General features: G+C 45.6%; 3 protein-coding genes and 1 pseudogene across 3 annotated transcripts; 2 read left to right on the plus strand and 2 right to left on the minus strand.

The window, feature by feature from the left end:
* Nucleotides 1-80: 80 nt before the first annotated feature.
* Nucleotides 81-1,016, minus strand: LOC135887661 (olfactory receptor 10A4-like). Its single transcript, XM_065415384.1, has one exon. The coding sequence runs from the start codon at nt 1,014-1,016 to the stop codon at nt 81-83; it is 936 nt and encodes a 311-aa protein (XP_065271456.1).
* Nucleotides 1,017-19,982: 18,966 nt separating this feature from the next.
* LOC135887460 (olfactory receptor 14A16-like) lies at nt 19,983-49,907 on the minus strand. The gene is made up of 2 exons (XM_065415211.1): nt 49,047-49,907; nt 19,983-20,216 (listed from the first exon to the last, which is right to left on the minus strand). The coding sequence occupies exons 1-2, from the start codon at nt 49,905-49,907 to the stop codon at nt 19,983-19,985; spliced, it is 1,095 nt and encodes a 364-aa protein (XP_065271283.1).
* A 5,110-nt stretch (nt 49,908-55,017) lies between these two features.
* LOC135887461 (olfactory receptor 10A7-like) lies at nt 55,018-55,982 on the plus strand (annotated as a pseudogene).
* Nucleotides 55,983-63,062: 7,080 nt separating this feature from the next.
* LOC135888050 (olfactory receptor 5V1-like) lies at nt 63,063-63,992 on the plus strand. The gene has a single exon (XM_065415864.1). It carries the CDS (start codon nt 63,063-63,065, stop codon nt 63,990-63,992), a length of 930 nt encoding a protein of 309 aa, XP_065271936.1.
* The last annotated feature ends 8,097 nt before the right edge of the window (nt 63,993-72,089 follow it).

The following is a 72,089-nucleotide window of genomic DNA, read 5'->3' on the forward strand; positions in this document are numbered from 1 at the left end:
GATCATATGGTATTTTCATGAATTACTACAGGCAGCTCCAAATCCACCACAAGAATATGTTTTTAATTTTTTCACAAGTTTCAAATAAATATTATTCTGGCCATCACCCTTCTCAAGGCTTTCTTCACCTCTTTATTCCTCAGGCTGTAGATCAAAGGGTTCAACATTGGGCACACCACTGTGTAGAACAGGGAAAGCAGTTTGTCAGTGTCATGTGAATAGCTAGATTTGGGCCTCAGATATGTCACGATGGCAGTTCCATAAAATAAAGTGACCACAATGAGGTGGGAGGAGCAGGTGGAGAAAGTTTTGCTCCTGCCTGCAGCTGATGGTATCTTGAAGATAGTGTAGAGGATACGGACATAGGACACAAGGATGAGTAGGAAGGGGACCATGATGAAGATGACAGCAATGGTGTAAACAGCTACTTCATTCCTGTAAGTATCTGCACAGGCCAACTTCAGCAGTGGGGGCAGGTCACAGAAGAAGTGGTTGATCCTATTGGGCCCACAGTAGGGCAGAGTGAATATGAAAGTTGTCTGTCCCAATGCCACCAGCACCCCAATGAGCCAGGACACAGCTGAGAGCTGGAGACACACACCTCTGCTCATCATGGCCGTATAGTGTAGAGGGTGACATATGGCCACATAACGGTCATATGCCATGGCGGCCAGTAGGCAACACTCTGTGATCCCCAGGAGGGAAAAGAAATACATCTGTGTGGCACAGCCCAGGAATGAGATGCTCTTGTCCTCGGAGAGGAAGTTCTCCAGCATCTTGGGGATGGTGGACGAGGTGTAACCGATTTCCAGAAAGGACAAATTCCGGAGGAAGAAATACATGGGGGAGCATAGGGCAGGGTCCACCACTGTGATCGTGATGATGACAATGTTGCCCATCAAGGTGATGAGGTATAAAACCAGCACTAAGAAGAAAAGGGAGACCCGCACCTCCAAAAATTCAGAGAAAGACATGAAGAGGAACTGTGTCACAACCGTGTGGTTCTCATTAGCCATGTCGCCCTGTTGTTCTCCAACTGCAGAGATAATAAAATCATTCACTGGTTTAGCTGGAAGAATCCTGCAATATATAAATGTATAATACATGACAAACATTTTCAATAGTGGCCACTGATTCTGGGTGCTCCCATTTTTGGACGCCCAATGTAAGACCCCCAGTAGTTGATGTTCAGTGGGACTAAGAACCCCCAGCTCCTATTGACTGGAGTTAGAACTCTACAAGAAACAGCTGGGCTGGGAAGAGGAAGAAGACCTCCCTCATAGCTCTCAGCCCAGTGGTTAGGGTGCTCACCTGGGACATGGGACACACCTGGTTATTTATTTAACCAGATTCAACAGCTGTAACAGCTTCAACAGGGGAAATTGAGGGATCTCCACATCAGGATAGCCCATAGCCCAGGGGTGAGGGCACTCATCTGAGAGGCAGCAGATCCCTATTCAAAATCCCTTCTCCTCCTGAGCCGGAGGGGTAACTTGAACCAGGGATCTTCTTAGTGCAATTTGTAATGAAAGAGGGGCCAGGGTTCAAGAAATTAGGGGCTGGGGCTCAAGCAATTTTTTAACATTCATACCCAGTGCAGCAAGCCCAGAGGTACTGGGGCTTTGAACTGCCAAGCCAGGGCTCAGCACAAATTAGGCACTGGGTCTCCTGCATCTGTGGTGAGTAGCCTAACTACTGGGCTAACAGTTATGAGCAAGGCCCTCCTCCTGCAAAACTGGGGTAGGCCCCTGACTGCAAAAGAGGGCTCACAGCTAAGACTCCCAAGCAGACATAGGTGCCTCCCTGGAGCCTGGACGTAAGTGCTGAACTCTGTGAGGGGTGGGGCTTAGGGACACACCCCTCTCCTTGGCATCTCCCATTGTCTAGCTTAGGCCAGCAGCTGTGCTTTTGTGAATCCCATTCTTAGGGGCCTACCTCTCTCCATTCATTGCATAGGGAGCCTGGGCACCAAACCCAGGCTTTTGGAATCCCAGTGATTTCCTAGGTGCCTAAGGCAGGGCGATCCAGGCTGACATTCTCAAAACTAGCCACTGATTTTAAGTGCCAAATTGGGCACCCAAAACCTTAAGGCACTTAAAATCAGTGGCTAGTTTTGAGAATGTCAGCCTGGATCGCCCTGTCCTTTAACATGAGGGGAGCATTCCTCTGTCTAACATAGTTGCTAGCAGGTGACAAGAGGATTTTTTCAGGCATAGAACTAGCTTAAATTCAATGGGAATTGGGTACATAAGATCCTTATGTTCCTTTGAAAATCTATACATTATAATTCTCTAGTATTATTCCTTAAACTAATACAATGTCATGGAGAGAGGAATAACACTCCGGGAGGCTGATGCCCCGCTCTCATATACATGAGCGCATTCACCCAATGCAAGGTAAGTGCAAAATGACTCTATCCCAATATTACCCATTCATTCCACTGGCTGGAGTGTTTTCACACCCGGTCGGTACTCACATTGCCCACATGTAAATGACAGCACAAAGGTGCAAGGCAGTGGAGCCATCGGACCAAGGTAAAGAAACGCACTGATGTGCCTGGGTAAAAATCAATAATGTAGGGAAAAACAATTACATTTAAAAAAATATTCTAAGATAATCATTTTTTAAAATTTACTAGTAGCTGAGAGATTAGCATGTTTGATAACTCTGAAGAAAGCATGCCTTGATGGCTATGAGTATTTAAGTTATTTTATGTCTCTGTTGAGACAGGTTCCTTTATGCATTGAATCTTTGCAACCTAAAAGAAGAGACAATAAAATTATTTGGGATTTGTAGGGGGTGAGGGGGGTTATTTTTCTAACCGAGATAGAGAACAGCTGAGTTTTCAATGGTGCTAATATTTTGGTGGAAAGCATCTGTTTCGGAAAATAGAAACCACAAACCAGAAATTTTTTGGCCGAAAACATTTCAGTTTTTAGTCAAAAATGTTTCAGTTTTCAGCCAAAAATTTTCAGTTGCCCAACGTTTAAAAAAAAATTGTTTTCTTGTTTTCAGGGGGGTTTGGGTAGGAAAAAAAGTAAAAAATTGCCACCCCAAATTTTTTAACAGAAACAAAAATATTTGCCTTTGTCATCAAATTTCTCTTCATAAAAACCCAAAACGAACCATTTTCTGATCAGTTCTGCTGTGAACAATTTTGACCCGATTCTATTCTCACATTATCTAAATCATGAAGGCATCAGCTGATGTCAGTGTGACAGATTCTGATCTCAGAAACACCTTTGATGTCAATAAGACAAATTCTGATCACACTTACTCCAGTGTTCCTCCAAGCTAACGCCACAGAAATAAATAACAGGAGTACCTGTGGCACCTTAGAGACTAACAAATTTATTAGAGCATAAGCTTTCGTGGGCTACAACCCACTTCTGTAGCCCACGAAAGCTTATGCTCTAATAAATTTGTTAGTCTCTAAGGTGCCACAAGTACTCCTGTTATTTTTGAGGATACAGACTAACACGGCTGCTACTCTGAAACAGAAATAAATGGAATTGCTCTAGTCAAATTACAATGGTGTAAAATTGGTGTAAGTAAGGGTAGAATCACACCTTGGGTTTTCAAAGGAGCCTGAGGGAGTAATTCATCTAACTCGCATTGAATGACAATGATATTTAGGGGCCTTGACTAGAACTGGGGAAATAATTGATTTTTTGGTTTGGCCAAGACAAATTGGTTATTTTGCTCTCAATCTCTCCTACTGAGGTTGTTCTGCTTTGCATAAAAAAATTATTGGTCCAAAGACATTGGGACAAAGAGAGAGAATGACTCTATAGTCTGGTGATCAAGGCACCCATCTGAATCAGTTATAGAGAAAATTTACATCTCCTGCCTCCTGGGTGATTGCCTTAATCACCTTTATTGAGTCATTCTGGGAATGGTGTGTGGATTTGAGCAGGTGGTGAAAGAGGGATGTGTGCTGAGGTGAGGGGCTATATGTGTTTGGGTTTATTGTGTGTGCTGGTTGTTGTGTGGGTGGTTTTGAAGTTCTTTGGTACATGGGTCAAGTAATCCACCATATATCCAATCTCCCTCATACAGCCAATGAAGTTGTTGCATTCAAATTATCTGGAGAGTAAGGGTGGTGATTGGTTGAGTTACCTCTAATATCACAATGACCTATGACTCTTGGCATGGCATAGATCCATGGCTTGTTGTTGCACAGGGTGTAATTTGTAAAGTCAAAATGTCTGAGAACTTAAAAATTGGACCGTAACAGATCGTGAATCCTACTGATGATTGAAACTGGTGACATTCTGAACAGAAGGAGTTCTCAACCATGCTCGTAGCTATTTTGATTCTATAAAACTTCATTTCAGTTGACCCAAACCAAATATGTTGGGCATTTTCCATTTTGATCCACAGGGGGGAAAAAAACAATTGTTTCATTTTGTTCCAATTTGGAATGAAAAAAAAAAAGTCAGACTTCCCCGTGGAAAGGAAATAGCCAGTTTTGACCAGCTTTACATATTATCACTATACATTGACCAGTAAAGAGATTTTAAAACATAGTCTGAACTAAAATTGCAAAAATAAATCAATAAAATAAACAAAAAATTAAAAAAATATTGAGGGTCAAGTCTCTTATAAAATAATGATGAAACAGCAAATTACACTCATCAAATGGGAAGACAGCAGATTGTGGAAATGGCCAGAGTATTGCATCTGGAATTTTCAAAATGACCTATGGGAGGTGCCCAACTCACATTCAAAGACATTTGGGTGCCTATCCCATTTGGTCCCATTTACAAAGGGCTAGGCTGATCCTATGCCCATGGATATCAATGAGAGTTAGTCACCAGACCTGCTTAGGTGCTTTAGAAAATCTCAGTAGGTGTCTATGTGCATCTTTAGGTACCTAAATACCTGTGATGACCTGGCCTTTAGGCATTTTTGAAAATTTTACCTTTAGTTTCTCGGTGCCTCAGTTTCCCATCTGTGAAATGGGGTTAAGAGCAATTCCCTACCTCACAGAATGTTGTGACAATGAATATGTTAAAGGGCTTGTCTTCACTGCAACAGTTAGCTTGAGTTAGTGCACTCAGGTTACTCCACTCAAACTAGCCTAGCCGGCTTTGGATTGCAATGTACACGTACCCTCACTGGAGCTAGTCTAGCTCGAGTGAGGGTATGTCTACACTGCAGTCTGAGGTGTGACTGAAGGGTGGGTTGACCCAGCCGCACTAGCACAGCTAAAAACAGCAATATAGATGTGGTTGCACGGGCTTCAGTGCAGGCTGTACAAGCAGTCTGGGAACCCTGGAATATACTTTAGCTAGCTCAAGCTGCTGCATCTACACTGCTATTTATTTATTTTTAAAACTTTTTATTAAGGCAAAGTTACAATAAAATGTTACCATACTACCGCATACATGGCATATTATTATTCAGGGTCAGTAATACATTATGGATTACTTTTATTCAAAGAACTTGGATGAAGACTCTGGCTTGCTGACTGAGGAGCCCTCTGCGTACACTAAAAAGGGAGACCAAAAATCTAACTATCTATCCGCTCATTGCCACTTCTCTTGTGTACGTGAAAGCGTTTCCATTACAAGGACAGTTGATATTGTGGGGGACATGAAGGTAAGTGGGCACATAGCCTGTTCCTTCATGCCCTGGCTGAGGCCAATATAGGGTGCTAAAAAGGGGGTTCTTCTCCCCTGTCCTTCAGATGAGTTCAAGCACCAATCGAGCCCTTGTAATTTTGCATCAAGATGCATCAATTTTGGAATTGTTTTGCATCATTCAAAGGGAACTGTTAACTTTCACCTGAACAAAACTGCAAACATCACTAAAGCTAGAATCAGAGACCCATAGGGTTAGACAGGACCACAAAGGTCATCTGGTCCAACCCCCTGTCAAGATGCAGGATTTATTGTGTCTAAACCATTCAAGACAGATGGCTATTCAGCCTCCTTTTGAAAACTCCAGTGAAGGAGCTTCCATAACCTCCCTAGGCAGTCTATTCCATTGTCCAACTGTTCTTACAGTTAGGAAGTTTTTCCTGAGATTTAATCTAAATCTGCTATGCTGTAGTTTGAACCCATTGCCTCTTGTCCTGCCCTTTGCGTCAAGAGAGAACAACTTTTCTCCATCTTTTTTATGGCAGCCTTTCAAGTATTTGAAGACCACTATCATGAGCCCCCTTAATCTCCTCTTTTCCAAACTAAACATACCCAGTTTCTTCTGCCTTTGCTCATATGGTTGCATTCCATCCCTTTGATCACCTTTGTCGCTCAACTCTGGATCCTTTCCAGTTTCTCTATATCCTTTCTATCCAGCAATGACCAAAACTGGACACAGTACTCCAGCTGAGGCCTAACCAGCGCCGAGTAGAGCAGTACTATCACCTCCCATGACTTGCATGCTATGCCTCTGTTAATGCAACCCAAAGTTGCCTTTGATTTTTTTTTTTGCAATAGTATCGCATTTTTGACTCAGATCGGGGTTGTGATCCACCACAACTCCAAGATCCTTCTCAGCAATGCTGCTGCCAAGCCATTTATCCCCCATTGTGCCCAAAATTTTCCACTTAAGGTGTGGTCTACTCTTAAAAGTTAGGTTGACATAGCTACGGTGCTCGGGGTGTGAATTTTTCACACATCTGAGCGCCATAGTTAAACTGTCCTAATCCCCGGTGTAGACCCAGCTAGGTCGGTGGAAGAATGTTTCCATTAACCTAACGACTGTTGCTCGGGGAGGTGGTGTTCCTACAACAATGGAAAAAACCCTTCCATCACTGTAAGATGCATCTACAATACACTACAGGGTTATGACAGCATAGCTTTGGAGGCACAGCTCTGCTGTTACAATACCTGTAGTGTAGACAGGGCCTAAGTGTTATTTTGAAGCAATATTGCATTTAAAATTAACAATATTTAGCAAAATAAACAAATCCATTTCCGTAGACCCTTTTTTTTTATTTTGTAGGAGGGAGGGATTGTAGAAAAAAAAACAAAATGCCCAAAATCAAAAACATCATTTTGCAACTATATCCATTCATCACTCCTAGATTTAGGGGATGGAGTGGGAAACAACAAAAACCAAACAGAAAAAGAAAAGAAAATCTGAAGTTTTGGCAGGCTTTCCCCAACACCAAACCATCACTACTGTGTCATAATGAGATGAGATAATCTTGAATATCGAGCTCTTTGAGTTTTGTGATTTTTTTTCTGAATGAAAAATGAAAAAAATGGAAAGTTTTTCATGTTGAACATTTTTATCTTTCAGAGTAGCAGCCGTGTTAGTCTGTATCCGCAAAAAGAACAGGAGTACTTGTGGCACCTTAGAGACTAACAAATGTATTAGAGCATAAGCTTTCGTGGGCTACAACCCACTTCTTCGGATGCATATAGAGTGTAACATATATTGAGGAGATTTATATATATATTTTATATATATATTTTTATCTTTCCACCCTTCCACCCCATTTTTATCATTTTTTCCTCTCATGCTCCTCTTTTCTACTTGCCCCATTTTGCCACTTACAAAATGGGAAAGGAACTTATAATTGGAGAGAAACATTCCATTTCAAAATCCGATGTTTTTGTTTTTCAGATTTCAGTTTTTGTCTTTGAAAAAATGGAAAATTTCTATGAAAACCAGCATATGCCAGGTAGGGAAGAATCAGTCTCATAATAACTAGTTAATGTAGATTCAAGGAAACTGCTGTCAAAAGACAGCAGCATGGGAAGGAACTCACATTATTGCAGGAGTCTTCTGTACTCTAGCTGTATCCCAAAGTTGAATTGCTCTCCTGTTTGGCTACTGGGAACTGCAAGTGAAGGAGACAGACAGTCTTGTTTCCTTGAATAAATCAATATTTGGGACAGATTCTTCTCCGCTTGAAATCAAATTTACCATTGACTTAAATGGAAGCATTTTCTTACTGTTTCTTTTTAGAAAATATGTTTTAAAAATAAGGTATCCTAAACTTGATTCTGATCTTACTTTCATGGGAGCAGAGAGACAAGGTGGGTGAGGTAATATCTTGTATTGGACCCACTTCTATTGATGAGATAGACACGTTTTTGAGGTTACACAAAGCTATTCTTCAGGTCTGGGAACCTTACTGAGGCCTGATCTACACTACAGAGCTAGGTCGATGTAAGGCAGCTCACATTGACCTAACTCTGCAAGTGTCTAAACTAAAATGTAGCTCCCACCAATGTAACTCGCCCACTCACTGACTATGCGAGAGGCGTAGTGCTTAGGTTGATGTAGTTAGGTCGATGCAGTGTCTGTGTAGACACTGTGTTGCTTATATCGACTGTTGCTGCCTTTCAGAAGTAGTCCCACAAGGCCCCACACTGACAGTTAAATCACTGCAAGCGCTCCTGGTGAGGACGCTCACTGCCGACACAAAGAGCGCAGTGTGGACATGCAAAAGCAATTTAATTACTGCGGTGGCTGTATGTTGACATAACTTAGGTCGACTTAATTTTCTAATGTAGACATGCCCTCAGAGTGTCACTGCTAAACAGAAGATGGAACAGATTGTTTAGCATAAGTAATTAACACATATTTCAAGGGACCATTCAAGGTGAGTTGCCCGTTAACACCCCTCCAATCATAGAGAGGAAAGGAGGGGGAGAAGCAACTGTGGGGGAGGGTTGTTAGTGGGTTATAGATTGTTGTAATAAGCCATAAATCTAGTGTCTCTCTTCAGTCCATGATTTTTATTGTCTAGCAAAGTTATGAAGTTAAGCTCCCAGGTTTGTCTTTGCACGTGTTGTGCAGGTTTCCTTTGAGGATGAGGACTGATAGGTCAGATATAGAGTGATCGTTTTGTGAAAAGTGTTCACCCACAAGTGATGTGGTGTTTTTCCTAGTGTTTTTCATCTGTAGACCTCAATGGAATTTAAATAGAGTGCTGAGTAACATGATCTCCATTTTCAGATGGTGAAATTGGCTCAAAAAGAGTTAGAATCACTAGCTCAATATCACACCAACCAATGAATGACGTGAGAATATATCTCGAGAGTCCTGACTCCCATTGCCACACCTCATCACCTGTGGGTGAACACTTTTCACAAAATGATCATTCTATGTCTGACCTATCAGTTCTCATCCTCAAAGGAAACCTGCACAACATTTTCAAAAGACGAGCCTGGAGCTTAAATTCACTACCCTGCTAGACAATAAAAATTATGGACTGAACAGAAACACTGGATTTATGGCTTATTACAACAATCTGTAACCCACTAACCCCCTCTTTTTGTCCTACAACTGCAGAGGTGTTAACGGGCCACCCTACCTTGAATGGTACCTTATAATATGTGTTAACTACTTATGCTAAACAATCTGTTGCACCTTGTATTTAGCTATGACATTCTGAGTAAGTTTTCTAGACCTGAAGGAGAGCTCTGTGTGGCTTGAAAGCTTGTCTCTCTCACCAACAGAAGTTGGTCAAATAAAATATATTACTTCACCTACCTTGTCTCTCTAAAATGTTGGAATCAACATGGCTACAACAACATTTCATGGGAGCAGATGGTCAGATGCCATGGTGAGGAGAGGAGAAAAGAAAAAGAAGAAATCAGGAGTATTTCCACGGAACGCAGTCCAATTAGTCTGGTGTAAACACAGTATACTCACGCTCTGGCCAAATCCCCAACTGGGGTCAATCAGAGAAGCTCCATTGATATCAATGGGCCAGATCTGCAGGTGGTGTGAAATGGCATAGCTCCACTGAAGATTTACACCCGCTGAGATTCTGCTTCCCTTTGCCATTAGTAGGGTCTCTTTGGAATGAATTGTCATTTCATCCTAACTCTTTGAAAACATCTCACCCAGCCTTCTCTGTATGTTAAGAACAAAACTCATCTGGTTCTCTTTGTGGGTGCCTCTCTGGAACCCAGAATCATCCAGCCTCCTCTGCATAAACTGCATCAACTAATTAGGTATGAGGGTTACCAATTTATATTGCTACAATCGGACACCCAAGGGACTTAATTGCAAAGGGCTCAATCATGCACTCCTAACTCAAGCAGAACCCTTCTTTATGTGCATGGAGGAGACAAACTTTTGCCTAGTGCTTTTCATCTATAGACCTCAAAGCAATTTAGGTAGAGAGATGAGAAACATGATCTCCATTTCACAGATGGTGAAATTAGGCCAAAAAGAGCTGAAATCACTAGCTCAAGCAAGTGAGCCAGTGAATGACATGGGAATAGATCCCAATGGGCCTGATTCCCATTGCCAGGCCTTGTGCATCGCATCATGCTACTTTCACCTTCCAAAGACTCACTCACAATATTTGCGGGTGGTTCTGGGGCCACTTTGCCCAGTTTGTTAACATTCACCTACCAGACCAGAACAGAGCAAGTGACTCCACAGTCAGTGTCAGAGCACTGGAAGATGATCGCCTGGCTGGAGGTCTCAAGTGCATGAATAAGGACTATTCACTCAGGTGTTTAAAATTTGGGGCCTGATTTTCCTTTCAGTTGTACCAGCATAAGCAAGGAACAACTGCAATGAAATAAGTGGATTTATGTTGATTACACCGCACCACCGGGTAGGCTGTTGGTGGCAGGGATTAAACGTGGTCTTACAAACTGGCCCAGTACTCCACTGGGCAGTCATCAGTCTGTTGAGAGTAGACCCAATCCCTGGGCCCCAGTGCTTCCACACTATCTGGGTCTGGATACAGTCCAGTCACTGCTTCTGTTCAGGACACACTCCTGGGGTCAGACTCTTCCTAGGGATGTGATGCCCACTGTCCTAGACCCCAAAACCTGTGCCATACATCTCCCAAGTCCCGAAGTCACTTACACATGCTCCCCCAGAGATCCACCTAGGCTGTGGACCTTTAGGGCCTCTACTTTGATGCCTTTGGATACAGTATGGCGGGAAAGCAAGGAACACAGGCTGAGCAGAGGAATTTCTTAGCCACAGAGACTTTACTACTAAGGGTATGTCTACACTAAGAAATTAGGTCAAATTTATAGAAGCCGGTTTTATAGAAATCGGTTGTATACAGCCGATTGTGTGTGTCCCCACATAAAATGCTCTAAGTGCTCTAGTCGGCGGACCGCATCCACAGTACCGAGGCAAGCGTCGACTTCCGGAGCGTTGCACTATGGGTAGCTATCCCACCGTTCCTGCAGTCTCCGCCGCCCATTGGATTTCTGGGTTGAGATCACAATGCCTGAATGATGCAAAACAGTGTCACGGGGGGTTCTGGGTACATGTCGTCAGGCCCTTCCCCCTCCGTCAGAGCAACGGCAGACAATAGATTCACGCCTTTTTACCTGGGTTACCTGTGCAGACAACATACCACGGCAAGCATGGAGCCCGCTCAGCTCAGCTCACCGTCACCATATGTCATCTGGGTGCTGGCAGACGTGATACTTCATTGCTACACAGCAGCAGCTATCTGCCTTTTGGTGGTAGACGGTGCAGCATGACTGGTAGCCTTCATCGGCGATCTGGGTGCTGGCAGCCGTGGGGCTGGCAGCTTTAGGGCTGCATTGCACCAGCCCCTTGCCTTCTGCCTTTTGGCAGTATATGGCTTATTACGACTGGTATCCATCATCATCGTACAGCAGTGGCTGGCTGGAACTCCGTATGTCCCCCAATCCCCCATCCCCCCAGTAATATTCTGCTGTCTTCACAATGACGATGATGATGGCTATCAGTCGTAGTATGCCATTTTCTGCCAAGCACCCAGTATTGTCTGCTAAGCACCCAGAAGAGGCCGATCTGGGTGCTGGCAGACGTGGGCTGGCAGACGTGGGGCTGCATTGCTACACAGCAGCAGCCCCTTGCCTTTTGGCAGTAGATGGTGTATTAAGATTGATATCCATCGTCGTCATACTGCGGTTCAATCAGAGGCACCTGGGCAGACATGCTCAGTCCTATGGAACTGTCTTGATGATGATGGCTATCAATCTTAGTACACTATTTTCTGCCAAGCACCCAGTATTTGCTGCCAAGCACCCAGAAGATGCCGAGGGCTATCAGTCATGCTGCACTGTTGTCCGCCAGCTAAAGATGTAAAAAATAGATTTGTAATCATTTGCTTCCACCTCCCTCCGTGAAATCAATGGCCTGCTAAACCCAGGGTTTTGAGTTAAATCTTTGGGGGGCCATTCTGTGTGACAGTTGTTTGTGTGTCTCCCTGATGCACAGCCACCTTTGTTGATTTTAATTCCCTGTACCTGTAGGCCATGTCGTCACTCGACCCTCCCTCCCTCCCTCAGATACTATTTTTGCACCTTTTTTCAGACCAGACGCCATAGCACTGTGATCATGGAGCCTGCTCAGATCACCGCGGCAATTCTGAGCACTATGAACACCACGCGCATTGTCCTGCAGTATATGCAGAGCCAGGACATGCAAAAGCAAAACCAGCACCAGCCGAGGAGGCAATTGCAGCACGGCAACGAGATTGATGAGGAAATTGACATGGACATAGACCTCTCACAAGGCACAGGCCCCAGCAATGTGGAAATCATGGTGTTACTGGGGCAGGTTCATGCCGTGGAATGCCGATACTGGGCCCGGGAAACAAGCACAGACTGGTGGGACCGCATCGTGTTGGAAGTGTGGGACGATTCCCAGTGGCTGCAAAACTTTCGCATGCATAAGGGCACTTTCATGGAACTTTGTGACTTGCTTTCCCCTGCCCTAAAGCGCCAGAATACCAGGATGAGAGCAGCCCTCACAGTTGAGAAGCGAGTGGCGATAGCCCTGTGGAAGCTTGCAACGCCAGACAGCTACCGGTCAGTCGGGAATCAATTTGGAGTGGGCAAATCTACTGTGGGTGCTGCTGTGATCCAAGTTGCCAGGGCAATGAAAGACCTGGTGATATCAAGGGTAGTGACTCTGGGAAACGTGCAGGCCATAGTGCATGGCTTTGCTGCAATGGGATTCCCAAACTGTGGTGGGGCGATAGACGGAACCCATATCCCTATCTTGTCACCGGAGCACCAAGCCACCGAGTACATAAACCGCAAGAGGTACTTTTCAATGGTGCTGCAAGCCTTGGTGGATCACAAGGGACATTTCACCAACATCAACGTGGGATGGCCGGGAAAGGTACATGATTATCGCATCTTCAGGCACTCGGATCTGTTTCGAAAACTGGACCCAGCCTACCCCTTAATGCCATGGCTCATGAAGCCGTACACAGGCAGCCTGGACAGTAGTCAGGAGCTGTTCAACTATAGGCTGAGCAAGTGCGGAATGGTGGTGGAATGTGCATTTGGCTGTTTAAAAGCGCGCTGGCGCAGCTTACTGACTCGCTCAGACCTCAGCGAAAAGAATATCCCCATTGTTATTGCTACTTGCTGTGCGCTCCACAATATCTGTGAGAGTAAGAGGGAGACATTTATGGCGGGGTGGGAGGTTGAGGCAAATCGCCTGTCCGCTGATTATGCGCAGCCAGACACCAGGGTGGTTAGAAGAGTACAGCAGGGCGCGGTGCTTATCAGAGAAGCTTTGACAATGAGTTTTGTGACTGGCCAGGCTACGGTGTGAAACTTCTGTTTGTTTCTCCTTGATGAAACCTTCCCCCCGCACACCTGGTTCACTCTACTTCCCTGTAAAACAACCACCCTCCCCTCCCCCCTTCGAGCACCGCTTGCAGAGGCAATAAAGTCATTGTTACTTCTCATTCATGTAATCTTTATTAATTTGTCACACAACTAGGGGGATAATTGCCAGGGTACCCCGGGATGGGTGGGGGAGGAGGGAAGGAAAAGGACACACTACAGTTTAAAACTTTAGTACTTATTGAAGGCCAGCCTTCCCATGCTCGGGCAATCATCTGGGGTGGAGTGACTGGGTGGCCGGAGGCCCCCCCACCGTGTTCTTGGGCGTCTGGGTGAGGAGGCAATGGGACTTGGGGAGGAGGGCTGTTGGTTAGACAGGGGCTGTAGTGGCGGTCTCTGCTCCTGCTTACTTTCCTGCAGCTCAACCATACACTGGAGCATTTCAGTTTGATGCTCCAGCAGCCGGAGCATCGACTCTTGAGTTCTGTATGCAAGCTGACGCCACCTATCCTCTTCAGCCCGCCACTTGCTCTGTTCATCCCGCGATTCAGCCCACCTCTCCTCTCGTTCATATTGTGCTTTTCTGTAGTCAGTCATTGACTGCCTCCACACATTCTGCTGTGCTCTGTCAGCGTGGGAGGACATCTGGAGCTCCGAGAACATATCATCCCGAGTCCTCCGTTTTCTCCTTCTAATCTTCGCTAGCTTCTGCGAAGGAGAAACATTTGCAGCTGGTGGAGGAGAAGGGAGAGGTGGTTAAAAAAAGACACATTTTAGAGAACAATGGGTACACTCTTTCATGTTACATTTTGATGTTCACATTACACAGCACATGTGCTTTCATTACAAGGTCGCATTTTTCCTCTTATATTGAGGGCCTGCAGGTTTGGTGTGAGAGATCACTCACGCAGTGCCAGGCAACAGATTTCGGCTTGCAGGCAGCAGCCATGGTAAGCCTCAGTCTTTTGGCTTTTTTAACCTTCTTAACGTGGGAATGGTTTCAAACAGTAGTGCCCTCATTTCCCATACCAAGCACCCGTTGGGTTGGCCATTTAAAATGGGTTGGCAATGTAAAAGGAGGGGCTGCGGTTTCTGGGTTAACATGCAGCACAAACCCAAGTACCCCTCCCCCCCCCACACACACACCCAAGTCTCTGGGATGATCACTTCACCCCTCCCCCCCCCACCGCGTGGCTAACAGCGAGGAACATTTTTGTTCAGCACAGCTGGAACGGGCAACTCTGAATGTCCCCTTAATAAAATCACCCCATTTCAACCAGGTGACCACGAATGATATCGCTCTCCTGAGGATAACAAAGAGAGATAAGGAATGGATGTTGTCTGCATGCCAACAAACACCGGGACCATACTCTGCCATGCTTTGTTATGCAATGATTCCAGACTATGTGCTACTGGCTTGGCGTGGTAAAGTGTCCTACCATGGCTGACAGGATAAGGCAGCCCTCCCCAGAAACCTTTTGCAAAGGCTTTGGGAGTATATGAAGGAGAGCTTTCTGGAGATGTGCCTGGAGGATTTCCGCTCCATCCCCATACACGTTAACAGACTTTTCCAGTAGCTGTACTGACCGCGACTGCCAGGGCAAATTAATCATTAATCATTAAAAACGCTTGATTTTAAACAATGTGTAATATTTACAAAGGTACACTCACCAGAGGTCCCCTCTGTGCCCTCAGGGTCTGGGAGTACGCCTTGTGTGAGTTTGGGGGTTACTGGTTCCAGGTCCAGGGTGATAAACAGATCCTGGCTGTTGGGAAAACAGGTATCTCTGCTTCCTTGCTGCTGTGAGCTCTCTCCATTATCTTCATCCTCATCTTCCTCGTTCACCGAACCATCTTCCCTGTGTTTTTCTCCACTCAAGGAGTCATAGCACACGATTGGTGTAGTGGTGGCTGCACCCCCTAGGATCGCATGCAGCTCCGCGTAGAAGCGGCATGTTTTCGGCTCTGCCCCGGACCTTCCGTTTGCCTCTCTGGCTTTGTGGTAGGCTTGCCTTAGCTCCTTAATTTTCAGGCAGCACTGCTGTGCGTCCCTGTTATGGCCTCTGTCCTTCATGGCCTTTGAGACCTTTTCTAATATTTTGCAATTTCGCTTACTGCTACGGAGTTCAGCTAGCACTGATTCATCTCCCCATATGGCGAGCAGATCCCGTACCTCCCGTTCTGTCCATGCTGGAGCTATTTTGCGATCCTGGGACTCCATGACCGTTACCTGTGCTGATGAGCTCTGCGTGGTCACCTGTGCTCTCCATGCTGGGCAAACAGGAAATGAAATTCAAACGTTCGCGGGGCTTTTCCTGTCTACCTGGTCAGTGCATCTGAGTTGAGAGTGCTGTCCAGAGCGGTCACAATGAAGCACTGTGGGATAGCTCCCGGAGGCCAATAACGTCAAATTCCGTCCACACTACCCCAATTCCGACCCGCTAAGGCCGATTTTAGCACTAATCCCCTCGTCGGAGGTGGAGTAAAGAAACTGGTTTAAAGGGCTCTTTAAGTCGAAAAAAAGGACTTAGCTGTGTGAACGTGTCTAGGCTTAATTCAATTTAATGCTAGTAAAGTCGACCTAAACTCATAGTGTAGACCAGGCCTAAAGCACTTGACAGTTATAGACTTTTACAAAATAACAAGAGTCCTGAGATGTCCCCTCCCATAGTCTGACCTTAAACCTTCTGTGAGTCTGAGGCTCAACAGCACTTCAACCCAGGCAGAGCCACTAGTACCTTGTCCTCTTTCTCCTGCAAGCCTTCCTTAAATATGGCCATGGTCAGCCCCCCTGCACAGAGAAGAACCCTGCCATTAATTTGTTATGCCTACCCCACCTGCAGACCCTTGTGTGGACAAATCAGTGTTCCATGGGTATAGGCCAGCAGCTGAAAGACAATCAGGGTTGATGGCCCCTGATTGCAGTCTTGGTGGCTTCTCAGTAAGAGTCCTTCATTGAAGTTTCAAGCACTTTTCCTGGGCAGGGCAGAGACAGCCAGAAAGCAGCTAATAAGGAAATACAATCCAGGAATCTAACTACTTGAAGTTTTCTTCACTGGACAAAATCAATCCCCAGTTTCACTCCTGGGAAGTCAGTGGAGTTACCCCAGTGGAGAGTCTGGTCCTGCTTGTTCCAAGAACCCCTCCATTTCCTCTCCATAAAATGTCAAGAATTAAACTGAATGAATAATGAAATCTGTTTAGTTGTTTATCTGAGTGACCCACACAAATCATAGAGTCATAGAAATGTAGAACTGGAAGGGATCTCAGTAGGTCCCCATGTCCAGTCCCCTGCACTCAAGGCAGGACTAAGTAATAACTAGACCATTCCTGACAGGTGTTTGTCTAACCTGTTCTTAAAAACCTCCAATGAAGGAGATTCCACAGCCTCCCTAGGGAATTTGTTTCAGTGCTTAACTACCCTGACAGGAAGTTTTTCCTAAAGTCCAACCTAAACCTCCCTTGCTGCAATTTAAGCCCATTGCTTCTTGTCCTATCCTCAGAGGTTAAGAAGAACAATTTTTCACTCTTAACCTTTGTGATGCTGTATGATTGAAATATGACCATATATATCATTGGTATTGCCACTGTTAGACTATCGCAACAAATCTTGTACAAAGTATATCATGTAAGGTGTTGATGGAAAAGTTATGATTCACTAAAGATGATTATCCTGTTTATATGCATGTACCATTTTTGTATCTGAAACTATGAATATTGTCTATATATCTGGATCCCAAATGTGTTTGTTCCTGGGGTAACACCCACCAGGTAAAATCTACATTGAAGCCAGACAGCTTTGTGTTGATGGCCCATCAAAGGAAATTAACTCTCACAATGGGCCAAAGAAGAAACTTATTTCACCCGGATGGGTCTTCCTGCAGACACCTTAGCCTCCAAGTGGCCAATGGATACCCCCCATGAGTCAGCAATCCATGTAAGGGCAGGTGACTTGCTCATGTGGACCTGGACTCCATCTTGTGCCAGTAAATTTCCACAAACCATGCTGTGAGCTTTGTTTTGGGACAGTAAAATTCCAAGCACTTGGCAGAGGGTATAAAAGACCCTTGAATCATCTCCATGTTGCCTCTTTCCTGCTCTGATTTTTGGGACTGTGGATTTACAGCTAAAAGGAGCATTTGAACTCTGAACTGAGGACCTTCCAATCTATTAGAAGTTACCAGAGACTTTATAAGCCAGCAGTCTATAACATCACTGCTACAAACCTTATACAAGAACTTTGCAATTACCGTATGTATACGATCTGTTAAGCATTTGAACTCTCTTCGTCTTTTCTTCATTAATAAACCTTTAGATTGTAGTTACTAAAGGATAGGCAGCAGCATGATTATTGGGTAATATCTGAGTTATATATTGACCTGGCTATTGTGGTTGATCTCTTGAGATCAGAAGAATCCTTTGTTTGATGAAATTGGTTTTCAATAACCACTCATCATAAAGTCTAGTGTCTGGGTGGTGAAATAAGGGCTGGAATGCCTAAGGAGACTGCCTTTTTTACTTTTTGTTTACCAGTGTGGTAATACAGAAGTTCATTTTTGTTACTGGCTTGGTATAATCTAATGGTAGAATAACCACCAGTTTGGGGTGAGTCTGCCCTATTTCTCAGTAGTTTGTCCAGAATCTGGTATTCTCAGCTGTGACACACTGAGGCACGGTGACAACCTTGTAACAACCTTTTTATGTATTTGAAACCTTTTAACATGTCCCCCGTCAGTCTTCTTTTCTCCAGACTAAACAAACCCATTTTTTCCCAATCTTTCGTCATAGGTCATGTTTTCTAGACGTTTAATCAGTTTTGTTGCTCTCCTGTGGACTTTCTACAATTTATCCACATCTTACTGACTTAAGAGAATGTCCCAGCTACATAGTGGCCCTCAGAAGTTAAGAACTGTGAAAGGTCATTTTCAAAGTTTACCCTAAACTCTGCCCTCTTGTTTGTTATCATGGCACAGTTTGTGATGAAATGACCTCTTTCTGTTTCTAAAATATTGCAGTGGAACTGTGTGAATAGAGAAATCTCAGGTAAATTAACCAAGTGCTAGAGTCACAAAATGACTTAATCACCTAACTACCACTTTACATACCTAAATACAAGAATCAAGGCTTACTGGTATTCACAAAATCCCCACTCAGCTGCTCCTGAATGCTGTAGGTGCCTAAACTCAGTCAGCACCTAAATTTTTGAACAAAATGAAAATAGAGTTGATGTGTAGAGTATGTATGATTCCTTTGATATGGCCAGTTGGATAATGCTGAAAATCAAGTAGTGGGACTGAGTGAATAGTTTGTATTGATTTGCTTATTCAGTAGCTGTCACCTCTTTTCTATATGTGAATTGTTCATGAATAAAGTGATCTTTTTAATTGTGTTTGCTATTCCATGTTATTCTCTGTAGGGTAAAATTGTGCATTTAGAGACAGACTTTCGAAAAGGCTCTGAATTCACAATTGAAGCCTTATATTCAGAAGAAGCCAGCTCCTGATTAAGCATCAGAATTAGTGAACAAACTTTCAAAAGGGTTAGAAAATCAGTGCTGCAACAGCAGAAATGTCAACTCATGCAACTTTATCATGCATCTTTTTTATATTTGTTTATGGTAAAGCTGCAGTTCCTAGAGTCAGACAATTATGTTAGAACCTCACCACGGAGTTGGGAGACAACCAATTCATATCCCCTTTCTGTGCAATATAGAGAAGGGTCATGACCAGGGGTCTCCTGCCTCTCAAGTGCATGCTCTAACCATTGGGCTGTAAAGTCACTCTGGCTTTTGGTCTGGCCCAATGAATATTTAATTATTTATACACAGCTTCGGCAGGAGAGGCTGAGAGACATCCACATCAGAATATCCCATAGCCCGGTAGTTAGGATACACATTTCCCTGGCTCAGTTACCTGGATGGTGTATCTCCATTTGCAATTAGAGCTGTTAGTCTATATAATCCTTCTGTTTGGCTTGGCCTGATCTAGTCTGCTCTTTTCCTAGACCTGGAGCACTTGCCCCATTTCCCTGCTAGTTTACCGGCCTGCTGGACTCTGCAAACTCTGCAGCCTGATGAGCCCTGACTCTCTGAAAAGGACTACTGATCAGCAGGAGGGCCACAAAAAAAATCAACAGTCACATCAAAACAATTTTAATCGTGCTCCACTTCTCCAACCCCAGCAGCTAGCAGTATGCAAAGCTTGTGATTGATAATGGTTGCATAATGCAGTGGTTTACATATGGCTAAATATGTACGGTGATTCATAATGTGATTCATAATGACTGCATAATGCAATAGTTGACATATGACTAAATACCAATCAGAAGACATTGCTGCTAGAATAAAGTATTCTACACCAACCAGAAAAAGTAAAGATATGAAATTGTGTCATGCAGCTGCTGAGAACTGGTCTTGTCCCCAGTCAGAAAACTGGCCAGCATCCTGAGCAGGATGGTTGAGATGTGTCAGGCCTCCAAGCAGGACAAGTTCCCCTGGAAGAAGTACATGGAGGTGTGAAGGTGCTGCTCAGCCACAACTAGCACAACAATGAGGATATTGCCAGTCACAGTCACAATGTAGATCACTAGATACAGTAGGAAGAGAAGATCATGTAGTTCAAGGAGATTCCCAAATCCCAGGAGAATGAATTCCCCGACGGTCATTTGATTTCCCCAGTGTTTGATTGACATGGGGTAAACCTAGAGAAAGAAAAACAAACTCTATCATTTTATTTATAGAAGTTAAACCTAAATATTCATTTAGCAGCCTCTGCTTAATTTCATAATTATCCATAACCCTTCTTGGACACCTGATTTACAAGTGCAAGGTTTAGTCCAAGAATTTAAATTTGGAAGACAGGTATTTTTCTTTGTTGTTTTTGTTTTGTTTTGTTTTAATTAACCCATGTCTCCAGAGTTACTCTGCTGCAAAGACAGGTCTGACAATTGGTTTATCTCTAAAATATATGCTCTGGGGATTACTTTGTGGAAGTTCTATGGCCTGTTTTATACATGAAGTCAGACAAGATTATCATAATGTTCCCTTCTGGCCTTAGAATCTATGACGGTATGAATCTAGGTGGTATGGAAACAGTGGGGCCAGAGATGTATGCAAGGCCTTTTGTGATAATTGGGCCTACAAATTTACCCTAATTTTCAGATCAACTGTAAAAAGTAAGTGAAAGTTCAGAAACTGTCACAATGACCTGTCATATACAATTGTTCAACAAGATGTAAGAGGGAGACAGTAAAACTGAATTAATTTAAACAGAAAGGGTTTTACTGATACCACTCAAGAACTCTTTTAAGATTACGACTAGTAAACAAGATGAGTAGAGGACGGGAAATCAGTGAACCAACATTGGTGTGTCATAAATTAGGCCTAATTGGTGGACAAATAATGAGAGGATGGAATAATCTGCCCATGACTTCCTTATGGGGTCCTCAAAAAGAACAGACTTGGGGGAGGGGGAAATAACAGAAGATGTATCAGCTGTCTGCCAACAACTACTGCAGCAAGTTTGAACATCATGGCTGCCAGCCCCACCATCTCCTGGGACCCCGGACCCTCTTCATCCTAATCCTGAGAGATGTTCCAACCAGACTGGGCCAGAGAGAAGGACCCAGATGACACCACCGCATCACTGGCATCAGCTAAATACCAAACACCACACGGGATGTGAGCCTTCATCTCTCCCTGCCCATCCATGTGTCCTTTTTGTTCCCCACCTTTTTTTCTTTTCTTTCCTATCTCTCCTATTCTTTTGTCTTTGGTTTAATAAGAGTTTGACCAGCAAAGGGAAAATTACTTGTCACTACAAAAAGTAATTTCCCCTCTGCTGATACTCACACCTTCTTGTCAACTGTTGGAAATGGCTGACATCCATCTTGATTGCATTGGCCTCATTAGCACTACAAAAGAAATTTTCCCTCTCTTGATATTCACCCCTTCTTATTAACTGTTGAGAATAGGCCACTTCCACCTTAATTGAATTGGCCTCGTTACTGCTTACTGTATTTTTCACTCCATTCATCTGATGAAGTGGGTTTTAGCCCACGAAAGCTTATGCCCAAATCAATTTGTTAGTCTCTAAGGTGCCACAAGGACTCCTTGTTATTTTTGCTGATACAGACTAACATGGCTACCAGTCTGATATATATGAACAAAGATTCATCTACCAGTTTAACTATCTACATACCAGCAAAACAATAACCTCTCTTTCTCTCTTTCCATATAATCTATCTATCCATCTGTTGAACCAAGATTTTGATTAGTGATTAGTGATTTTGGTGTCTCAAATTGTATACTGAAAATATAAGGCACTCAAAATCACAATTCACTTTTCACTATCTATCTATCTGACCATCATCACAGTGGTGACCATCATCACAATGGTATCTGGTCACCTCATCCAGTATCCCATGGCATTTGTCAGGTTTTCAGAGACTGACATTCTGCTTAACCCGATGACAAAAAATTGTCAAAAAATGTTAATATATCTCCTTAGGCTGCATCCTCCATCCAGTTTTTCTTTCAACAATTATCCAGGGGAGACATTTAAACGTTATGTATGTATGCTGATATTTTCAAAAGAGCCTATTGGGGTCAGGCACCCAAATCCAATTCAATTTGGGTGCCTATCTCACTAAAGCCAGTTTGAAAACAGATATTGAATTAATTGCTCATAATCTGTGACAATGTGATGAAATTTTCTTTAGTTGTCTCCCAAAATCCATCAACACTTGTTTGATTTTCCCTAGATAAGACACATGGCAAACACAAAATGGAGAAATCAAACATCTGTCATTGAATTCATCCTCCTGGGATTTGGGAATCTCCCTGAGCTGCAGAATCTTCTTTCCCTGCTGTTTTTAGTGATCTACATTGTGACTGTGGCTGGCAATATCCTCATCGTTGCGCTAGTTGTGGCTGATCAGCACCTTCACACCCCCATGCACTTCTTCCTGGGGAATTTGTCCTGCTTGGAGACCTGCTACACCTCTACCATCCTGCACAGGATGCTGGCCAGTCTCCTGACTGGGAACAGAACCATTTCTGTTAGGGGCTGCATTGTAAAATTTTATTTCTTTTGTTCATTGATAGCTACAGAATGCTATCTCCTAGCAGCGATGTCTTATGATTGGTATTTAGCGATATGTAAACCACTACATTATGCGGTTGCTATGAATGGTAAATTTATCCTCCAGCTAGCAGCTGGGTCTTCGATACTGAGATCACTGGCTTGTAGCACAATAATATATTTGATGTCATAGCTAATTTTCTGTGGTCCCAATGAAACTGACCATTTCTTTTGTGATTTCACCCCAATAATAAAACCCTCCTGCAGTGAAAACCACCTCGTCGTACTCCTGGATTCCATCCTGACCTGTATAGTCACGCTGCCACCATTTCTACTGACCATGATATCGTATATTTTTATCATTGCTACCACCCTGAAAATCCCTTCAACCACTAGGAGGCAAAAGGTTTTTTCCACCTGCTCCTCTCACCTCATTATCGTTACAATTTTCTATTTGACCCTAATGATAGTTTATATGATGCCAAAACCCAACCAGCTACATGGTCCTGACTCCCCTAGGCAATCCTCTCATACAGCGCCTGAGAAACAAAGAGGTGAAGATGGCGCTGAGGAAAGCTGCCAGTAAAGTTGTGCCATTCACACGGCATCACACAAATCGTGCTAATTGCTCTTCACTGGCAATGAAATGGAGATAATTTGATCTGATTTACCGAGGCAGAGAAGCAGAGTCCAGGTGGCCTGTAGCTAACTGGCTAATCATGAGAAGTAAAATGAACACAATACAAATGCTCTAATTGCTCAAACTCTCACTCGGGTTTAGGACTGATTCTTGTTTCTGCTGTTGGGACATGGTTTCAGCTTGTGTCTACATCTCTCTACATTCCTCCCCTGTCTTTTTCTTTCCTTCATTCTTCTTTCTCACCATCCATTCCACAATCCCTTCTTCTCTCGCTCCTTCCTTTCTCCACCACCTTCCCCTGCCCTCTCAGCATTCCTCTATCCTAGTCCCTTTCTCTCCTTTCCTCTCTTATTTTCTCACCCAATTTCTTCCACCCGCAGGTTATTTTCCCTTTTGCCTTCCTACTTTTCTTTCTCCTGTCTTCAAACCATGTTGTTGTTAGTGGTAGAAATTCACCCTACATTTCTCACCCCACAAACAAGCATTCAAACAAATCCAGGCTGTTCCCTCCAGCTATGGTTGCACTAGGAGCCAAAGACCAGATTTTCTAAGGTAGTTAGCTGCCTAAAGATTCAGATAGGATCCTAGTGGGATTTTCTAAATAGGTTAGGTGCCTGACTCCTATTGACATCCATGTGAGTTAGGTACCTAACCCGCTTAGGAACTTTACAACTCCAGCTGGGCATCTAGATGCATCTTTAGCTGCCTAAACACTTTGAAAGCCTGGCCCTCAGAACCCTCTTCCCTACAAGCAGGAGGTAGGTTACATTCCCCTCCGGATACATTCCTCTGCTTTGAACTTGTGTGATATGGGTGAGATTTTCAAAAGTGCCCAATGTTTGGTCTGCACTTAAAAGTTAGTTTGACATAACCACGTTGCCAGGGAAGTGAAAAAAAAACCACACCTCTGACTGACATAGCTGTGCCGCCCTAATCCCTAGTGTAGACATAGCTTTACCAACAGAAAAATTGCTTCTATTGATGTAGCTGACTTTGTTGAAGGAGGTGGTGATCCTACACCAATGGGAAAACCCCTACCATCGGTGTAGGCTGCGTCTACACTACAGTGTTATGTCAGCATAGCTACGCTGACATAACTATGATAGTATATCCTCTGTAGTGTAGACACGGCCTCAGTGACTTTCAGTGAGACTTCTCCTACTGGGATGTTCAAACTGGCCTAAAGCATCTTACAAGGGGGCTATTCATTGTGTGTTTTGGTTTCTTTTTGTGTGTGTTTATTTGTTTGTTTTTTTCATGCCTCTCAGCATGGCCTATGAAGTAGTCACATAAAGAAACAAACAACAGTTCATTCAAATTTGTGCCTTAGAGGTTAAAAAAAATGTGAATTGCATAAATTACCTCCAAGATGTCAAGACCTCCTTTGTCATTCTCTGTTTTAGCACTGAAAAAAAGATAACTGGGGGGCTAATATGCTTCATATGCTTCAAATTACGTTTCAAAGTTTAATTTACATTTTAATGGTTGCTTGCCTGAATTGCTGATACATCCCGTATTTCTCTCTGAACTATCTGTTGTGCACTTTCACCAGGTTCACACATATTATGCAAATTACTCACAGAGCTATTGAAAATGCCTTTTGCCTCCAGAAAACAATAAAGAAACATGATAGTCAACTGAATAAATGGAAGAAATATTAGTATTTTTATTGATGATAATGATGATGATGACGATGTGCCTGCAACTGTGTCCAATTAGGTAACATGTGAGTTCAAAGAGTTAGGAACAGTTTAAAAATACAATTAGAATTAAAGGAAATATAGGGTAATACCTGATGCTTTGGGAAGGCAGCTAACACAGGGGAAGATAAGAGCTAGGTATTATTATTATTAGTATTCGTATTATTATGTATAATGGGCATTAGCACAAGAGACAAAGGCATAGGAAAGGGGCGGTTATCCAGTATAATGGGCACTGGTGGGGGCAGCAGAGGATGATTGAAAGTGGAGGGTTGGCTATATTGTATAATGGTTACTAGATGTCATAAGAGTTCCTTCATGAATTTCCAGTTATGTCTACTATATGGCTGAAAAGTGCAACAACAGTTGAGAAAGTGGCAGATGTTTTCTGAGAGAACCAGTAGATGGCACCATACACTGACTTGATTGGGTCCTAGCTGGTTCTGTCTTAGGCTCTGTTGCCCCTTTGACTCCTGCACTCATCTTTGTTGATGGCTACTCTTCCTTTTTTTTCTTCTCTGCCTCCATCTCTGACCTCATGCATGGTGTCCCAGTGAACCCGCCATAAAGTCATAGGAATGTGGGGCTGGAAGGGCCCTCAAGAAGTCATCAAGTCCAGTGATGCCCTGAGGCAGGACCAAATGACCCTTGACCATCCCTGACAGGTGTTTGTCCATCCTGTTATTAAAACCTCCAGTGATGGGGATTCCACCTCCTTTGGAAGCCTATTCCAGAGCTTAACTACCCTTAAAGTTTTTCGTAATATCTAACCTGAATCTCCCTTGCTGCAGATTAAGCCCATTACTTCTTGCCCTGCATTCAGTGGACGTGGTTAACAATTGATCACTGGCTTCTTTGTAACAGCCCTTAACATATCTGAAGACTGTTACCAGGTCCCCTCTCAGTCTTCTTTTCTCAAGACTAAACATGCCCGTTTTTTTTTAACCTTTCCTCACAGGTCAGAGTCTCCAAACCTTTTACCATTTTTGTTGCTGTCCACTGGAGTCTCTCCACATCTTTCCTGTGACCAGAATTGGACAAAGTACTCCAGCTGAGGCATCACCAGTGCCAAGTAGAGCAGGACAATTACCTCCTGTGTCTTACATACGACATTCCTGTTAATAGACCCCAGAATTATATTAGCCTTTTTCACAACTGCATCATATTGTTGGCTCATATTCAAATTGTGATCCACTCTAATAACCCCCATGTCCTTTTCAGCAATACTACCACCTAGCCAGTTATTCCCGATTTTGTAGGTGTGCATTTGATTTTTCCTTCCTAAGTGAAGTACTTGTTTTTTTATTGAATTTTATTTTGTTGATTCCAGACTAATTCTCTAATTTGTCAAGGTTGTTTGGAAATCTAATCCTGTATTCCAAGTACTTGCAGCTCCTCCCAGCTTGGTGTCATCAGCAGATTTTATATGCAGACTCTCCATTACATTATCCAAGTCATTCATGAAAATATTGAATAGTAGCAGACACAGGATCATTGTTTGTACTGTCTGCACAGAAAACAAAGTAACTCCCCAGGCTTGGTCATTCCAAATGCCCTTTAGTGGTGTCAGGGGAGACCCCATCTTCTCCTGTAAATGATACAATATGAGAATCATAGATTCCAAGGCCAGAAGGGACCATTGTGATCATCTAGTCTGACCTGCAGTATAACACAGGCCAGAGAACTTCCCCAAAACAATTCCTGAAGTAGATCTTTTAGAAAAACTTCTAATCTGTGCCCTAGTACCTCAAATGTAAAAAGGTGATAATCCTCCTCGATTTCACAGGGCCATTGTGTGGATAAAATCCATTACTGCTTCGGCAGTGCTCAGATAGCAGGAGGGCACCTATCCAAAGGAAGCACTCTGCACTTCATTGTGTTCCACAATATAGCTCCCAGGCTGGGATGTTTCAGCACTGAGCTGGACACATACAAGAGTGAGATTTTCCAAAAGCCTCTAAGCTATTTAAGAGTTCACGTTCCAATGACTCTAATAATGAGAGTTTTGCTGCTAAATCACTTAGGTGCTTTTGAAAATCACACCCTAAGGGCCATATTCCCAACAATCTGGCACCCACAACTGATGACAGATTTTCCGGAAAATCCTCCGCTTCCATTTAGGCACTGAAAAGAGCCGGTTTTCAAAAATTTCCATCAGCCAGCAACTCCTGAGTGGCACTTAGAGACAGATTTTTGACATAGCTCATCACCCGCCATGCTGAGCTGTTTTTAAAATGCCGTCCTTAGTTTGTGCCCTCCCTTGGCCATCAGCCCTCAGTTTGTTTCACCTAGCTGGCTGCTCTCTCTCTCTCTGTTCCTCTGCGCTGCCCCTCCATCCTGGTCTGAGCATTCAGGCCTAAATGTACAGATTATCCACCCACCAGCTCCCTCAGGTCTGTGGGAAGGAAGAAGAAAGACACATTCATCCTCTCTGCCTGAGTCTGCAGAAAGCCTGAGACAATATCTCTGAGAGGCGGGAGTTGCCCTGAGTATTACCAACACCACAACACTTGACTGAGTCTGCAGAGAGCCAGAGACAATCCCGCTCAGAGGGGGCAGTTGCCTTGAGTGTAATTGATGCAGCAACATCTGCCTGAGTTGGCAGAGAGCTTGAGACAGTAACTCTCAGTGGAGGTGTCAAGACTGTATCCCCACTTTGAACTTTAGGGTACAAATGTAGGGGCCTGCATGAGGACTTCTAAGCTTAACTACCAGCTTAGTTCTGGTCCGCTGCCACCATTCCCTACCCTGGGAAGCTTTTAGAAACCTCTCACCAATTCCCTGGTGAATACAGATCCAAACTCCTTGGATCTTAAACAAGGAGAAATTGACCCTTCCCCCCTCCTTCCTTTCACCAACTCCTGGTGAATACAGATCCAAACCCCCTTGGATCTTAAAACAAGGAGAAATTGACCCTTCCCCCCTCCTTCCTGTAACCAACTCCTGGTGAATACAGATCCAAACCCCCTTGGATCTTAAAACAAGGAGAAATCAATCAGGTTCTTAAAAAGAAGGCTTTTAATTAAAGAAAAAGGTAAAAATCATCTCTGTAAAATCAGTATGGAAAATAACTTTACAGGGTAATCAAACTTAAAGAGCTCAGAGGACCCCCCTCTGTCTTAGGTTCAAAGTACAGCAAACAAAGATAAACACTCTGGTAAAAGGTACATTTACAAGTTGAGAAAACAAAGTAAAACTAAGACGCCTTGCCTGGCTTTTTACTTACAAGTTTGAAATAAGAGAGACTTGTTTAGAAAGATGGGGAGAACCTGGATTGATGTCTGGTCCCTCTCAGTCCCAAGAGCGAACAACCCCTTAAAACAAAGAGCACACACAAAAGCCTTCCCCCCCCCCGCAAGATTTGAAAGTATCTTGTCCCCTTATTGGTCCTTTGGGTCAGGTGTCAGCCTGGTTACCCGAGCTTCTTAACCCTTTACAAGTAAAAGGATTTTGGAGTCTCTGGCCAGGAGGGATTTTAGTACTGTACACAGGAGAGCTGTTACCCTTCCCTTTATAGTTATGACACGCCCCCCAAATCACAAATAGTGTTGGACGTTCGGTTCCACATTGGCTGTGATTTCTTCCTGGAGTTCTAGGAGAAAACAGAGTTAATAAGACACATGTACCTTTAGACATACTACTGATTATATAAAAACTAACAATATGTTTCATTCCAAGAACAATTGTTAACCAGTTAACTCTGGGAAACTTTCCCGGGAGAGTGCATCAGCCACTTTGTTAGAAGCTCCCGAAATGTGTTGTATTTTAAAATCAAAATCTTGGAGAGCTAAACTCCACCGAAGAAGTTTTTTGTTATTTCCCTTGGCGGTATGAAGCCACTGTAGCGCAGCATGGTCTGTTTGTAGTTGGAAACGCCGTCCCCAAACATATGGGCGTAGCTTTTCCAGCGCGTACACAATGGCGTAGCATTCCTTTTCGCTGATTGACCAGTGGCTTTCCCTCTCAGACCGTTTCTTGCTGAGAAACACGACAGGATGGAATTCTTGATCCGGTCCTTCCTGCATTAAAACTGCTCCCACGCCTTCCTCGGAAGCATCTGTGGTTACTAGGAACGGTTTGTCAAAGTCTGGGGCCCTTAGCACAGGGTCAGACATGAGTGTTGCCTTAAGCTGGTTAAAGGCCTTTTGACACTTATCAGTCCACTGAACTGCATTTGGCTGTTTCTTTCTGGTTAGGTCTGTCAGCGGGGCGGCGATTTGGCTGTAGTGTGGTACAAATCGCCTATAATATCCTACCAAGCCTAAGAAGGATTGGACCTGTTTCTTTGACTTTGGAACCGGCCACTTTTGGATAGCATCCACTTTGGCCTGTAGGGGATTTATAGTACCTTGACCCACCTGGTGCCCCAGGTACGTCACTCTGTTTTGGCCTATTTGACACTTTTTAGCCTTAACAGTTAGTCCTGCCTACCGGATGCGCTCGAAGACTTTTTCCAGGTGCTCCAGGTGTTCTGTCCATGAATCAGAAAAAATGGCCACGTCATCGAGGTAGGCAACTGCAGATTCTCCCAATCCCGCAAAGAGACCATCTACAAGTCTTTGGAAGGTGGCGGGTGCATTTCGCAACCCGAAAGGGAGTACATTGAATTCATACACCCCTGCCTGGGTGACGAAGGCGGACCTTTCCTTAGCGGGTTCATCTAGTGGTACTTGCCAGTACCCCTTGGTTAAGTCTAAAGTAGAGATGAATTGGGCATGTCCAAATTTCTCCAACAGCTCATCTGTGCGTGGCATTGGATAGTTGTCAGGACGAGTTACAGCATTTAGCTTACGGTAGTCCACGCAAAAGCGTATTTCCCCATCTGGTTTGGGAACTAGAACCACTGGAGATGCCCATGCACTATTAGAGGGGCGGATTATACCCATCTGTAGCATGTCCTGGATCTCCCTTTGTATAGCAGTTTGGGCATGAGGTGACTCCCGGTAGGGTGGGGTTCTAATTGGGTGAGCATTACCTGTGTCAATGGAGTGGTATGCCCGTTCGGTCTGTCCTGGAGTGGCTGAGAAAATCGGTGCAAAGCTTGTGCACAGCTCCTTGATCTCCTGTCGCTGCAGACGTCCCAGGGTCGTGGAGAGGTTCACCTCTTCCACGCCACCATTCCTTTTTCCTTCGTAGTAGACACCTTCAGGCCACTCCGCGTCATCTGTTTCCTGGGCTGTAAACTGGCAAATGTTTAATTCTCTGGAATAAAAGGGCTTAAGAGAATTAACATGGTATACCTTAGGCTTTATGTTGGAGGTGGGGGAGGCTATGAGATAGTTAACAGCTCCTAGGCACTCCTGGACCGTAAATGGTCCTTCCTACGACGCTTCCATTTTATGGGCCTGGAGCGCCTTTAAGACCATGACTTGGTCTCCTACTTTGAAGGACTGTTCTCTGGAATGTTTATCATACCAGGCATTTTGCTCTTCCTGAGCATCCTTTAGGTTTTCTTTAGCAAGGGCTAAAGAGTGTCGGAGGGTGCTTTGTAGGTTGCTTACAAAGTCTAGAATGTTAGTTCCTGGAGAAGGCGTAAACCCCTCCCATTGCTGCTTCACCAACTGTAACGGCCCCTTAACCTCACGGCCATACACAAGTTCAAATGGTGAAAACCCTAAACTGGGATGTGGTACAGCCCTGTAGGCAAAAAGCAACTGCTGCAACACTAGGTCCCAATCATTGGAGTGTTCATTTACGAATTTACGTATCATGGCCCCCAAAGTTCCACTAAACCTCTCGACCAGACCATTGGTTTGATGGTGATGAGGGGTGGCAACCAAGTGATTCACCCCATGAGCTTCCCACAGGTTTTTCATGGTCCCTGCCAGGAAATTAGTTCCCGAATCTGTAAGGATGTCGGAGGGCCACCCTACCCTGGCAAAAATGTCTGCTAATGCCTGGCACACACTTTTAGCCCTGGTGTTGCTTAAGGGTACAGCTTCCGGCCATTGGGTAGCAAAATCCATGAAAGTCAGTATGTACTGGTTTCCTCTGGGTGTCTTCTTTGGGAAAGGACCCAGAATATCCACAGCTACTCACTGAAATGGGACCTCAATTATGGGTAGTGGCTGGAGAGGGGCTTTATCCTGGTCTTGGGGCTTTCCCACTCGTTGGCACATCTCACAAGACCGGACATAATTAGCAACGTCCTTGCCCATTCCCTCCCAGTGGAAGGACTTCCCCAACCGGTCTTTGGTTCTGTTCACCCCAGAATGGCCAGTGGGATGATCATGGGCTAAGCTCAAGAGCTTTACCCGATACTTAGTGGGAACCACCAACTGTCTTTGAGGATGCCAGTCTTCCTGGTGCCCACCAGAAAGAGTCTCCTTGTATAAAAGTCCTTGTTCTACAACAAACTGGGATCGGTTAGAAGAGCTGAGAGGTGGTGGAGTGCTCCGTGCCGCCGCCCAAGCTTTCTGAAGGCTGTCATCTGCTTCCTGCTCGGCCTGGAACTGTTCCCTTGATGCTGGAGACATCAGTTCCTCCTTGGACTGTGGGCTGGGGCTTGGTCCCTCTGGAAGCGATGCAGGTGCTGGGGCTGTTTCCATTGACTGTGAACCGCTGTCCGCTGGTGCACTATGTGGTATTTCAGGCTCTGGATGAGCCTCTTGGGTCGGGTTATCTGCCGCTTCCGCCAGTTCAGGCTTGCTGGTGCCCTCTGGCATTGGAGTTGTAGATGGGTTTGCAAGCGCTGGACTCAGTGCTGGCAATGGTTCTGGTGCTGGTTGCGTTGCCAGTTCCGGTTCTGGGACTGGCTTTGGCTGGGTCTCTGGGATTGGATCCACTACGGCTGTTGCAGTCGTTGTCAGGGGATCCGGTTCCACCACCTTTGTTTGGGTCTCCAGTAACACAGACGGGGCCCTGGTGGACGGCTCAGGAACAGGGATGGGGGTGAAAGCTTGCTTAGCCTGGCTGCGGGTGACTATTCCCACCGTCTTGGCTAGCTTCACATGGTTGGCCAAGTCTTCCCCCAGCAGCATGGGGATGGGATAATTGTCATAGACTGCAAAAGTCCACATTCCTGACCAGCCCTTGTACTGGACATGCAACTTGGCTGTAGGCAAGGTTACAGACTGTGACACGAAGGGTTGAATTGTCACTGTAGCCTCCGGGTTGATGAGTTTGGGGTCCACTAGGGATTGGTGGATAGTTGACACTTGTGCCCCAGTGTCCCTCCAAGAGATAACCTTCTTTCCGCCCACTCTCAAGGTTTCCCTTCGCTCCGAGGGTATGAGAGAGGCCTCAGGGTCTGGGTATCTTTGGTGTGATTGGGGGGTAATGAACTGTAATCGGTTGGGGTTCTTGGGGCAGTGAGCCTTTATATGCCCCAGTTCATTACATTTAAAACATCGCCCTGCTAAGGTATCACCGGGGTGATGTTGGTTGGTGGAGACTGGTGGGGTGGGGTAAGAAGGCGTCTGGGGTTTCCCTTGGGATGTGGGTGGGGCCTTGGGTTGTCCCCGGTGATAAGGTTTTGTTTCGGCTTGCCCCTTCTGATATTCGCTCCAACTGCTACTAGATTTTTTCTTTTCTGTCACCTCCGCCCATTTGGCTCCAATCTCCCCTGCCTCGGTTACAGTTTTGGGCTTCCCATCTAGGATGTACCTTTCTATTTCCTCAGGAACACCCTCTAAAAACTGCTCCATTTTTACTAGGGAAAGTAGATCTTCCAGAGATTTAACATTTGCTCCTCATAGCCAGGCATCACAATTTTTGTCAATGTGGTAGGCATGCCGGGTAAATGACACATCTGGTTTCCACCTTAGGGCTCTGAACCACCAACGGGCATGCTCGGGTTTTAGCCCCATTCTGAGTCTGGCCTTGTTTTTAAAAAGTTCATAACTGTTCATGTGTTCCTTAGGCATTTCAGCCGCCACCTCTGCTAAGGGTCCACTGAGCTGCGGCCTCAGCTCTACCATGTACTGGTCTGCAGCGATGCTGTATCCAAGGCAGGCCCTTTCAAAATTTTCTATGAAGGCCTCAGTATCATCGCCTGCCTTGTAGGTGGGGAATTTTCTGGGATGGGAAGTGGTACCTGGAGAGGAGTTGCTAGGATGGGCTGGTGCATCCTGCCTAGCCCTTGCTACTTCCAGTTCATGCTTCCTTTCTTTTTCTCTTGCCTCCTCTTTGGCTTTTTCCAGCTCTATCTCTTTTTCTTTCAGAACCATCTCTCTTTCTTTCAGCTCCATAGCTCTCTTGTGGGCCCCCTCTTTGGCTTTCTCTTCTTTGTCTCTCAGCTCTATATCTTTTTCTTTCACCTCCATCTCTCTCTTGTGGGCCCCCTCTTTGGCTTTTTCTTCTTTGGTAGTCATTTTCCTGTTTTCTTGTGCTGGGTCACACCCCTCTGCAGTTGACTGAAACTTGGATGTACTCAGCTTTGGCTGCTGCTGAGTTAACAGAGACTTTCTAACTAGCTATTCACGAGGATGTAAAAAGAAAAAAAAACAATTCAGCTTGTAAATTGCCTTTACCAGTCAAAGTTTGCTCGCTTTCAACCCTTCTCTTAACAAAGGACCTTGTTAAAAAAAACTTAACACCTCTGCCTTCAGGCAAGGAGAGATAAGATATGCATCTACCTTCAGCTCTGATTTCCAAGCAGCTAGAAGGAAAAAAATATCTTACTGGCTTTTGGGTTTAAAACGATCTCCACCGCTGTGCCACCATGTCAAGGCTTTATCCCCACTTTGAACTTTAGGGTACAAATGTACGGGCCTGCATGAGGACTTCTAAGCTTAACTACCAGCTTAGTTCTGGTCCGCTGCCACCATTCCCTACCCTGGGAAGCTTTTAGAAACCTCTCACCAATTCCCTGGTGAATACAGATCCAAACCCCCTTGGATCTTAAAACAAGGAGAAATCAATCAGGTTCTTAAAAAGAAGGCTTTTAATTAAAGAAAAAGGTAAAAATCATCTCTGTAAAATCAGTATGGAAAATAACTTTACAGCGTAATCAAACTTAAAGGGCTCAGAGGACCCCCCTCTGTCTTAGGTTCAAAGTACAGCAAACAAAGATAAACACTCTAGTAAAAGGTACATTAGAAGTTGAGAAAACAAAGTAAAACTAAGACGCCTTGCCTGGCTTTTTACTTACAAGTTTGAAATAAGAGAGACTTGTTTAGAAAGATGGGGAGAACCTGGATTGATGTCTGGTCCCTCTCAGTCCCAAGAGCGAACAACCCCTTAAAACAAAGAGCACACACAAAAGCCTCCCCCACCCCCAAGATTTGAAAGTATCTTGTCCCCTTATTGGTCCTTTGGGTCAGGTGTCAGCCAGGTTACACGAGCTTCTTAACCCTTTACAGGTAAAAGGATTTTGGAGTCTCTGGCCAGGAGGGATTTTAGTACTGTACACAGGAGAGCTGTTACCCTTCCCTTTATAGTTATGACACCATCATTGGAGATTTTTAAGAGCAGGTTGGACAACACTTGTCAGGGATGGTCCAGATAATACTTAGTCCTGCCTTGAGTACAGGGGACTGGACTAGATGACCTCTCGAGGTCCCTTCCATTTCTATGATTCTATGATTAGAGTTTTGACAGTAAACACTGATTTCACTATACGAACACAAATTGAGGATTTTTTTTTCCATCAATGATAATCACATTATCGTGGTGATGCTCTTTTACGGGAGCTCCATCTTCATCTATGTTCGACCCAGGATAAGCCACTCCTTGGACCTCAACAAAGTGGCCAGCACTTGAACACAGTGGTGACACCCTTGCTGAACCCATTCATCTACAGCCTGAGGAACTAGAAGGTCAAAGAGACCCTGAGAGACACCCTCGAGAGGAAGCTGTATTCGTTCAAGGAACCCCAGTGAGTTTCTAAGAGGGGAAATTGTGTAAAAGGTGAGAGGTAAAATTTTCAAAATCAGCTAAGTGACTTAGAAGCCAAAGTCCCATTTTCAAAAGTTTTTTAGTCACTTAGGCCAGATTTTTAGAGGTATTTAGGCACCTAATGGGATTGTCAAAGGTATCTAGGAACCTAACACCCTTTGATTTCAATGGGTGTTAAGCACCTAGGTTGTTTAGAAAACCCCATTAAGGGCTGGTCTACACTGGGGTGGGTGGGAATCGATCCAAGATACGCAACTTCAGCTACGCGAATAGCGTAGCTGAAGTCGAAGTATCTTGGATCGAATTACCTGGGGTCCACACGGCGCGGGATCGACGGCCGCGGCTCCCCCGTCGACTGCGCTACCGCCGCTCGCTCTGGTGGAGTTCCGGAGTAGACGGTGAGCACGTTCGGGGATCGATATATCGCGTCTTAACGAGACGCGATATATCGATCCCGGATAAATCGATTGCTACCCGCCGATATGGCGGGTAGTGAAGACGTACCCTAAGTATCTAAATACCCTTAAAAATGATGCTATTAGACTCATAAGGGCTTAGGTCACTTTTGAAAATGAGACTTAAGCTCCTAAATCACTTAGAAAGTTTGAGAAGTTTTCCCAATGGCAGTAAATGGAGGAGACTGGCTGTGTGTGTGTATGTGCATGCGTGTGTGTGTGCACGCGTGCGCATGCGTGTATGCTTACACTTGTTTACATGAGAGAGAGAGAGACAATGTACAGCCAAACAATCTATAGCCAGGTCTACACTAGAAAAAGCTTTGCCAATATAGCTATAGCAGGAAACTCTCCTAGTGTGAATGTACTAGTGCTTTGGCTGGTATAACTTACACCAGCCCATTCGAGTTCACATAACATCCCAGCATAAGCTACTGCAATTGTGCATATGGCAATATGATAGTAGGAAAACATTTGGGGCTGGATTAAGGTTTGAGCATTATAGGCCAGTGTGAGGGCCCTAGCTGCAGGAGTCATGACATTACAGCAGAATCTCAGCTTTCATTTTTTAAATAAAACTAATTTTCTAGTCCTTGTGGTTGGGAAGCATTTTGTGAATCATTTCAGGTTCTATCAATCAGTATTTCTGGACAAAATTGTTTCGTCAGAAACTTTGCATCCAGCTCTACTTATGAGCTACCTTGTTATTTATCTTGGCCAGAAGCTAGAGTGAGCTCCTTCCCTGTATCATTTAAAGAATTGAGTGAATACAGCAAAATCATCCCTGTGTGAATAGCAATGTTACTTTTTCTATTAATTTGATTCATCCGAGTCCATGGCCCCTGTGTGAATATTCCATCAACAAAGATAGAAAAGATAATGGGATGAAATGAATAAGCAATTGGGATGAAATTTTCAATGGAGCCTAACGGAATTAGGTGCTGAACTCCCATTGCAAATCAATAGTAGTTGGGTGCCCAAATACCTTAGGCCCATTTGAAGTTCCCCATTCCTCAGTGTGTGCTGGCCCTTTACGGGGAGATGGGCTCATCCACACCTGTGCCTTGTCATCTCTTCCCAGGTGATGGGCTTGGGGCTGAGCTAGGTCAGTGACCAGGCATGGGAGGGAGCCTGATCCATCACAGTGAGGGGGACCAATGGGTTGGAAAGACCTAGGGGAGGTCTCTGTGGAGAGGCCCAGGGACTGGGGTGGGCCTGGGAGAGTGCCATTGCTCAGAGATCTAAGAGCACAGAGAACTGGGCCTGATGCCCTAATGCAAGAGTAAAGGCTAGAAGAATTTCAGGGATCAGGAGACTCCCGCAGGGGATCCAAAAGGGACCCAGGGTCAGGGATGACTTGGGAAGAAGCTCATCACAGCAGCCAGAGGGGATTAGGATCCCAGGAGGGGCATAATGGCCTGGTGAGCCTGGGGAATGGAGCCCAGAGATTCCGGCTTTTAACTGTTATTCTCTGTTAACAAACCAAACCCCAGAGGGGAGTGTAATTCCAACGCACCAATTGCAGTGGGACGTTTAACTGGGGAAGGAGAGGAATTGAGGAAGTGTCTGGGTGTGACAGCAGTTCAAGTAAGACCCTGTTATGTGCAGCCTTTGGCTCTAACCCTGACTTTGCCCCTAATCCAACAAAGAACGTAAGCATGAGTTTGACTTTAAGTTTTCAATGGGACTACTCACCTGGTTAAAGTTAAGCACATGCTGAAGTGGTTTCCTGAATCAGGGCCCTGGTACAGAATATTCAAGAGAGGAAGGGAGAGGCTTGAGTCATACTCATGTGTGTTCAGGTTGGATCCCTGGTGGTGTGAATTATCAGAGCAGTATTGACTTTAATGGAGCTATGACAATCCACACCAGCTGAGGTTTGGCCCCTTCACTTTAAACTTTCTAACACGTCAATGTATCCAATCAGAGAAAAGAAACAGAGTGTCTTACAAAAAATGTATCCAGTCGGAAGAGCTCAAAGTTCAAACACCGAGTGCTTATGATGAGCTGATTGTAAAGGAGTTGTGGAATAAGAAATATTCATAAACATGCTTTGGTGAATAATGTTTCATAATGAATACTTATAAGAACATCATGATCTGGACATAGACAGCCTTGAACAGGAAAAAGGTCACAATAGTTGCATACATTCTTTATCTATCTCTCTATCTCTCATCATTTCTATCTATCTATCTATCTATCTATCTATCTATCTATCTATCTATCTATCTATCTATCTATCTATCTATCTATCTATCTATCTTTAGCATCATCATCATAACCTTCTATCTAGCTCTCTGTCTATCAACATATTAACAATCAATCAGAAATGTATCATTATGGCAAAATGAGCTTATGTATTCAGAGAAGGATTGGTCCTATCTGTCTGTCTGTTTAATCACATAATCTCCTTTTATCTGTCATATATGTACTGTACACAACCATGCACAAAGAGGGAATAATAAGAGTAATCAGCCAAATTCTGAGATCCTTTTTCAGCTGGGATGTGACCAGATTTTCACTGGATGGTGTATGGAATGCCAGGTCAGTGCCCATAAAGGCACTTTTACACCAAGGTTAGACCAGAATGACCCCAGATCATCAAATCTTAGAACTGTAGGCTAGAAGGGACCCCAAGAAGTCATCAAGTCCAGCCCCCTGTGCCGAGGCAAGCCTAAATAAATCTAGACCAGCCCTGATGGGTGCTTATGCAACAAGTTCTTAAAAGCCTCCTGTGGTGGGGTTTCCACAATCTCCCTTGGCAGCTTATTCCCAATCTTAACTACCCTCGTGAATCTAGTTCAGACTCTTTCAGAAAGAACATCATCAGAGTTAAACCAGAGCTGTCAATGGAGCTAATCCACATTTGCACAGGTCTATCAGAGATGGAAATCTCATCCTTACATCTCTGTTGCACTCACTTTCTCCAGGCTGCCTTTAGCCACATTTGGATCTTTGGATGTATTGACCATTGGCCAAATCCTGACCCCTTTGAAGTGTGTGGCTAAATCCCAGGGACTTAAATGGGATCCGAATTTGGCCTCAGTTATCCAGAATCAGATTTTCTTTAGAAAACAGTGGAAGAAGTTTCTCTTCACAAAAGCATTGTCACCATAGCAAAAACGGCACATATTTTATTTATTTATTGAGATTTTTTCCTTCAAGTAATATAAAAAAAATAAAAAATAATTAAAGTGACATTTACTCTGATTTCATTTGATGTTTTTGCACTTTAAAAAGTGAGACAAAGTGAAGGGAACAAAAGAAACTTTCTTGAACTTCTTAATGTTTTCCCAAATTTTTTCAATGGAAAACAAATAAGTGAAAAATATGTTTTTTCCTCACTTTCTCCAATTATTCCAGTGGGGAAAAGGGGGTAAAGGTAAAAAACGGAAAGTAGGAATTTCCCCACTGTTTTAACATATTTTTAAAAAATTGTCTGAATTTTCCCAATAGTTTATTTTTGTTTTGAAACTTTTTCCGAAAACTAAAAAAAATAATCATCCTAAATGACATTTTTTCATGATTTTTTTTCATTTTTGATGAACTCCCATATTTCAACAAAAATATATTCCATTAAAAATAAATCAGTTTATAGAAGAGAAAGTTTATTTTTGCTGGATGGGCTTTAAAAAAGCCGGCTGAGGTTTTTCAGAGCTGCCAAGTGGCTTTAGACACCCAATTCCCACTGGTTTAATTGAAATGACCCCAATTCCCACCAGCAGAAGATTGGACTGTAAAAATTGTGAACTGCCCTAGAGCTTGGCTAAGGCAGAGCTCAGGGTGCCCAGTGCTGCCTTGTGACCCTCTGCAATGTGGAAAGTGATTAAATGGAAACCTCTGAAATCTCAATTCCCACCAGCTGAGGAGCCAACCGAGTGAGTTAGTTAGGGGCTGATACAAGTTCATTGCTTAGCAGCCAAGTTTTCTAGGTGCTCTAAAATCCACGTACTGAATCACATTGTCTTGAAAATTGCTGTGTCTCTTTGATGTCTGAGGTAGTGTAAGTGGGACAAATTTAGAGTCACTTGGTCTAGGGGTTCCTGTGGCGACGACACATGAAAGGAAATAGAACTCCAGGTTTGTGGTAGCCAGAGAGCTTTAAAAGCCTCAAGCCAAAAGCCTCCAGGAAAACTTTTCCTGGGGGTTTTATTTCTCTCCTTACTTTGTTTACAACACTTCTTAGTGGTTACATTCCTGCGCATTGAAAAGCCAGGCAGTATACAGGCACACAAGATAAGAGACCCATCTCTTGAGCGCGTGAACACCAGCTGCGAGGGTAGGAATCAAATCAGCCAAAAAGTTTCCCAAACACAGACACTGAGGCGAAGGTCACTCCTGCCTTGTGGCCATGGAAACAGTGTGCCGCAACCATGGCTGACAATTTGGGAGCTAGCATTCCTACAGGTTCCTGAGACATAACACCCCTAAATAGAGGACTTGAGAGTGAAACACTGCAGTTCTCCATGGCTTGGCTCCTGTTTTGGTTTCAGACGGGCGTTGATCCTGTATCTCTCTCTTCCTCCGTCAAGGATGCCGGTTGTACAAGGCAAATTGGTACCCCCGGGCTGGCCTGAGGTGATGTCTGTAAGGCACAAATGATGATTCCCCTGGGAGATGACTCTACAGTATTTGCCCAGCCTGGCACCCCGAGCTGGGCTGTGCCTCTCAGCTAGGCACAGAGCAGGGGCCGGGGTGTTGGTGGGAGAGGGGCAGGGAGACGCTTGCTTTCCATAGCTTTCCACAGGACAGGACGGCTGAAGTGCTCTGGAGGCAGACAGCGAGGCAGACACCAGGTGACAAGAAGGCAATTCCTACAGCGAATGGGCTGAGGATTTCAAGCTCATATCTCAGATTGATTTCCTTCAGTAGGAACGTACATACCAGGCTGGCTCATCGGCCCCTCTAGCCACTCCTTGCAGCCCTGGTCACACCTCTGGGTCCATCAAGCCTGCTGTCTCCCCCCCTTTCCCTTCCACCCCAGATCAGACCTCTGGGCCCATCCAGCCCACTAAACCCGGCTAATCTGGTAACCCCCAGGTATCTGCTGCACCAGAACAGACCCGTGGTCTGGATACTGCAGCCACCTATCGGGCCTGTGTTAGACAATGCATCCCTGGAGCACCATTTCACACTGGCTGCCATGGAGGCTCAGGTGGGGCTGCGAGTCAGGACTGAGGGGTACCGGCAGAGCTGTTGGTGTGGGGAGCCCAGGGCTCATGGCCTGTGTTATCCCATCCTCAAGCTCCCTCCCGACAGCTTTCCCACTGTCCCAGAATCCTTGCAGAGGAGTGAGGAAGTGACTTGTCCTTGTCTTACTTCCCCTCCCAGAGCTGAGAGAGAACCTAGGAGTCCTGGTTACCAGCCCCCCCTGCTCTAACCACTCCCCTCCCAGTGCTGCTCTGGGTACCTCAAACTAAGAGGGAGACTTCAAACCAAGAAAACTTTTGTCATGTTTTTCAAGCTGGGGTTGACAGCTGAGTAGTGGCTCAGTATTGGAGCCAGAGCCACAGCGACGAGAGGTGAAAGACCCAGGTACTGATGAGATATTTATGGGGAACAAGCAAATGGCAAAACAAAGGGGGGGAAAAACACCGACAACATGTAGAGCTGGTGTCTCTGTTGGGCTCTGTTATAATTATCATAACATAGATTGCATTCAAATGGGAGTGGGGTCTAGTGGGGTGCGGTTCTGTCTCTGGCTCTGGGAAAGGAGTGGGGGCTAGTGGGTTAGAGCAGTGGGGACTGGGAGCTTGGACGCCTGGGTTCCCTCCATAGCTCTGGAAGAGGAGTGGGATCTCGTAGGTTAGAGTAATGGGGCTGAGAATCAAGGCTTCCAGGTTCCATCCCTAAACAGAGCAGGGACTTGTAGCTGGGTCTCCTCCACCCCACAAAACTGCCCCAACTCCCTGGTTGTTCTGTCTTCTCCTTGTCAGCTGAAACTCTCCCTGGTGTGGAGAAACCTTCCCAATTATGTTTTTTGTTGGAACCTTTCCAATGCCTGGAAACACTTTGGTTTTGACAAAATGACATTTATGTTCATGGAAAAAAAGTTTTAATGATTTTTTTGGACCAGCTTTAAGGGGACACCTGAGGTCAGATTCGTTACAGTATTTAGGTGCCTAGTAAGATTTTCAAACACATTGAGGTGCCCAACTCCCTTTGCTTTCAATGGGTGTTGGTGCCTAGATGATATTGAAAATCCCACTAGATGCCTAAATACCTTTGAAATCTGCCCCTTAAACATCTCGGAAAATCTGGTGCTAAGTCACCGTGTGGTACAGCAGAGAATGCAGCCTGGGTCTGCTCAGCACCCCGCTAGCTCCCTCCCTGTTGGACCAGGTTGTACTAATGTAGATGGAATAAATGGGCCAAAGGTGCTAACAGACCCCAGTCACTGTCGACCATTAGACATGTTAAGCGACGTACAGGTTTGGTATCCAGAGACCTCACCCTGCTCAGTGCCATGGCAAACACACCATGAAACATGCCTTTAACCTGTTATCAAAGACAAGGAAAAGGAGGAAAAGCAGCTAAAGGATTTGAAATGTAAAGCATTCAATAAGGCTTCATTTGAACAACATCCCTCACTCCCCTGGCCTTGAGCTGGGAGAGTTTTAGAAGGAAAATCCCCCTCATCAGACAGTCTTTTAGACGGTATCAGAGATGGTAATAACTGTCCTTGCGGGGGAAAGAGAAGTTAGCTGAGATGGGCTGGAGCTGCTGTTGTCGTAGATGCTGCTATTGAAGTTCGATCCCATTTCATCTCGGGTGGGGTTTGGGATTCATCTGGAGTAGGTGGGGGGTGACGATGTCCTCTGGGTCCCTCTCTCTGGCCCCGTCTGGCCAGGACATCTCTCAGGATCAGGAGGACGAAGAGCTGGAGTCACAGGGATGGGGTGTGTGGCAGATCTGATGGTGAATCTGGCTCCAGTAGCCTCTGTTGTTCTTCCTCATTTTCCCCCCAAGGTCTTTTTCTTGAAGGACCCCAAAGGGAGTGATGGACGGAATAGCCCATCCCCTCACTATTTTGTCCACCAATTAGGCCTAGTTTCCAACACACAATTTTGGTTCACTGATTTCCGGCCCCACACTTCTCTTGTTTACCAGGCATGATCTTAACATAGACCTTGAGTGATATCAGGAGGATATTAGTCCTGTTGGACTAATTCAGTCTTTCTGTCTCTCTTTCCCACCTTTTCCCATCAACCTTTGTTATTGTAGGTTGTTGTGACAACTTAGGAACTTTCATATGCTTTTTACAGTTGAGCTCACAAAGAGGGTGAATTTGTCGATCCACTTATCACACCACTGCCCTTCCTCTGCTTGTAGGAGATGGACCTCCTGGAGCCGATGAGGGGGGAGAACAGCACCTAGGTCTCTCCAGCAACCTGCAGGAGCAGCTCATCCTCTTTGGGGTCTTCACAGCCATCTACCTGGTGGCCCTGATGGGCAACGTGCTCATCTTACCGCTGATCAGTCTGGACTCCAGGCTCCACACACTCATGTATTTCCTCCTGGGCAACCTTTCAGTGGTGGACATTGGCTACATCAGCTCCACCATGCCCAAGATGTTGGCCAATTACCTGTCACAGGACAAGTCCATCTCATGGGCTTTCTGCCTCTCTCAGATGTTCTTCTTCATCTCCTTTGGGGGGATCGAGTGCCTGCTGCTGGGGGTCATGGCATATGACAGCTACATTGTCATCTGTCATCCTCTGCACTACGGCACTTTCATTCTGGGGGTCTGGTGCCACTGGGCTCTTAGCTATTGTAGGTCACATGTCTGTGCCACAAACACATATTTATTTCAACAAAGCCCTGGGGACGCTCATTGGGCATCAGCTGTAGATAGCAGTGGATATGGATGACGAGAGAAGCAAAAGGATATTTTCAGAACCACCATGTTTTTTCTGGACAAGAGCTGTATTCTGTGCCTGTCTGGGTTCCCCTCACATTCACCCCCAGAACCTCTCCATAAGTGCAGCACAAAGACGGACGCATCCATTTGCCACATAGGAGGCTCAGTGAAATGGCCTGTTCATCTTAATGAGATATTCTGAGCTGAGTGAGAATCCCTCCAGGAGATGGTACAGCCTGAAACAATCATTCAGAGAGGTGTGAACTGTTTCACTTGTACCAGCCACCCCAGTGCCAGCAGGGTTTCATGGTGTTGTCGGTGCACGCTCCACATGTGCCTGTTCTCAGCTTCGCACCTCAAGGGGTGGCGCTTCCCTAGACCCGGCACACATGGGGAAGGGTTTAAGGAGACGGGTTCAGCCCCCCAGAAGGGCAAGGACAAAGCCTCCGAGATCACGTGAAGGGAGCAGGGAGGGTTGGACCCCCATAGATGGGTTGGAAACCCCCAGACATTCGTACAGACATGGGAGGGGAATGTGGGATTGTCAGGTGCCCCTGTCCCCATTTTCCCCCAGGCTGCTGTCACTCACCCTCATGTTCCCCTTCCCAGTGCCCCACCCCTCCCCACCTCCTCACACCCAACCCGTCTCCTATCCCACCTCCTCATTTATCCTCCTCCCCATAATCACCCCTACTCTCACGGCCCCCAAAACACCTCCCTCCCTTTCCCACCAACTCTTCCACCCCCAATAATCCCACCTCCCAATGAGTGTGTGCATGGGTTATTTATTTTCATTTCAAAAATAGTTTCAGCACCTTCTCAATATTCGGCTGTGCTCAAGGGACAGTTCCACAAGATTAGAAACCCTTCAACAGAGGCAGATGTCACCTGCTTTTAGTCACAGATTTCTGCCCAGGGTTAGATTTTAACTCACAGGGCCTAGGTTTGTTGGCCAGAACATTCTCCTTTCAGCAGCTATGGGGCTGCGAGTCAGAAACAGCTTGCAACCAGCTCCTCCTTTAGCCAGGCACATACACAGTGCAATTTGTTTGGCGCGACTCCAACCACTTCAAAGGCTGACGTGCCTAACTGAGAACTAAACACTGTGGCTGATAATGCTGTCATTTATTTCCCCACGAGGGCCAGTGGGTGGACTGCACGCTGCTGAGCTTTGGGGTCCCTGGTGTGAGGATCTGAGCCCCGGTTTGATTTCTAGCTATGCACAATAAAATCAGCATCAAAATGCACCAACTGTAAGAAAAGTTAGAAATACTCCACTGCAGTCAACTGATTTCTCTCTCACTCATCCTGGTGTAAATCAGGAGTAACCCCACTGGAATCAATAGGGCTGATTTCCCAGTCACTCATCTCAGGGTAAGTCCATGGTGTTACGGTGGAGTGTGTCTGGTTTCAGGTAGAGGAGATTCAGCCCCTTTGACTCCAGCCTCTGCCACATCCTCCACCCCCTGAATGCTCTTACACTAGTCCCCAGGTGTCTCCTTCCCTCTGCCTTACACAGCCCAGACCCCCAAACACCCCCCTCCCCTCTCACAACCCTCCACCTCACAAATGCTCCCAGGCCCCGTTCTCTGAGATTCCCCCTCCCATGGCCCAGAGCCAATTCCCCACCCAGAGTTCCTGACTCAGCTTCCTCAGAAATCCCTGCTGAACCCATCTGCTCACCAGTCCCTTCCTCTGCTCAGCCCTACTCCTCTGATATGACCTCAGCCCCAGGGAACCCCCCCCCCTGCATCCTTCAGTCCCACCTCCAAAGACCAGACATTCTCTCCTGCTTCTCTCCTTTGGCCAGCCCTGGCCACCACTTCCTTCCCACCCCACTCTTCTCCTTCCTCTGCCTGGCCCTCTCTAGAGCTGGGGGAGGGGGGCTTTCAGTCCCTCATCCCATTTAGTCCATCACCTCTCAGCCAAGCCTGCCCAAGGAGGGGAGCAGGGAGCGCCCATCTGTGGAGTAGATCCCTGTCTGCTAGGAACTGCAGAGAGACCCAGTAACTCAGGACATCCAGCAAAGGGACACGACAACGGCTGTTGGATAATACAATGATGGGGGCATGAGAGAAAGGCATAACCAAACAATCCTGGCAGTGCATGCATAGATAGATAGATAGATAGATAGATAGATAGATAGATAGATAGATAGATAGATAGATAGATAGATAGATAGATAGATAGATAGATAGATAGATAGATAGATAGATAGGACCAATGATTGCTAACACTGGAGGCTCAAATGCATCGCAAGCTGGGAAAAATTCCACAAAGACCAGCACAGTAAGTTTGCCATTTCAATTAAATATGTTAGAGTATTAATATACAGGGCTAATTTAAGAACATAAATTTGAATTATGTTTGGAACTCTTTAAGACCTTTGCTATCAAGTCAACCAAACATCTAGAGTCTATCAGATTATTTTTATCAAAAAAAATTTGGGCTTTCATAGAATTCCCAAAAATCTCTGATTGTTCATATGTTGGCAAGTGAGAAACAAATATTTTCAGCTAAAAATAGGAGAAAACTGATTTTTTCCTGCCTAAATCCACCGAAAAAAACATGGGTTTTCAGTTCTCCTATGTATATATATGAAGTATCACTGAAATATATTTGAGGATGCCTGAGACTTTCTATGAAAATTTGATTAATCGAAAACACAATTTTCCTTTGAAAACAATTTAAGCAGAAAATTTCTGACCACCCTTAATTGGAAACTGAGCTTTAAGAAAGACCGGCTAATGCAAATATTGTCCAATAATATGATAATTTGAAACCCATACACTCTATTGCATCCCTTCTTATTTCTGTTTCAGAGGGGTAGCTGCCAGATAGTAAAACTGAGTAAGCAGGAAAGCTGATAGCCCACAGAATTTGTTTTGTAGACTAGTGCCTTTAAATTCAGGGTGAGAGTTGAACCAAGCAGCCAGAACTTATCTATCCTGACATGGAGAACAAGTGGACTTCAAGGAGATCAAGAACAGGAGACCTTGTGTCCAAATGGCAGCCAGTACCTGGATCAGTGGGGTTCTCAATTCTGCACTGCACACTGGGAACACGTTTGCAATAATCTTCTGTGGAGACCATGAGATGGATCAGTTCTTCTGTGAAATTCCCCAGCTTCTCAAACTTGCTTCCTATGACTCATATCTCAGTGAAACTGGGGCTATTGCCTTTAACATGTACTTTGTCTTAAGCTGCTTTGTTTTTATAATTGTGTCCAAATCCCCTAGGGACCTTTACAATTCTAAAGACTGTTTTCAGTATCTTGTTAGTTTGCTCCTTAATTGAGAGTCCTGGAGAACTAAATCCTTCTTTTCACCTATAAAGCAAGTGCACTTGTCTAAGGCAATGTGTCTGTCATGTAACCTGGAGGTATCATGTCTAGGGAAAAGACAGGAGGTTGGTCTAATACCAGAGCTGTGATTTTCTAAGAGTCCTAAGGTGTTAAATGCAAGTTCCCAAGGACTCCTTTAATTCCATTAGGCCCTACTCCAGAAAGGAGACACAATGTTCACTGTTAGACAATATATCCACCACCAGTGCATCTGGGACAGAATGCAAGAGATTCAGTTTGTTAGAACATATTTCTGGTAGAGGAGGTATCTAGGAAGCCGTGAAGAAGCTGTTCGGAGGGGTGAGCATGGTGGGTTGAGGTAGATGGCCATTCATTTGGTTTTAAGCTGGATAATCCCCTTTTGGCGTTGCTTGTCCCGTCTTGTACTGAGAGAAAACCAGACGTGGTTTTGTCCAGTATCACGGACTAGGGAGGCATGCAAGGTCACACTGATGGGTGGGGCCATGCAGGCAGGGGCGGGGCCACAGCTTTCCCAGAAGTACCAGAATGTCCGGTATTCTGGGAATGCATCAGTTGCCAACCTAGTTGAGGGCAGAGTTGGGCAACACTTTTCCAAGCCATTGGCAGATTGTTTAACTCAGCTAAAAACATAGCAGCAGCTGTCACGAATAGGTTGAGGAAACCATTTTCCAATGACAAGTTACTTTGACCAGCTCTACCAACCTGAGCTGAGAGCAACACACACACCCCTGCACATGCCATGCATCTGCGGTCTCCAGGGTGCAGAGTGACTAGGAATGGGTATATCTGAGATGATCCAGGAATAAACCTGCCCCTTCTCTCACTAGGGAGTCCCTCCCCTCTTCGGTCTCACTCACACTGCTGTTCTCCAGTAGCTTGGTAGGCAACATCAGCCTCTGATTAGTGCAGGAATAAGGTCCCCTGAAGTTCTCAGGCCACTTGCATGTATGCGAGGGTCACCATCTAATCTAGGCTGGCACCCGGGGGACTCAACCAGATACATCTAGGGCCCAAATTTTGAGCTTCTACAGCTTGAACTGAAAAGCCAGGGTGCCTGACAGCCACTGGAACAGCCTCCGATCCTCAGGTGTGGCACAGAGGGGCCTCATAATATGCACTGCCCATGGGTGGTGTTTATACTGCAACACTGCACAGGTGCAGGGGTCAAAGGCTCCACCTGAGCTGGAGTCACCTCCCTCAGCCAGGAGGACAGGGCCTCACAGACAGTTGAACTAATGCAACGCCATGGACTCTACTAGTATTTATTTTCTGTGTGGCCCTGTAGTGAGTCGGTGTGGCTCACCGCTGCCCCGGAGGGGGAAGAGCCCCTCCAGAGGCCGGAGTGGGCGGAGCTAGGGAGCTCTGAGCCCATCCCACAGGGGGTCTGGTGGCGACCCGCAAGTACAAAGGCTCGCCCTCAGAACTCAGTCAGGCCCCAGCCGCCGGAAAGACCAGACGTCTCCAGCCTAGCTCGGGGCTGGGAAACCTCTGTGGCCCGGGGCGGCCGCCAGGAACCACGGTGCCTGCCCTGTGCCCACTATCCGGAGGAGCTGCTGGACTTGCCGAATGATCCCTGGCCTGACGAACCCATGGTCCAGGATCTCTTTGAGGCCAACACCAGCCCCCAGGTAGGCCCCGAGGGGGAGTGTGGAAGTAGCCCGGGGGCAGCCGACCCCAGTCTGGCTGCAGCACTGCCAGAGCCTATGTCAGTGTGTTGCGGCCAGGATCCCCACTGACTAAGCAGCAGGCCTTCTGCCGCTGCTAGGGCCCCAAGCTGGGACGCAGTGGAGTGGGAGGGCCTGCGTCCCCCCTGCCACCCAACCCGTGGGTGGCAGTCTCCCTCTCTCCCAGGCCTTTTGAGGCTTGGGCCTACTATTGTTGCTCAGCCCTGCTTGAGGGCCTGAGCGCCTGACTCAGCATTTGTTGTCGCGCCCTGACCCAGGGCCTGGGCTTAAATACTTGTTCTATTGTTGCTCAGCCCTGACTGAGGGTCTGACCTCCTGACCCAGCGTTTGTTGCCCCCCCTTGACCTAGGGCCTGGGCTTAAATACTGGTACTATTGTTGCTCAACCCTGACTGAGGGTCTGAGCTCCTGACCCAGCGTTTGTTGCCCTGCCCTGACCTATGGCCTGGGCCTAAATACTTTGTTCTACTGTTGCTCAGCCCTGACTGAGGGCCTGAGCTTCTGACTCAGCATTTGTTGCCCCGCCCTGAGCAGGGCGAGGCTTACTGTGTTCTTCTAGCTACAGCAAGAGCTGCCGAGGGAGACCCACGGCCGGACAAGTTTCCCCACCGCACCGGTGTGTAGTGAGCCGGTGTGACTCCCCGCTGCCCCGGAGAGGGTCGAGCCCCAGCAAACTCTTGTACAGGCCCCTTCTCCTCTCCCCCGTCCCTGCACATCCATAAAGTCACAGAGTCATAGAGTTCAAGGGACGACCAGATCATCTAGTCTCATCTGCTGTACTCCAACACCACCGGGCACCCGCACACCAAACCCAGCAACTGAAATTAGAACAAAGTGTCACAGCCCTCAGGAGACTAGACGGTTCTGTGCCACCGGCAGAGATTAGGAGAGACTGAGGTGCACCAGTGCCCGAGGCCCCCACAATGGCAGGGAAATGATTGAGCTACGTCCAGCTCAATCATTTTCATGATTGGTATCAATACGGAATAGAGAACAGCCACCACAAGATCCAGAGCAGATGGGGAGCTGGAGGTGGGTTTCAGATAGGCAAAAATGCTAGTGAAAACAAACAAGGAGACCACAGTGAGGTGAGGAAGGCAGGTGGATAGGGCTTTATGCTGTCCCAGCTCAGAGGGGATTCTGAGCACTGATTTGAAGATCTGAACATATGACACAGTGATAAAAACAAAGCAGCCTAAGAGTAAACACACACTAAATGCAATAACCCCAACTTCACTCAGATATGAGTCAGAGCAGGTGAGCTTCAATAGCTGGGGGATTTCACAGAAGAACTGATCCACCATGTTTCCTCCACAGAAGGTCAATGCAAACGTGTTCCCGGTATGTAGCACAGAGTAGAGAAGCCCACTGATCCAGGCACCGGCTGCCATTTCAACACAAGTTCTGCTGTTCATTATTGTCTCATAGTGCAGTGGTTTGCAGATGGCGACATATCGGTCGTATGCCATGATGGTGAGAAGGGAAAAATCTGCTCCCACCAAGAAGACGAGGAAAAAGACTTGGGCAACACATCCAGCATAGGAAATGGATCTGGTGTTCATGAGGGAGTTGGCCATGGATTTGGGGACAGTGACAGAGATGGAGCCAAGGTCTAGGATGGACAGATTCATCAGGAAGAAGTACATGGGGGTGTGAAGGTGGTGGTCGAAGGCTATGGCCATGAAGATAAGAACATTTCCCATCAGGGCTGCCAGGTAGATCACTAGAAACCCCACAAAGTGCAAAATCTGCAGCTCCCGAACATCAGAGAATCCCAGGAGAAGGAACATGGTGGTTCGGTTGGACATTTTCTTTCTCAGGACATTGTATGATGGTTGCAGAGGGAGGGACAAGAGCAAAGGCCAGGATTATATCAGCAAAATAACTCTCCTTTTGTGAAAACCACCTTAATTTCCTTGAGTCAGACCCTTAGCTTGTGAAGATTGGTGTAATATCGGAACGAGGATGGGGAAAACAGTTCCACTGACTCCAATGGTGTTATTCCTGATATACACTGGGGTGAGAGAAAGTAGAATCAGCTCAATGGACTCCAGTACAGTGACTCCTAATTTACACCAGGGTGATGGAAAGGAGAATTAGGAATAATTGCTTTTGAGGTATTTGTATATCTCTGTCACCCAAAGGTGGGCGAACTCTGGATAACGTTGTATAAATGTTACTATCCTCAGTTTACTGAGGGGAATCGGGGGTCTGGCTGGACAGATTCTGCTGTCAGGGGCACTGCTGTGAATGTGGGGTAATTTCACTGCATGCCATGGAATTACTCCCCATTTATATTGCTCAAAATGGGAGCAGAATCTCACATGTAGCTGACCAAACCCAGCCATAATTACACAGTGAACTCAAATCATGAATACAGCTCAGGAGTCCTGGTGCCCCATCCCCCATTCTAGCCAGATTTCCATGCTCGCTGCGAGAGACCGACGTTCCGGCTCCCCTCCTGCTTCTCTAACCACTCAACTAAATTCCCTCCCAGAGCTTGGAAGAGAACCCAAGAGTCCTGACTCCCATTTCGCCCCCTGCTCTAACCCACTAAATCCAACACCCCTCCCGGAGCTGAAAATACAGGCCAAGAGTTCTCACTCTACCCACTGGAATCAACTCCCTCCCAGAGCTGGGAACACAAGTGAGGTGTCATGACTCCCAGTTCATCCTCTAACGAGTACATTAGACTGCATCTCAGCCTCTGTCCCAGTGACTCTCCATTGCCATCAGGAATGATTGCTGCGAGTGACAATGGAGAGTCATTGGGCCAGCGAACGCGAGTGAGAGTGATTCTTCAGCATGGTACTTGGGGCACTCACCTGGTGTCTGGAAGAGCCAGGTTCAAGTCCCTGCTCCAATGACTATTTAATTATTGATACAACGTAGAGAAGCTTCAACAGGAGAGACTGAGACAGTCTCATTTCAGAACAGCCCGTAGCCTAGCGGCTCAGGCACCCTCCTGTAAATTGGGAATTCAAATCCCGTCTCATTATCAGTCAGAGGGAGGGATTGAACCTGAGTTTGTCACAGTCCAACCGAGTGCCCTAACCACTCACCTTCAAGCTTTGAGGGGTGCCTGTCCCACAGTCCTTATGAGAGACAGAAATGGAACAGCCCAATTCTGGCTCCTCTACACACTGGACTGAACTTCCTGCCAGAGCCACATATAAAACTCAGGGGTCTTGGTTCTCAGTCCCTGCTACTCTTACCCACTTGATCACACTCCCTTTCCAGAGCTGGGGATAGAACACAGGAATCCTGGCTCCTAGTCCCCACTACTCTATCCCACTTGACTCAACTACCCTTGCAGCAATCTAATAGACAGACGAAACAATAAACTGAGAACTAGACACAAACGGATGCTAGATAGATAGATAGATAGTTTGATAGATCTAACAACAAACTAACAGAGAGACACAAGTAAGAAAATAACAGATACAGAAGGTGAGAGAGAAACACAGAACTAACCCAATCTAACAGGTAGATTGAGAAGTATAAACAAACTAATATAGAGAGAAAAATATAAACAGACAGATAGACAGCAATAACAACAAACTAATGTATACACAGAGAAAAGCAACAACGAGCCGATAGTGTTTGTCACAATTTTTGGACAATTTTAATGTAAACGCCTCGATCCATTCTAAAAAATATGTGTGTCAATTTGATCAATTCCCTCACTCCCAATAGAATGAAACTGAGGCATAAATATTCTGCCCCCTCTTTCCTAAGGTAAATGCTTTGGACTGCCTCAGTTTCCCGTGCCCAAATTAAGGAAAGAGTGAAAGTATGAAAAAAAATCTATTGTCACTTACAATTTCATCCTTAAAGTGCCACTCTGTAACCCACAAATATATTTCATTGCAAGAGCAAACTTACGGTGCCGGTCTGTGTGGAATCCTCCCAGACTGAGATGTCTTTTCTCCTCCAGCTACAGACTGCAATTGGTTACCCCTCTCTCTCTAGGGTGACCAGACAGCAAGTGTGAAAAATCGGGACGGGGTGGGGGGGTAATAGGAGCCTATATAAGAAAAAGCCCCAAATATCAGGACTATAAAATCGGGACATCTGGTCACCCTATCTCTCTCTAGCCCCATGCACACCGCTCTATCGATCTATCTCTCTATCTAATGCCCCGAACACTGTATTATGAGAAGCCGTTCCCACACCACACTGAGGCTGAGCTGCTGGAAATACAGTGAGATCTGTGCTGTCTGCAGATGAGCTGTGTGTCCAAAACTTTGGTGCTGTGGGAAGGTGATTTATCCATGTCTGTTTTCTACATGCTTGTCGGACTCACTCCCTGGAGCCCTCAAGGGCCCAGAGGCAAGAATTAATTTCTCTTGCCCTCTACTTCCCTGAAGAGTTTCCAGAAACTAAAATAATCACAATTAAAACAAAGCAGCAGGGTCTAGAGGAAAGATTGTGAGGCAAACACTAAGGGCACACAGGACTTAGCCCTGCTGCTGACCTGCAGTGTTACCTTGGGAAAGTCATTCCCTAGGGCTGTCTTTTCCCTTGCACCCTTTGCTTGTCTTTTCTACTGTAGGCTTCTTGGGGTGGAGACTGTCTTACCTAATATAATGGGCCTCTCATTTTAGGTGCAACTATCAGATAATTAATTAATTAATTTATTAATTAATAAAAAGCTAAGGTCCAAGGTGCCCTGAGATCTGATTCCAACTATTCCTCTGGCTTTGTTCAGGCCCTTCACAGCTCCTTTCCTCAGTTTGTCATCCATCCAATGGGGATAATAGTTACTTGGAGGATAATTCATAATGAGTGGCGATGGTGGGAGGAAGTCGTTTTTGGTTTTGGTTTTATGAAAACCTGGAGATGGAAAACATTTTTGTATATTTTTTCAGGTTTTTGGGGGAAAGTTTTCAATATCAGAAATCTTTTCCCAAAACTAGAACATGTGTACCATAAGCTTGCATTTTTACTAGAGAAGTTTATTGAAAACCAAACACTTTTCAGTCTCCAGTTTCATTTTTTTGTCCACCCCCATCCAAAAGCAATACTATGGGATGTTATAAAACAATGACATTTCCCACAAAAATATAATTTTCATTTTTGAGCAGCTTTAATAATGAATAATTAAAAATAAATTAAATACATTTGAGTTGATGTGGGTGCAATATTCATTGCAATTTTATTTGACAGCATCTGCTTCTCATAGGAACTGTCTAACTAGGTAAGACATTTTGATCATCCAGTCCAGTATTCTATCTCTGACAGTGGCCAGTACCACCTGATTCAGAGGAAAGTCTAAGAGGCCCTATAGAAGACAGTTCTCAAATAACCTGCCCATGGCGCAGGAGTGCCGCAAGCGTTTTTGGCGCCTTAGGCAGCGGAAGTTCCCGCCCCCGAAATACAGCCGATGACCGGGACAGCCGAAGATCCAGCCACCGCGGTCACCGCCCCTCAAATATTAGCGCCCTAGGCGACCGCCTAGGTCGCCTAATGGGTTGTGCCGGCCCTGCCATGGCGGAGTCTCGTCATCATCAGTTTGTGAATGGTCTATGGCGTGAGGAAGGTGAGTTTCTTCCCATCATAGAGTTTAATCTACTACAAAGTAACTGCATGCTCTCATTATCCAGATAGGCTGGAATATTCAAAGGAACCTACTGGATTTGTGTGTCTAAATCCCATTGGCTTTTGACAGGAGAGGAGTGCCCAGCTCCATTAATTCTCTTTGAATATCTCGATTAGTTTATTATTAATTACTTATTTTGTAGATTCCATCACTGACAACTTTCAAATCAAGATTGGAAGTTTTTCTAAAGGATCTGCTCTAGGTATTATTTTGGGGATGTTCTGTGGGCTGGGTTATACAGGAGGTCAGACTAGACAGTCACTATGGTCCCTTCTGGAGTCATGAACACCTAAATTATCTCCAGAATTGAAGGACAAATAGACAACCTCTTTCACTCTCTCATCTAATCACTCAATCTAACTTACTCTTATGTATCTAATCTACAGAATTGTCCTTCATTTTTTTCTCTCTGTCTTATCAAAGGTACTGTGCATAAAGTCTTTCTATCAAGTCAACTAAAGTTAATCAATGACTCATCCATCTGCCTATTGATTCTATCTGTTTACAATGTCATTTTCAAAGGCACCTAAAATATCTTCATCTACAGGATTGTCTCTCGTCTTACTCAGATTTGAGAGTCCCACAGACACACTGGAGAATCTTGTCTGTCTAGAAGAACAGAAATTGGTCCAGTTGTGTTCCAGTAACGTGAGAGGTAAATCTAACCACATTAGCTGGCAGTGAAGTGTAAGATTAGACGAGACCAGCCATTTGTCTGGGCTGTTTGTTGCTGGTTTGTCTAATGCTTTTTCTCTCAACACTCTGGTATCTCATTCTCATTAATGGGATGACACTGTGTGAGGTAGGGAAGTGGGAACAAATGTGGGGGTACTCTTTAATAATCATTCTTAGGGCTGCATGTCTGTCACAATGGGAAAGAAGTCACAGACACTGTGATTTTCCCATTTGTTCATGACTTTTTTTGTGTGTCCATGATTCACCCTGAAGTGGAGGCTCCTGCAGTGCCTGTCCTGTGGGGCTGGCCCCAACCCCCACTCCAGGCATTGCGATCAAGCACATGGGGTCACAGCACCACTCAGATGTGGGCCAACTGCCCCTCCGGAGCAGACACAGCATTTGCCAATGCCTGTTCCTAAGATGAGTGTGGGACAGGGTGTCAGAATCGCCAACCAGAGATGAGTAAGATCCAAGAGACCGAAAACCTGATCTGTGTTCACACAATCATCTATCTATCTATCTATCTATCTATCTATCTATCTATCTATCTATCTATCTATCTATCTATCTATCTATCTATCTATCTATCTATCTATCATGAGATACCATGCAAACCCCTGAGAGGGATCTAAATACCTATGTGGTCTCAACAGGTCCGAGCTATGGAGGAAAACCTAACTGCAGTGACAGAATTTATCTTTCTTTGCTTCTCAGACCTCCAGCATCTGCAGCCCCTTCTTTTCGTCCTCATCTTACTCATCTACTTCATCACACTGATAGGAAATGGCCTCATCATCACTGTCACGGTTGCTGACCTGGCCCTCAACACCCCCATGTATTTCTTCCTCAGGAACTTGTCAGTCTTGGAAATCTGCTAAACTTCGGTGGTCATCCCAAAGACCTTGACCAATCTCCTGTCTGAGAGGCGGGCTATCTCTTTCCTGGGCTGTGCAGTCCAGATGTACTTCTACCTTTTCTTTGGCAGCACAGAGTGCGCCTACTGACTGTTATGTCCTATGACCGGTATGTTGCCATATGCAACCCCATGCGTTATTCACTCATCATGAGCAGAAAGGTCACCCGAAGCTTGTCAGCTGTGGTGTGGATTGTGGGCAACTTGGTGGCATGTGAGCAAATGGCAGCAATATTCACGTTACCCTTCCACAGGCCAAATAAAATCAACCACTTCTTTTGCGACATCCTCCCCGTGCTTAGACTGGTGAGCACGGACACGTCGCTCATCAATGCCATTCTTGCCTTCCTCACTATGGTGTTCACAATAGTCCTGTTAATCTTAGTCATCACCTCCTATGCAAGCATCATCTGGACCATTCTGAAGATGCACTCAGGTGAGGGGAGACGCAAAGCTTTCTCCACTTGCTCCTCATACCTAATCACAGTCATCTTATTCTACTGCAGTGGCTTTATCACCTACATGAGGCCCAGTTCCAATGTGTCTGTGGACACCGATCGAGCTCTCGCCCTGTTCTACACAGTCGTTATTCCGACATTCAACCCAATCATATACAGCCTGAGGAACAAAGAAGTCAAGGAGGCTCTGAGGAAATTCTTGACTAGGAGTAACATTTCTTTATTCCCATAAATACAGTTGTTTTTTCTGATCATTGAGCCCCATTAAGGTGTCTCAACTTGGGAAGTGTCACAAAGTGGGAAAATGTCTGTATTATTGCTTAAAAATATGATGTATAATTTGGTTTCCCTTTTTAATTTTTGCTGTCTGGATAAATGTGTAGTGTTAAAGCAAAGGAGGTTGTAAAGTGTGCTGTTAAGGAATCCATGAAGGGTAACACAACGACTCAGATAATTCAGCCTTTGAGTACCCACTTCAGAGGGTTAAGACAACAATGGGCTGGGTCATCAACTGGGGGGAGAACTAACCTGGCTGGCATGGTCCACATTAGGATGTTTTACTCTTCCTAAGGCTAGGGCTGAGATCAAAAGACCCTGAAGGGTTAAAAAGGAAGTAGTTGGCTCTGCTGGAATCTGACAAAAAGACCCAGAGCCATCAGGGTGAAGAAAGACAGATAGACAGACTGAAAGTCAGGAACTGCAGTGGTCAAGATGTAACTTGGTGCCCAGAGACAACAGGAGACACCAATGGTAGGTCACGTCTACCCAGGGGCTGGAGGGAAATGCCAAATGTAGGGAAGACAATGGCCCTATAGGTCTTCTTTTATTGTTAAAATCTGCGTCTCCAAGCACTCTGCACGATTTGGACAAATACTCCTGCTTCTGTGTCACTGCAAATGATTCCTGACCACAGGGTCCCAAAGGGGAACTTTGGCAGAGTCCAAGCACAGCTGGACCTGAGAGGTAGTGGGTTTGGCACCCGGGAGGAAGAAGCTGGTGACCCCATTGGAGCGTGGCTAGATTTCTGGATCCCACCCCCGAGAGAAATAGAGGCATGAGCTGGCCACATGGAAGGGGTTTGCTCATGAGACTGGAGAAGGGTCTCAGAAGGGGGCAGCCTACCCAGGAGGCATCCAGAAGGGCAGGTCACATTTAAAATCTGGGCTGTATTTTATTACATCCATGTTTTAGGAAAGATGTGGACAAATTGGAGAGAGTATGGAGGAGAACAACAAAACATGATCAAAGGGTTAGAAAACCTTACAGGAAGAAAGGTTAAAGACATTGGGCATGTTTAGTTTTGAGAAAAGAAGACTGAGGGGGGACCTGACAACAGTCTTCAAGTATGTTAAGGGCTGATATAAATAGGATGGTGATCTATTGTTCTCCATGTCCATTGAAGATAAAACAATAAGTAAAGGGGTTAATCTGTAGCAGGGGAGATGTAGTTTATAGATTAGGAAAATCTTTCTAACTAGAAGAGCAGTTAAATTCTGGAACAGGCTTCCAAGGGAGGTTGTTAAATCCCCATCATTGGAGGTTTTTAAGAACTGGTTGGACAAGACCTCTCATGGCTGCTCTAGGTTTACTTGGTCCTGTCTTAGCACAGGGGGCTGGACTTGATGACCTCTCGAGGTCCCTCTCAACCCTACGTTTCTATGAATGTCTGACATACAACTGTCTAAATGACTTCTAATCTCCTACCAACAGCATTTTCTGTTAAAAAACAAACAAAAATAAAAACACCTGGGAAATTCACTCACAAAAACTTTATGAATGCAGAGTTACAGTTGTATGGGGCCGGTGACATAGCATGCCAACGTGCTTTAGCAATTTTGTGGTTGTCACCTTCATTGAGACCTTTGTTTTGCATTGTAACCTCCTTGTTGGTTTAGAACATTCAGATGCTAGTGAAAAAGAGTCCTATCCTGACAGCATCAGTCTTTTCTGAGCACTGCTGCGCCTGCTAGAGTGTGGGATGCCTTGGAAAGTGTTTGCGTCTCTTGCTTTCCTGCTGCATTGTCCCTGAAGGGTTTGTCTGGGCTCCCACTGCCAGGCGAGGGGGAATAGGTATAAGTAATTGGATGATGGGAGGAATGAGACAGTTGTTTTGTGATCTAAGCCAGGTGGACTGCAGAGTCCCACTGCCCAAGAAGGATGTCATGCATGGGGTCTGCACCTGGCAATATGCCTCAGAGAGACCCAGAGCTAGGAACAGTGACCAGTCACTATCTAGATCCAGAGAGGTTAGAATCACATGGGAAACACAATTTGGGTCTGAGTACTACAGACTGATGCCTGACCAGGGGGAGGGCAGGGTCAGGTTGGAACAGCACCCATTGAAATAAATGAGGCAGTTCACACTTCTGAGCTATTGTGTCAGGCTCTCTGCATCCTCGGGCAGACATTGGCACAGTGGTTTCACTCAGGTCATTTTTGCTAGGTTGTCTTTGCAACCATACCATCTAGAGACTTAGGACTAGATTCACAAGGGGGATTTAGGTGACATTCATGAAACCCCTGCTACCTTGCCCTGTAGTGCCTAAGGTCCTCAGGTGCCTAAGTTTCCACCAGTAAAGTCCCGGAGGTGTCTACATTTTTTCCAGTGGGCTTTTGGGAAGCCATCAAAATACTGACACCACAAAGCAGCTCTGCCCTGACTCATGTCAACTCCCTAGTGGCATTTACAAACTTGGTGCTCCCTCAGGAATCGCACTTGTGGGGATCTAATTTGGTAGGTGTGCTCAGAGGTCTCTCTCAATCACCCCTGTTGAAGCTGTTCTACTCTGTGTATGTACTGAAATCTTCATTGGAGCAGGGAGTGGAACGTGGGGTATTGGAGGAGAACATCCTAGCAATTAGCTCTGTAGAATTCTAGAGGGTGTAGAGAGTGTGGGAATAACTCTATAGCCTAATGCATTCTCCCAAGAGACCCAGGTTTCACTCCCTGGGCCAATGAACATTTGCACATGTCAACATACAGCCGCAAAGCTACAATGTTGCAGTTGTGTCGCTATAGCATAGACACTTACTTTGTTGGTGGAAGGAGTTTATCCATTGATGTAGTTAATCCACCTCTCTGAGAAGCGGTAGCTAGATCAACAGAAGAATTCGTCCTTTTACAAACTGGCACCCTGCTCAAGACCTCATGGGCCTGCCACACCCTGATCCTGAAAACGCAGGGGAGAGGATCCTCCAAACTGCCTAGAAGGGCTATGTGGGACATAGCCAATCAGGGCCCAGCAGGCTAGTATAAGAAGAGCTGCAGGGCCAGAGTGAGTTAGTTTCTTTCTGGAACTGGTGGAGTGTGTGGCTGGCCGAGGGAGCGAGAAGGAGCTCTAGACTGGTAACTGGGACCCTATTCAGACAAGGTCCTGAGGTTAGGGTGAAGAAGGTGCCGGGCTGTGGGGAAGTGGCCTAGGGAATTAAAGCAGTGGTATGACTTAGATAAAGGGACCCAGTGGATGGCGGCTATCAACAGGGTCCCTGGGCTGGGACCCAGAGTAGTGGGCGGGCTTGGGTCCCCCCACCCCCAAGAGCCACTGGGGGAGTAGTAGCCTGGACTTTGAGGCACCCCAGAAGGGGAACAGAACTCCTTAGTGGCCTAGCAAGAGAGCTGGGGCCTGAAGTGCCCAGAGAGGGCGAGGACATTGCCTCCCGGGAAAAGCCCTGGGAGTACAGTTCGACACCAGGGCTGAGACTATTGATAGATTACGGGACTAATTAAGGACCTGAGCCCAAGGACGGCTACACGGAGAGAAAGTGCAAGCCTGAGCACACTCAACCAAGGGCCCTCGCTAGGGGTGAGAACCCCAACCCCATTACACCCCTGTTTTCAGTTACTTATAACTTTGCCAAATTCTTTCTGTCAACCCTGCTAACATGGCCAAATTCCATTTGGGGGTGTTTCTCCCTTCCTGCAGGTTCAAGGCAAAACTAAATTCTCTAGGCTCCAATTCACCCCTAATTAAAAATTTTGTAAAGCACCTCACACTTTTATATCCACATGTAATAATTTAGTCACACATCACAGGGTACAAATAAGTCCTATTGACTCCCTAAAGCCTATGTGGTTCTTCCTGAAAGAGAGGCAGGAGTCAATTTAGAATGGGGAAAAGTGGTGGTATGCTACTGAAGCTTGATCAGCTGTGGAGGTGACTTGAATTCATAGAGTTCTTGGTCCTCCGATTTCCAGAGCAGTCTAGGATAGTCTGTAGGACAAAGTTAATAATGTGTGGATCTTATGGTGGGAGAGCATTCTCTAGTTCTCGGCTAAGGCAAATGGAGTCTGGTGTCTCTGCTCACACCACACCCATATCCCAGTCTCCAACTAAAATACCATACTCTACCCCAAATCCAATAAGCGCTTTAAGTTTCTGCTGTCAAATGGTCAAAATAGAATTTGACCTGAAGTTGCTAAAAAAAAAAAATTATAGCTGGGATTTTCAAAGGGCCCCAGGGAGTTAGCTTCCATTGGACATAGAGCAAAGCTATCTGGGTGCCTAACTCCCTTAGGCCTCTTTGAAAATCCCAGTCTCAGTCTTTACCATTAGGTAAACCAAGTTTGAAAATCTGGCCCAATATGTCATCAATAGGTTTCAGAGTCATCACCCTATCTGAGAAGTAATGGAGCCAAAATTCATCCCTGGCATAAATCCATTGATTTAAATGATGTTAGAACAGATATTTTTCTCTGGGGATTCCAAATGACCCCTAAGAATTGTAGATGCTCAAGACTTCTTTCCGCTCACAGCCCTACAGGGTCCTTTATCAGGGTCATATTTCCCATCCATAGGGCTTAGATGCTTACTTCTGCAGAAATTGTCAAAGACACCAAAAAAAAGTGGCTGTGATCTATGCTCCACTCCAAATCACTCCACTTTGGGTGGCTTTGGGTGTCAGTGGGTATAGACGTACATCAACACTAACACTACTATTTCCAAATACAATTTACTTCACCACCAGATAGTACAGTTACAGGTATTTCACCAGAGTACAAACTGATGATATCTCCCTCCCATTCCCCCTCCTCCCCACTGGAATTCCACCCAAAGCAGCTTCATCTCTGAACACACAACAGATGGTCTGGGGATGTGTTCTCAAGAGTCCTTTTAAAGTATATATATTTAAGTTCTCCTTCAAGGTCCCCATTGTTAGTAATGCAGAGCCAGCACCATTTATTTATTTGAACTGGTAAGTAAGAGATATTTCACATATTGCTGTAGCTATTATAGTGATTCTGAATCTTCATTCTTTCATGGATGTTTTGAATCTCCTCTATCTATCTATCTATCTATCTATCTATCTATCTATCTATCTATCTATCTATCTATCTATCTATCTATCTATTATCGCTCCAGTGAGTTGTATGAAACTTTCTGGTGCTATGGGGAGCACAATTTCATTCTTCTGTAGTGTCTGAAGGACACAGAAATTTTGAATATAAACACTTTATTTGTTTGTTGTGCTTTTGTTTCTGAATGTACAACTAACTTGCAAACAGGAGAGAGTATAATCTTTCTGATTTAGGTAAGGAGAAAACTAATGGATCCTGATATCAATTGGACTCTTGCATTTTGTAAGCTGAAAATCTAGAAACATAAAATAGATCAAAATAAAACATAGGGTGATTCTATATTTTACTACTATATTTTACTAATGCTTTTAATAAAAGCATTCATCATCATCATCTTCACCATCATCATCATATCTGTCTCAGCAGTCAGTATCTATCTATCTATCTATCTATCTATTGATCTATCAATCTATCTATCTGAATCAGGTGGGTAGCTAGCTCTTGTCATAATATTATTTACCCATTTCTCTTTTTGTGTGTTTCCTTCTGTCTCTATCTATATATCCAACTATTTGTCTCTCTGTTGGAATATTCAAAACTTTCTGATGTTGTGGAGAGCAGAATCTGGCTCTTCTGTAAAGTCTTGTATTAACCTACCATGCCATTGAGGGGCACGTAGATTTTATATATGCAATCATGAGAAACTGCAATTTTTGTCATTTAGCTAAACTGAAAACAAATGGATCCCAATAGCAAGTGGACTGCCATACTTTGCATGGTGGAAATATAAAGCAGTTAAAGAAAGAATAAAATTATTGTATATTTTGTATATTTTATTAATTAAAAATAAGTTCTATTCCTCATCCTTCTCTCTCTCACCAAATTATTCACTCTCCATCTACATGCATCTCTCTCTGTCTCTTTATCTATCTGTTTGAGTGAATTGAAACTTACAGTTTTTGTGGAGGGTAGAATCTGGCTCTTCAGCAGAAAGACATTGTAACCTACTATGCACATAAGTGTCATGCTTACCCTTTTATCCTTTTTTTAATGTTTATTTTAAATGAAATCTGGAAATGTATGGCAGCTAAAGAAATGAAGATTAGGTTGTTTTTATATTTTACCAGCTAGTGGTAATAATCTGTCTCTCCACTGTCAGTGTTTTCACAGTACCATGCCTCTGACTGTAGTATTAGATTTACTGTCCATGAAGATTAAAGTCCTTTATTTATCACTTGAATATGTGCGGTATGGTCCATGGAGGGACAAATTTTCTCCAATACACAAGCACTACACCTGGCTAAGGGAAAGACTGGTATCAAAGAGTTAAAGCAAAGACGGTGAATCAGGAGCTTTCCTATGTCCTCCTTCAGGTACTCGTAAAGGTATGTGATCTACCAATGAGGGAAGGATTCTTGAGTTCTATCCCAAGCTCAGAAAGGGAGTGAACTCTACTGTTTAGTGATTTGGGAGTCTCAGAATCAGGACTCCTGGGTCCTATTCTCAACTATGAGAGGTGAGTAGGGTCTATTGGTTAGAGAAGCAGAGGTTGGGAGTCAGCCCTCCTGGTTTCTATTCCAAGTTTTGGCAGGTGAGTGGAGTCTAGTGGATTAGCACAGGGGGCTTGGAGACAGGTCTCATGGATTGTATTGCAGGCTCTGGGAGGGAGTGTAGTGTAGTGGTTAGAGCAATGAGGTCTAGGAGCCACGAGCATTCCTCAGCCCTGGGAATGGTGTGTGCTCTAGCAGTGACATTCCTGGGATCTAGTACAAGCTCCAGAAGGCAAGCAGGTTCTAGGGGTTAGATCAGGGTCAGGGAGTCAGGATGTCTAGCCTCTATTCCTGGATGTGAGAGGGAAATGGGATCTAATGGTTAGAGAGGATTAGTGGAAAGAAATTCTAGACTCCTGGTTCTGCCAGTGACCAAACTGAAATATGCAAATTCTTGTATCATAAATCCTTTTTCCTTGTTTATAGACCATTCCCCTCTCTGCTGCAGACAAGTGAAGATGTGGTCATGGAGAATCAATCCACGCCAACTGAATTCATCCTTCTTGGATTTCATAACATTCAGGGGTTACGTTTCCTGCTTTCTTGGGTTATCTCCATCATCTACATCTTCACCATCTTGGGGAACATTCTCATCATCTTCCTCTCCTTGGTGGAACCACGTCTCCAAACCCCAATGTACTTCTTCCTGGGAAACCTCTCCCTCCTAGACATCTGTCAGACCACCACCACCGTCCCCCAGATGCTGGTGCACCTCCTCTCAGGCAGGAGCAGTATCTCCTATGCAAGGTGTGCAGCACAACTCTACTTCTTCCTCTTTTTTGTGGGTGCAGAGTGCATCTTGCTGGCCACCATGGCGTACGACCGCTACATGGCCATATGCAAACCCCTGCGCTACGCGCTGCTCATGAACAGGAAGTTTTGTGTTTTGCTGGTATCAGTCTCCTGGCTTAGTGGTGCACTCAATGCAGCCTTGCACACGTTCCTCACCATCCACCTGCCCTTCTGTGAGGCCAACAAGGTCAACTACTTCTACTGTGATATCCCACCCCTGCTGGCTCTTTCCTGTGGAGACATCTCATTCAATGTCACCATGATACTGGTATCCAGCATCTTCTTGGGGTGGAGCCCCACCCTGTGCATTGGACTTTCATATGGATACATTGTTTCAAGGATACTGAAGATACATTCCCGTGAGGGGAGGAGCAAGGCCTTCTCCACCTGTGTGTCACATCTCACTGCAGTCCTGCTCTACTATGGGAGTAGTATCTTCACCTATGTCAGACCCCTCTCTAGCTACTCACTGGATAATGACAAGTTAATCTCCCTGCTGTACAACATTGTCACCCCCATGTTAAACCCATTGATCTATACTCTGAGGAACAAGGATGTGAAGAGAGCCCTGAAAAAGGTCCTTGTGAGGAAAATGTTCTTCTAAGAGAATCAACAATACTGGCATTGGTATCTATTTCCATGAATGGGATGTAGTAAGTTAGAACATATGGGTTCTGGGAGTCAGGACTCATGGGTTCTATTCTGCTTTCTGGGAAGTGAGTGGGTTTTAGTGGTTAGAAAGGGGGGATGCTGGGAGTCAGGATCCTAGGTTACATTTGATGAGTCTTGGAGGGGAATGGGTCTAAGGGTTGGAGCAGCGGAGCTGAAGCCCCAGGACTGTTGCAAAGAGCTTTCATATCTATGAATGAAAGCTTTTATAGGGGTGCTAAATGTTATTATTAAATGTGGAGGTCAATCACTAGGAAAGTTTGAGAAAGGATCCATCAATAGAACATTACAATTAAACTCAACCTTAATTTATAAACATAATGTTAGTTGCTGTGTGGCCTTGAATGTGTTTTACATATTTATGAAAGATGTGGACAAATTGGAGAGAGTCCAAATGAGAGTAACACAAATGATAAAAGGTTTAGCAAACCTGACCTATGTGGAAATGTGAAAAAAGGTGAAAAAAGGTGGGGATGTTTAGTCTTGAGAAAAAAAGACTGAGGGGGGACCAGATAACAGGCTTTAAATATGTTAATGGCTCATCTAAAGATGAGAGGGATCAATTGTTCTTCATGCCCACTGAAGATAGGAGAAGCAGCAATGGGCTTAATCTGCAGCAAGGGAGAATTAGGTTAGCTATTAGGAAAAGCTTTCTAACTCTCAGGGGAGTTGAGCTCTGGAACAGGCTTCCAAGGGAGGTTGTGGAATCTGCATCACTGGAGGTTTTTAGGAACAGGTTGGACAGACACCTTTCAGGTCTGGTCTAGGTTCACTTGGTCCTGCCTCAGCACAGGGGGCTGGACTTGATGACCTCTCATTGTGCCTTACAGCCTGACATTTCTATGATTCTATGATATACATTTGACTTAAAAAATGAAATTTTGGGCCAGTCCTTCAACTACTTAAGCATGTGGGCTCAGATTTCCAAGGGAGCGTAAGGGAGTTAGGCACCCAACTCCCATTGATTTTTCAATGAACTCCCTTATGCCCCTTTGAAAATCATGGCCGTAAGTAATTGTTGGATTGACTTACATCCTCTCCCCTCCTGCGAATGCACATGAATTCCTTCACTCATGGGAGTAAGAGTCCACAGGCCTGTAAACTCCTCTGCCGTGTTTCATTTGTTACAGAGATTTGATGCTCCATCCCTGATATGGGTGCATATTAGTAGTGGGTGAATTGAACATTCCCTATTGCCTAACTCCCTCAAAGGCTGAGGCTTGGATTTTCATGGGAGCCAAAGGAATTTAGGTGCCCATCTCCCATTGGGAGTTAACCTCCTTCAAAAAACAAAACAAAACTTCCCAGAGTTTTTTTGTCTGTAAAGTCATTTCATATCTTTAAATGAGAAATACTATGGAAGGTCTGGTCTAAACTGCAAAGTTTTCCAAATAGCTATGTGGACTAGGAGTGTGAAAAAAGTCACAGCCCCTCACTGACATGCTATGCCACCAAAATCCATGGTGTACAGGCAACTATGCTGACAGAAGAGTGTGTCTGATGCCATAGTTTATGTCATTCAGGCAGATGGTGTAGCTATGCCACTATGGGGCTCTGCTGACACACCATTCCCAGCCAAGAGTTTGTAATAGACAAGCCCAAAATGACAAAAAACGTTTAGTTATAATATTTCTCATTTACCTGTGTTTATTTCTCATTAACTTATACTAATTATGTCCATTTCCCTCTGCTTTTGTGTACTATTTAATCCTGTTACATGTATTTTTTTTTCTCTGCAAAATGTGTGGGGTATATTTTGTCTAAAAGGGTGTTACATAAAATAAAATAGATACTGAAGAATAATATGAAATCAATCTAATCTATCCTATCTATGACATCAAGAAATAAGGTGTGCATTTTTAACACTGAGAGTAATTAACCATTGGAACAACTTACCAAGGGTTGCGGTACATTCTTCATCACTGACAATTTTTAAATCAAGATGGGATTTTTTTTTTCCGAAAAGATCTTTAGAAATTATTTTGGGCAGTTCTCTGGCCTATGTTATACAGTAGGTCAGACTAGCTGATCACAATGGTCCCTTCTGGCCTATGAATCTATAGCTACTTATATGACTTCCATCACCATAGTATCTGAGCATCTCACTAGTAGCTCAGAGAAGGCAGTGAGGTTTTTCCATTGCACATGGGTCTATTTTTATTTGGGAGGCTTCTGGCATTCTGGGGCCCTGATCTGAGCACAGAATTTCCAGGAGTGGGGAGGGTATCCTCAGACAAAGCGGGACTAACCCATCCCTGCTAGAGCAGAAGAGGCCTTGGGGAAAGAGAGGCCTACAGCTGAGCAGGTGCTAATTCCCTAGAGATGTATATAGAGGGAGTATTCTTGCTCTGCTCTGGGTAGGCCAGACAGAGAGAGACCAAGCACAAGAATGACTCTGTAGCCTGGTGGTTAGAGCACTCAGCTGGGAGACCCAGAATCCAGTCCCCATGCTCCAATGACTTTCATTATTTATCCACACTGGAATGACTCCAACAGGAGAGATTGAGTGAGCCCCCTGTCAGAATATCACATAGGGCAGTGGTTTGAGAGGTGCCAAAGCCCTGTTCAAATCCCTTCTGCCACTCATGTGCATGGGGGATGTGAACCTGGGGTCTCCCATATCCCAGGTGTGTCTCATAACCACTAGGCTAAAAGTTATGGGGGAACTCCTCCTTCCCCCACTTGCAAAAAAACAACGTAGGTGTTGAACTGCCTGAGAGGGGCAGGGATTAGCACACATTCCTCTCCTTGTCATCTCCCATTGGTTACCTTAGCTGGTTCCCCAACCAGCATTCTGGCTTTTGCAAATCCCATTCTGAGGTGCCTATCACCTCCCACTCATTGTACAGGGAGCCTAAGAGCTGAACTCAGCCTTTGTGAATCCCAGACTCCCAGTGGTTTTCTAGGTACTGAGACAGACCCAGACCACTGGGGTACAGGAGTCTGGTAGAGGGCAAATATACTGATCACTGGATGAGTAGTTTTCTGTTCCCTGAGTGACCAGAGCAGGGGCTGTATTAGAATAATCAGGAGCCTGCTAGAACCAGTTAAGGCAGGCAGGCTAATTAGGACACCTGGAGCCAATTAAGAAGAAGCTTCTAGAATCAATTAAGGCAGGCTAATCAGGGCACCTGGGTTTTAAAAAGGAGCTCACTTCAGTTTGTGGTGTGAGTGTGAGGAGCTGGGAGCAAGAGGCGCAAGGAGCTGAGAGTGAGAGTGAGAGGGTGTGCTGCTGGAGGACTGAGGAGCAGAAGCATTATCAGACACCAGGAGGAAGGTCCTGTGGTGAGAATAAGGAAGGTGTTTGGAGGAGGCCATGGGGAAGTAGCCCAGGGAGTTGTAGCTGTCATGCAGCTGTTACAGGAGGTACTATAGACAGCTGCAGTCCACAGGGCCCTGGGCTGGAACCCGGAGTAGAGAGCGGGCCTGGGTTCCCCCCAAACCTCCCAGTTGACCTGGACTGTGGGTTCTTCCAGAGGGGAAGGTCTCTGGGCTGTTCCCCAACCCACATGGTGAATCTTTGAGGCAAGAAAATCTGCCAATGAGCGCAAGACCCACCAAGATAGAGGAGGAACTTTGTCACACTGGTGTCAAGAGTGGGATCTTGGGGTGCACAGCGCGGTGGAAGAAGGAGGGTGATTTAAAAACAAACAAACAGACAACGACAACAACAACAACAACAAACAAACAAAAAAGGGAGAGGGTTCATTTTTTTCCCCACCACAATGGATGACGTAGTGCGGGCACTGATACAAGCTACGGCGGCCCAGCAGGAGGCTACCCGTGTCTAGGCAGCCGCCCAACAGGAGGCAGTGCAGCTGCACCAAGAGACTAATCGCCTGCTGATGGACCAGGCTGCTCAAGACCGAGCTATGTTGCAGGAACTGGAAACCAGGTAAAGTCCCTTACAGAGCTGAATCGCGGCCATGATGGGACGCGGCTCATACGGGCCAGCCATTGGCTGCAGAAAATGACACGGGAGGATGATGTAGATGCATACCTTCTGGCCTTTGAGAGGCCAGCCCTACAGAAGGCCTGGCCTCGAGATCAGTGGTCTGGCATCCTTGCCCCATTCCTGTGTGGGGAGGCCCAGAAGGCCTACCATGATCTGCCTGAAGAGGCTGCGGCAGACTACCCCCAGCTGAAAGCAGAGATCCTGGTCAGATCTGGGGTAACGACAGCAGTGCGGGCCCAGCAGTATCACGGTTGGAGGTATCAGGAAGACAAAACCCCGTGGTCCCAATTGTATGACCTCATCCATCTCGCACGAAAGTGGTTGCAAACAGAGTCCCGGAGTCCAGAAGAGATACTAGTGGTTCTGGTCATCGACCGATACATGAAGGGACTACCACCAGACCTTCGTGCCTGGGTAAGCCAGAACGAACCCTCCACCTATGACGAGGTTGTCGCCCTGGTAGGGAGGCGAAGGACAGCGAGGGAACTGACCCGACCAGTTAAGGAAGAGGCACCCCAGGTTAAACTAGCAGCACCAAGCCCTAAAGTTCGGGTGACTGGGCCACCAGGAGGGCCCAGGTGGAAAAAGAGAGAGGCTGAAGGCCCATCAGAGGCCACAAAGAGTCGGAGCACTGAGGGAGAAGAGGATCGTGATGTTAGACTGCCCAAACCAAGAGACCGGGGAACGCCTAGGGCTCCATACAGATGTTATGCCTGCGGGGAGTGGGGACACATAGCTGCACAGTGTCCCAATGCTGAGGAGCCTATGCAGTGTAACCTGGGGAACTGGGCAGATTCATGCTCCCTAATCCACCTTGTGGGGGTCTCACTAACCCCACATATGTATACCAGACCAGTGAAACTAAATGGGGTAGGGACCACGGCACTGGTTGATTCGGGGAGTGCTATCACGCTTATCTCAGGGAAGCTCGTGAAGCGCAGTCAGCTGCTGCAGGCTAAATGTATGGGGATAACATGTGTCCATGGGACAGTTAGTTACTACCCCACCATCCCAGTAAAAATCGAGATCCAAGGGAACACTACTGAGTTAGCAGTAGGTGTAGTCCCTAAACTCCCATACCCGGTGCTCATAGGGAGGGACTTCCCAGGGTTTGGAAACTTACTCCCATTAGGGGGATTGGAGAAAGATGGGGACCCTAGAATTGGTGAGGCATCCACAGCAGACTGTCAACCCCCAATCTTCTCTGAAATATCCCCAGATTTGTTCTCCACTCCCAGACAGGGTAGAAAGACAAAAAGGGAAAGAAGGGCAGCTAAGGCCTTGGGAACCCGAATACTGTCCCAAAGCCAGAGGGTCGCTCTTGTAGATAGGCAGACCCGCGCAGCTGAAAAGGAGGCCACACAGGAGGGAGAAGCACCTGAGTCTGACCTCCACCCTTCTGAACCAGTAAAGGCAACAGAGACTGGGCCCCTAGATCTTGGGCAGATTAGCCCCGGGAGAGGAAATTTTGGACGGGACCAGGCAGAAGACCCAAGGTATGACAACATTAGGAAGGAGGTGACTGAAATAGATGGGTCCCCGTGGAAGGAAAAACCCAGGGACCAGGACCCTACTTCAAAATGAAGAAGGATTTCTTATACCGGGTTGCACCAGTACAGGGGCAGAAGGTACAGCAGATCCTAGTACCTCAAAAACACCAGCACGCTGTATTAAGTCTGGCTCATAGTCATCTTTTTTGGGGGCATTTGGGGGTAGAGAAGACCCTGGCACGAGTCCTACAACTGTTCTTCTGGCCCGGAGTACATGAAGAAGTGCGGAGGTACTGTGCCTCCTGCCCGGAGTGTCAGCTGCACAGTCCCCGTCCCCACTTAAGGTCACCTTTAGTACCCCTTCCCATCATAGAGGTACCCTTTGAGCGAATAGCCATGGACCTAGTGGGACCACTGGAGAAGACGGCTCGGGGACACCAATATATACTTGTTGTTTTGGACTATGCTACTCGCTACCCAGAAGCCGTCCCCCTGTGGAACACGGCCTCTAAAACTATAGCCAAAGAGCTGGTAGGGATCTTTGCCCGAATGGGACTACCGAAGGAGATATTAACCGACCAAGGAACCCCATTTATGTCGAAGCTAATGAAGGACCTCTGTACGCTGCTCCATATACATACCCTGAGAACTTCGGTCTACCATCCGCAGACTGATGGGTTGGTTTAACCGAACCCTCAGGCTATGATAAGGAAGGTGGTAAGTCGGGATGGGAAGGATTGGGACACCCTACTACCCTACCTTATGTTCGCTATCCGGGAGGTACCACAGGCCTCAACTGGGTTTTCCCCCTTCGAGTTATTATACGGGCGTCACCCCCGTGGCATACTAGATATCGCCAAAGAGATCTGGGAAGAGGAACCCAATGAGGGGAGAAATATAATAGAGCATGTAATGCAGATGCGAGACCGGATAGCCCGGGTTACCCCTATTGTACGGGAACATTTGGAGAAGGCACAGGAGGCCCAGCAAACCCATTACAATCGCCAGGCAAAAGTGCGACAGTTCCAACCAGGGGATCGGGTTATGGTGTTGGTACCCACGGCAGAAAGCAAGCTTCTAGCCCAATGGCAGGGGCCCTATGAGGTGGTTGAACCTATGGGGGAAGTAATCTACAAGGTGCGGCAACCAGGACGCAGAAAACAAGAACAGATTTATCACGTTAACCTTCTGAAACCCTGGCATGCACAATGGTCCAAAAAGACCTAACTCAGGAAAACAAACCTTCCAAACTGGTGAGAGTGTCTCCCGATTTAACACCAGACCAGAAGAATGAGGTGTCTGAGATGATCTTCCGGAACCAAGATGTGTTCTCGACAAAACCAGGTTGAACAACCGAAACATGTCACCACATCGTCACGAACCCTGGGGCCAGAGTAACAATGAGGCCCTATCAGGTGCCAGCAGCAAAAAGGGAGGAATTAAAAGCAGAAGTAAAAAAAATGCTGGAGTTGGGGATCATCGAAGAATCCCACAGTCAGTGGTCCAGCCCAATCGTGCTGGTGCCCAAACCTGATGGCACGACAAGATTTTGCAACGACTTCCGGCGACTAAACGAAGTATCCCAGTTCAATGCGTACCCCATACCTCGCATAGATGAGCTAGTGGACCGTCTGGGTAATGCCCGGTACTTGACTACCCTAGACTTGACAAAGGGGTACTGGCAGATTCCCCTTGCAGAAGACGCAAAGGAAAAGGCTGCGTTCTCTACACCAGAGGGTCTTTTTCAATATACTGTCCTCCCTTTTGGACTACAGGGGGCCCCAGCTACCTTCCAGCGCCTCATGGACAAGCTATTACACCCGCATAACAGTTATGCTGCTGCCTACTTGGACGATGTGGTCATTCATACCCCAGACTGGGAAACCCACCTGGAGAAGGTGGAGGCAGTCCTCGATACCTTCAGGGAGCTGGCTTTACAGCAAACCCTGCCAAGGGTGCTGTAGGGTTTACAGAGGCCAAATATCTTGGCTACATTGTGGGGAAAGGTTTGGTAAAACCCCAAGTGAACAAGTTAGAGGCCATCCAAAATTGGCCCCAACCAAGTCGCAAGAAACAAGTCCGGGCATTCCTAGGTGTGGTGGGGTATTACCAACGATTTATCCCCCACTTTGCCACAAGGGCAAACCCCCTGACAGACCTAGTGAAAGCCTGTGGACCTGATCTGGTGAGATGGTCTGACGCAGCAGAGGAAGCATTCACAGACCTATGGACTGCCCTCTGCAGTAACCCCGTACTGATAGCCCCTGATTTCACCAAGGAGTTTATCCTGCAGACGGATGCATCGGAAGTAGGGTTGGGGGCCGTTCTAACACAGATGGTCGGGGAGGAGGAACACCCAATTCTATACCTCAGTCGGAAACTCCTTCCAAGGGAACAAAAATATGCAGTGGTGGAGAGAGAATGCCTCGCTGTAAAATGGGCCATGGAAACATTGCGCTACTACCTGCTCGGGTGCAGATTTGTCCTCGTGACCGACCATGCCCCTCTTCAATGGATGCAGCGGAACAAGGAGAAGAGCACAAGGGTGACCAGATGGTTCTTATCCCTCCAACCTTTCCAGTTCTGT

This window comes from Emys orbicularis, chromosome 13, assembly GCF_028017835.1.
Source record: "Emys orbicularis isolate rEmyOrb1 chromosome 13, rEmyOrb1.hap1, whole genome shotgun sequence".
In the NCBI taxonomy this organism is placed as follows: Eukaryota; Metazoa; Chordata; order Testudines; family Emydidae; genus Emys; species Emys orbicularis.

Coding starts and splice junctions, on each gene's coding strand:
- LOC135887661 (XM_065415384.1), bottom strand. CDS start 1,016: ATGGCTAATGAGAACCACACGGTTGTGACACAGTTCCTCTTCATGTCT.
- LOC135887460 (XM_065415211.1), bottom strand. CDS start 49,907: ATGTCCAACCGAACCACCATGTTCCTTCTCCTGGGATTCTCTGATGTT. Junction 20,217..49,046: donor TGAAAATGATTGAGCTGGAC/GTAGCTCAATCA, acceptor TTCTTTCTCTAG/GTTTACCCCATGTCAATCAA.
- LOC135888050 (XM_065415864.1), top strand. CDS start 63,063: ATGGAGAATCAATCCACGCCAACTGAATTCATCCTTCTTGGATTTCAT.